The following is a 70,779-nucleotide window of genomic DNA, read 5'->3' on the forward strand; positions in this document are numbered from 1 at the left end:
ATCACCTGCACTGAGCCTGCTAGGTTTATAACCTGATTCAGATCACCGGCACTTAGCCTGCTAGGCTTATAGCCTGATTCAGATCGCATAAGATATAATTTATTTTCGAGCTATATATGTATACAAAATTCCTGCACAAAGATTCTGTTTAAAATTTATAACTCATATTATTTGATACACATGGATATATAATAAACTCGATCATCAATTCCAACTTACTAATTCAATGATTCAACTGAATACATATATATTTATACTATAGATTTCTAATATTACTATCATAATATTCAACTTATTTTATACTTGAATAATATACATTTAACATTCAAACATATTAATATAAACTAGGATAACAATTTCATCCTTTTGATTCAATGCAAATCTTATACATATATACATACATATTCGACTTCATATGTACATATATAACTCTAAAACTAACTTTGATGTAAGAAATTATACTGCATAAATATATATAAACATATTCAATTTATAATATACATAAATAAATTCTTACTTAATTTCAAAACAAGATCTTATATATATACGCATGTATACTTATTCGAATCTAACAAATATATATATATATATTTCTATACTTATTTTCAAACAAGAACTTGTACCTTTATACATTATCTGATACATATTCAAAATTAACACATATATATATAAATATAATTTCATACTTATACTCAAAATAATTATTTATTCATATATATATATATGCTTACTCAATCCAACTTATACAAATATTTGATACATATATATATATCTTTATATATATCTATTCGAACATCATGTAAACATATGAAACAAACAACATTAACTAAATTCAATCTTTATTGACATATATACATACCTATAGTTCCATACCTAAATTATTTACAAGGACATTGATGTATATATATTTGTATATTCATACTCATTCGAACCTAACATATATATATATACATAATTTTCATACTTTTCATTCGATTTATATACTTTTAATTTTAATTCAACATAAATACATTTGATATTCATACATATAAACTGATTTGATAAAATTAAATAGCTAATAAACTTACCTCGGATATCAGCGGACACGATCGACTATTCAACTACTTTCGTTTCCCCCGATCCAATTCCGTTTTCTTTGTTTCTTGATCTAAACATATTCAAATTTAACCTTTTTATTCAGCAAAACATTCAATTAAATCCAAAAATACATAAATGAGCAAATTACCATTTTGCCCCTGACATTTTACACTTTTTGCAATTTAGTCCTTTTTGCACAAAACACAAAATACACAAAATTTGCCCACACTAAGCTAGGGCCGAATGTTCCTTGTCTTCATATAAGTCCACACATGTCTTCATATAAGTCCACACATCTCATTTATTTCACATTTTAGTCCCTCAAAAATTTATTTTCACAATTTAGCTCTAATTACTCAAATTCACTAAAAATTCAAAGTCAAAACATGTTAATCTATCACATATCTTTCATTTTTTCATCATCAACTATCACAAAGTTCAAGCATTCATCAATGGCACATTTCAAAATCATCAACAATTCACAAAATTAAGACATGGGTTTTGAAGTATTCAAAGCAACGATCTCAAAAACGTAAAAATTATCAAAAATCGAGCTAAAACGAACCTTAAATCAAGCTTGAGCATGGCCGGACCTATGCTTGTGTTTTTCTCTTCTTTCTTTTCTCTATTTTCGGCTAAACAAGGATGATAACAATTGAATTTTACTTTGTTTTTTATTAGCATATATTAGTATTTTATTTATTTACCTTATTAACCTTTAATAAATAATTTATATTTCATATAACATAAGGATATAGTTGTCCATAGCCACCCACTATCATTTAAATGGTCTAATTGTCATTTAAGACCCCCATTTTTAAAAGACAACAACAGTTAGGTATTTTTAGATTTAACCCCTAAATTTTTATTTTACACAATTAAACCCTTTTTATCGAATTGAACATTCAAACGATTAAATTTCCACACGAATTTTTCACACCTATAACTTAACATATAATAGACACTAAAAATAATATTAAAATATTGTTTTGACTCGGATTTGTGGTCCCAAAACCACTATTCTGATTAGGGTCAAAACTGGGTTGTTACATTCTAGGTATTGGACATCTCTCGAATCTTCTTCTTGTAACCATCACCTTTATATGAGAATTCGCACTGAGCTAGTCCTTGTGTTGCGGGTACGAACTGCCTTGACCTATACTATCTTAGTACTAGCAACGGTGCATAGCCAATAGCCCCCCAAATCTCAAGTAGAGGGACCCAGTTGAAATCACCACATCTATAAAAGATCTCATCTGGAAGCATCCAATGAGCTCTCCATTCGATGTCCCCTTCTTGAAGATTCTGAAGAATTGCCGTCCATTTTTCTTCCTAGATATCATCTTGCCTCGGTATAGCTACTATCTCTTTCAAAGACGAATATTTTTCGAGAAGACCCGATAAGAAACCTTATCAACTTTCCAAAAGCGACTGTAGAACCATGCTAGTAGGAGCTGCACACATCCGATAAATCTACCCTCACCCGCTCTCCGGTATGCGTTTAGTGATCTGAAGGTTTCTACCAAAATTACCGAGACCGGTGTAACCCTCTTATCAAGTCGGTCAAAGAGATCAGTGACTGTTTCATCAACGTGCCCCAAGGCTTTGGGGAAGACGACTAAACCGTAGATACTCAAGGCAAAAATATCAACTTTCTTCTTCATATCTGGGTGTGCTAGAATTAGATCCTTCAAGTTCCTCCAAGGAATGCATTTTTTATCCCCTTTCTGCTTGATCCGTCTGCAACCCATTGGTCACTCATCTCAGTGATATTCATAATTTCTTCAAAAATTTTAGGACATTAACAACTCTCGAGTAGGCTTTGTCTACTTGAATCTTTGAGCAACGAAGTAAGGCCATGTATTCCTCAACTGTAGGCACTAGATCAACTCCCCCAAAAGTGAAACAACTGTAAGCATGATTCTAAAACTGGGCGAGGGCGCGAAACAAGTGCTTATCCACCTTTGTGTCGAGCAGATAAGGCAGATCTCCATAGCTAGAGTTAAAAAGCTGCTTGACCTCATATGAGTCTGGGTTACACTAATACGAGTGAAGTCCCACGACTCTAATACATATGCTTCGGCCAAACTATCATATTTTTCCCGCTGTGTCATCTCAGACCAGGTTCAGACAACCACATTATCCTCCACCTTATCAAGAAATCTCTTTTCCATGATAAGCTCTCTATCTAGTAACCGAATATGAACCAATGCCTTTTATGATGAAATGCCATGCAGTCAAAATGTCATGCAATCAAAGCAAAACACAAAAAAAGTTAGTATCATGTATAAAAAATAGAATTCAACACAAACAGGAAATAATAAAGCACCTACTCGGGAATCTACTAGGGTTTGGTATAGTTCTACCTAGGGCGAGTTCCTAAGGTTCACTACATGAGGTTTGGCTTCTAGGGCAAAGGTACCCGAACCAACAAATTCTTCGATCCTCACCCATTATAGGCTCATGCGGACCGAGTTCGGTTTAGGGGAACATATTTCTTTATGGCTGCACAGAGATGAAAATCTTACGAAGACATAGGTACGGATGTATTCCGAAAGCGATCCACTATCCTACACGGAAGTGAAGACCTTACGAAGGACTAGTTTCTCACTCCCACTTAAAGGGGTAAAATTGACCAACTTATGTAATGCAAAATGCAAATACACATTAACAGATTTGGACCAACCAAACAAATACACTATGATTAAAACCATAAAAATAATGGATAGAATGCAAAAGGGGAAATTTAAAACAAATTTTGATTTTTCGACAAAAAGACAAAAATTAATCAATTTGTGGCTTGACTCTCAACCAGTCCCCAGTGGAGTCGCTAAGCTGTTGAAACCATTTTTTTGACAAAAAGGGGTCGACTTTTATTTTGAAAACGAAAATGAAAAAACAGGAGTCGCCACCGATATTTTATTGAGGTGTGGTCGGATCAACTTGCAATTTAATCGTTTTAATAAAATGTTTTGATTTAAAAAACAATATTTTGGTCTACGAAATTTAAGAAAAACAGGTTCGAGAGTCGATTACATGCGAGGAAGGATTAGCACCCTCGTCATGCCAAAATTGGTACCTAACTGATTAATTACTGTCTTACTGTCGAAAATTGAAAACTTTGAGGAGATTTAAAATACGATCCTTTGTTACAAAATCACCTGATTAAATTTTTACAAAGAAAATGTTTCACGTTAGTCGAGAAAAAAGATTAATCCTCGAAACGAGAATAAACAATGAGAAATTATTTATTTTTGGAAATTTTGATTATCCCGGTTTTGGAGAAGAAATCATATCCCGTAAGTTGGGACACGATCCTTTTTTGATTCCCTAGGTAATTTTAAAAATCTATTTTTTTGAAAATAGTTCGTATATTCAAATTTATCAAAAAATCGAGACTCCGTAAGTTAGGGAACGACCTCTTGAATTCCAAAATACGAAATATTACTTTTAAAAAAAATGCATTTGAGTCAAAATTAATGTAATATTTAAAATGTTACACTAAATAAATATAAATTGACCAATGGTCTGCAATACGAATGTATTAATAAATAGTTCATAGCATATACAACAACAATGATTACATAACAAACATCATTTTAATACTAATATTATCAATCAAAAGAATAAAATAAGTAATAACAACATATAGCAACAACAATAATCGTAATAATAAATTTAAAATTTGAAAGTATTTTAAAAAAGGCAAATAAATTAATAATGGAATAAAACAATACTAATAATAGCAAAAAACATAAAAAAAAGAAAAAAATAAACAAGCCAATATATAAAATGATAAAATAAAACTAATATAAGATAGATTAAAATTGAAAGTAAGAAAATAAATAAATGAAATATTAAATGAAATATTAAATAAAACAGTAAAAATGATGAAAATGATGATGATGATAATAATAATAATAATAATATTGTAAAAACAAGATAAATAAAGTATACATATGACCATATTTAAGGATTATAAAAGAAATAGAAAAAGTAAAAGAAAAATTAAGATTTAAATATACATAAAAATAATAGATATAAAATAATATTAACTAAAAAATGAAGAACAATAGACAAGTCAATAGGTAAATAATAAAGTAAAATTAACCAAAGGACTAGATTGAAATTAGAATGAAATTTGAGGAAAAATTCGTAATAAATTTAATGATATAATCACAATAGGATTAAAATGTAACAAGCGCGAAGAAATGAGGGCTAAATGAGCAATAAACCCAATTCCTGGACACACGTCACTTCCCAGAGGATTAGCGCTCTAGGGAGTAAATTGCAAAATAGAAAAAAATTAGAAGTCTAGTTTAAAAATAAAAGAAAAAATTATAAAAGGACCAAATTGAAACATACCGAAAATGTGGAAGGGCTAAATGTGAAAATATCCCATTAATAAAAAACACGCGAATCCTTCCCCGGGTCGGGTCAACGCGCAGGTCATGGCCTTATACAGCGTCGTTTTGGCGCCAAGAGCTTTGGCCCAAAACAGCGCCGTTTTACAAGTCTATATAAATAATTTTTTTTTAAAAAAAATTCATTTTCTCCCTTTCACTTCAAAAGAACAAACAAAAACTCTCTCCACTCCCCTTTACAAATTTCCAGAATCCGGCCAGTTCTGGCTGTAACAGCCCAATTTTTAGTGGTATCAAAAACAATGATTTGGGATCACTAAATCCGACAAGTAAGCTTGAAAATGTAATAAATTAATAATTATGGGTCAAGTGTGAATTTAGAAGAATTTTTTTTAAACAATTTGACTGGATTTATTTATATACTAAGGGAAAACAAAGAAATAAGGGTCTATGTCCATACTGAAGAATAGACTGGAAACGGGAAAAAAATTTGGGCCTAACAAATACTTCTCGATCCAAATAAACTACATTAAAATAAAGCTCATTCTTATCTTATACCAGTCTAATCAATATAGTTGGATGCCACTTAGACATTTCCTTTCAAATTCACCGACCAGCCTTTATGATAGTAGGTTCCAATGCTTCTGTTTGCAGAAGAGAAAACTCTTCATTTCTTCAGTCCGGAGGTTTCTGCCTGTAACAGCCCGATTCTGGGCCTAGTAGGAATAGTGGTTTCGAGACCACAAATCCGACAAGGAAAAATTTATTTTTTCTTATATTTTTATGGTCTACGATTTCACGGAATGATTTTGTGAAAATTTCGTTCGAAAATTTCGACGTTTGGGCACTCAATTTAGTCAAAAGGACTAAATTATAAAAAATGCAAAAGTTGAGTTCTACATGTTAGAGGTGTTCAATTGTTATGAAACTTTAAATTGGAGGTCCTTATATGGTAATTAGACCATTGGTTAAGTTGGTAGACAAAAATGGGTATGAGATAAGTGAAATAGGAAATTTTTAAGTTAGGGGCAATTTGGTAATCTTGTAATTAAAATGAATTAAAAGGGAAAAAGATGGCGAATTGGGCTCATCTTCTTCATTTGGACGAAATCAGCAAGGGGGAAGCCATTTTTAGGGTTTTCAAGCTTCCAAGCTCCATAGTAAGTGATTCTAAGCCCCGTTTTTAATGTTCTTTACGTTTTTGGAGTCCCGATAACTTGATTTTGCTTATTCTAGAAATAATTTAATATAGGGTTTATATTTGGAAAAATACCCATATTTGAAATGTGTTTATTTTGATGTTTTATGGTAGAATATGAAGCTAGAAATTATGTTAAGCAACTTTCGCTAAGCGATTTTGAGTGAAAACGAGTAAAACGACATAATCGATAAAAATACTAAATGTTCATAAGTAAGTGTTAGAGTTGGAATTTGATGTTTCTATAGAAGGGAAAATTGTTCAGCATGTCATAATACATAAGAATAAGGGATGAATTTTAATTTACGAGCTTTGGGGCAAAAGTGTAAATATGTAAAAGTTTAGGGGCAAAATTGTAATTTTTCCAAAGTTTGAGTCAAGGACTGTTTTGATAAATGTGAGTACTAAATAAGTCAAATGTGTTATTATAGATAAAGAAAGAAGTGGAATCGACCTTGACCGGAGAAAAGGAAAGATTAAAGACTAAATTGCTAAATTTTTATATTGTTGCATCAAAATAAGTTATGTGTAAATAATAGTTATATTTTTATAAATTGTGAATTATATTTGATATGTGAATTAATATTGAATGTGGAAGGAAAATTATTCATGAATTATTCAAGTGATAAAGTGTTTAAAATAAAGTGTTAAGTGTAAATTCCCGGTTGAACTTAGGAATAGAAGTGGATACAAGTGACATGTCACTAAAGATCAGTGTTACAGTGTTACAGTGAGTCCCGGGTGCTGGGTGATCTAGCATGTGTTGCAGACACCTGACAGCTTGTGTGAGCAGGCCCGTAGACATTTCTAGTGTTATTGATCAGTGGTAGCTTCGGCTACATAACAGTGGTAGCTTCGGCTACATATCAGTGGTAGCTTCGGCTACGTATCAGTGGTAGATTCAGCTACGTATCAGTGGTAGCTTCGGCTACATTTCAGTGGTAGCTACGGCTACGTATCAGTGGTAGCTTCGGCTACATATCAGTGTGGCACTTATGTGCTAATTCTCTACGTATCCATGTATATTCCGAGTGTTCAACGGGAAATTGACTAAGTGTAGTTGAATAATGAATATAGGTGTGGAATTGAATTGAATATCGACTTAGAAACGGAAAAGTGAATTTTGAATTAAATTGTGATTGAAAGTGAAAAAGTGAAATTATGAAAGAGTACATTTAGCAACAAAACAGTTTAGACAGCAACAGTTGTGTGACTTTGAAAAATCACAAAAAATGTAATAAATTGAATTAGAGGCTGAATAATATATGATATTGAAGCTGAATGAGTCTATTTTCACATAAAAGAAACATACAAAGTAAAAGAATTATATATTTTAGATATTTGAAGTTTAATTAGACAGAGTCAGAATGAGTTCGGAATCCCCTGTTTTGACTTTGGAAAATTATAAAAATTGTACAAAAATAATTATGGGATAAATTTTATATGTTTAGAATTATCAGTGAATCTATTTTAATATAAACAAGCAGAAACAATATCTGAATTCTGTACAGTGAGATAATTAATTTTAGTGAAGAGAGGTCAGAACTGTCAAACAGTGAAATAGGGAAACTTTAAAGAATAAACTGTACTATTAGGCTAAACCAAAAATTCTGAAAATTTTATGGTAATAATATATGTGAATCTAGTTTTGGATAAAATTTATGGATCTTAATTTGGAGTTCTGTAGCTCTAGGTAAAAATAATTTAGTGACTGTGACTCGAATAGACAGCTTTGAATATACATGTTAGTGAATAGTGAAATTATAGTTAATGTTGTTTAAATGTGATATACACATTAAGGATGTGGAATGGAGAGGAGGAGGACACTAAAATGTATGAATGAATTGTGTATAAATGGTCATATGCCCAATTTTAATCGGTAAATGATAAATTGAATGGTAAATACGTATTGGTACTGAAGAACTATTACGGTTTTGAAAAGCAATTGACCAAATGTTTAAGAAATTTAGTCATGATATATATATGTGTATGATAATAATAATATATGGATGATTATATCATTGAGTTGCATTGATTAATTCGGTTTATGTGATGGAAATGTCAAGAACATTTGTCTTTGATATGTGATGATCATGGTTTAAGCTCATATGGAAAAATAAAGTTTCATAGTATGAGAATGTGGTATTGAAATATATATATTGGATTGAGAAATTAATTTGAATTGTGAACACGAAATGTTGTGAATTGAATAAAATGGAAATGGAGCTTTGAATTACATGAGTAAGTATCGGGTCTCGTAGGCCCTATTTGTTATGAATATAATATTTTGAGGATATGTTATAAAGAATTATAAAAGCATGTTAAAAATTTGAAGAGTTTAAATTTGAATGAAATTTTGTAACTCGATTTAATACGTTTACATGTGTAAGTGTTCTAGTAATGCCTCATACCCTATTCCGGAGTTGAATACGGGTAAGGGGTGTTACACGGCCAGAGTCTCTCCAACGCATGACGGACCATTTCTGGGACTCCCCTCTCCAGGTAAAAGCTTTCTCTTCTCTTAAGAGCCTCCGTTGCAATAGTGTGAGCATAGATGTTTTTTGCTTTTGGGATAAAAGAAAACTCAATCTCCTGGTAGCTGTTTTTCCTGTTTTGAATATCTTTGATTATTGCTCCAATAACTGATCTATCTATAATAGAACTTTGACACTTCATGATAACAGTTTTCGAGTCTCCCATAACTTCGATTTTGTTGATTCCCAAGCTAATACCTAGTTTTATTGCTTTTAATCCTGCATATGCCTCTGCTATAAATGGATTTTCAATGTTGGAGTCATGAACTGCCTGTGATGCAAGGATTTCCCCTTCCCCGTTCCATACTATTAGCCTCGATGACGATTTGAACGTCTGAAGGTCAAAAGCTGCGTCAAAATGAATCGTTGCCCTTCCCCTTTTGAACACCTGTTGAAAACTGTCAGAAGAGTGGAGAGTAAGTTTTCCTTCTTTTGTTGCTTCAAGTTCTGAAATATAGTTTCTAATTTTCCTTGCGATTTCAGTTCCTGATATTTGTCTTCTTTCATATACGAGTTGATTTCTACTGAACCAGATAAACCAGAGACCACAACAGAAAAGTCGAAGCTGCTCTTCATTTCCTTGACCAAAGACTCCAGTAAGCCATCTCCATATATTCTCACTACTCTGATTCAGTATCCATGACATATTTAAGTGATTCCAAACCTCAATCACTGTAGGGCACTGTTGAAAGATATGAAGCTGTTTTCTTCTTCACAATCGTATCTGGGACATTGAGTATTCGCCACTACCCGCTTTATTTTGAGGTTGAAAAAGGATGGGATAAAGTTCCATGAAATCCTTCATATTATCATTATGATCTTCGACGGGATATGTAATTTCCATAGCTTTCTATAGAAATTTATAGTTTTGGTATGTAAAGTTAAATCATTAGGATCCAAGGTAGACTCATGTAATAGTTTATAGGCGCTCCTAACTGAAAACTCCCCGGTCGGCTCCCCTCTCCAAACTTGAAAATCTTAATGTTCCATCTCCGCCAGTGGGATCTTCAAAATTTTCTTCGCTACATCCGGTTGGAAGGTATCTCTTACTAACTCTGTTTTCCACCTTCTGTTACTTGGGTCAATTAAATCCGAAACTAATTCAAGATTTCCATTAACTTCTTGACTTGGTACTCTAACCATTTCGTTTCCTGGTATCCACGGATTATCTCGAATGGAAATTTTATCACCTCTTCCCACCCTCCAGCAGAGACATTTTTCAAGCAGACCTTTCGCAGTCCAAACACTTTTCTAGGTAAGCGAAGGTAAATTTCCCAACCGAACTTTGTAGAAATCTGAATTGGGATAATACTTAGCTTTCAAAACACGAGCCAATAATGAATTTGGGTAATTAGCAAGACGCCAACCTTGTTTCACTAATAATGCAATATTAAATTTCGCAAAATTTCGAAAACCAAGGCCTCCATCTTCTTTTAATAAACATAGATTCTCCTAGGTGCACCAATGAATACTCTTTTTATTCCATCTCTTCCGCCACCAGAAATTAGCAACTATTCTTTCCAATTGTGTACAAAGGGCCTTAGGGAGTAGAAAACAAGTCATCGAATAAGTTGGAATAGCTTGTAGGACCGCTTTAATAAATACTTCCTTTCCCCCTTGGGAGAGAAACCTAATACTCCAGTTGTCAATTCTTTATTTGAGTCTGTCCTTCAAACCTTGAAAAGATGATTTCTTCTTTTTCCCCACTATGAAGCCCTAGATTTCGCTCTATATCATTTGCTCTTCTAACTCCAAGGATCATTGAGACGTCTCCCTTTGCACCCTCTTCTATATTAGTACAGAAAAAGACAGCCGATTTTTCATAATTCACACATTGCCCTGAGCTCAACTCATATTCCTGTAGTATCTGTTTTAAAGATTGCGCCTCCCTTTCTGTAGCTTCTGCAAATAAGATACAATCATCTGCAAAGAGTAAATGGGAGATAGCTGGTCCTCTTCGGCTTGCTTTAACTCCTTTAAGAATGTTCTCTTCTTTTGCAAGCCTCATTAGACTCGATAGTCCTTCTGTACAAAGTAGAAATAAGAATGGACTTAAAGGATCTCCTTGTCTTAGGCCTCTGGATGGAATAATCGTTTGCCCTATGTTTCCATTGACAATCACCTAATATAAGACCGAAGAGACACAATTTAAGACTAAGTCAACCCATCCTGGATCAAATCCCATTTTTTCATTACCCCTTCCACAAAACCCCATTCAACCCTATCATATGCCTTACTCATGTCCAGTTTGACAGCCATGAATCCTTTTTTCCCCACCCTCTTGAGTTTTAGAGTATGTAGAATTTCATAAACAAGAAGAACATTATCAAAAATCAGCCTTCCTGGAACGAAAGCACTTCATGTTAAATCAATACATTTATGAATCACTCCTTGGAGTCTTCTAGCAATGACTTTAGCTATCAATTTGTAGATCACATTACATAAGCTAATTGGTCTAAATTGAGTAATCCTTGAGGGATTCGAGATTTTTGGGATAAGCACAATGTTTGTTTTATTAATTGAACGTAACTCCATACTTTCGTTTAACTTCTGAAGACAAAATTTAGATACGTCCTCTCCAATAATTAACCAACACTTTTGATAAAATAAGGCTGGAAAACCATCCTCTCCTGGAGCTTTTATAGGTCCCATTTCTGAAAGAGCTTCCAGTATCTCCTCCTTCGTGTATGTTGCCTTTAGATTATTATTGTCTACCTCTAAAATACATCTTTCAATTCCTGTCAAAATTCTCTCAAAATTTTTTTGTCCTCCTGTTGAAAATAATTTTTGAAAATACGTTTTAGCGATTTCCTCCTTCTCCTTACACTCCTCTGTCTCCCTTCCATATTCAAATTGCAACCTATGGATTTGATTTTGTTTTTTTCTCTGTGACGCTTGCTTCTGAAAGAAAATTGTATTTCTGTTGCCAAGTTTCAACCAATTAATTCGGGCTCTCTGTTCCCAATAGCTTTCATCCTTTTCAATGTCAAAATTCAGATGGATTTTTGTATAAATAATCTCTGCCAAATTCTCATCACTTCTATCAGATTCAAGTAATGTTGCCAGTTTTGAAGTCAAAACCTCTGTTTTCATCTTTCTATTCTGTTGGATCTTAGCTTCCCACCTCTCCAAACCTCTTTTTAGTTTTTCCAGCTTGTTCACAAAATCCCCTGTAGAATTTTCCCAAATTTGTTTAGTTTCGCTAAAGAATGTTTCTTCCAATACCCACCACGCTTTAAACTTGAAATTTCTTTTTTTCGTCCCTCTAGTCCTGTAAACCGTATCCAAAAGAAGTGGACAATGGTCAGAGAATGAATATGGGAGGTGCTGGATCAGAGAATTTGGGAATAAAGCGCTCCATTGCTCTGTTGCAACTCCTCTGTCAAGTCTTTCCTGGATATTTGTTTCAAATAAGTTCCCTCTCTCCCATGTGAACCACCTACCTGAATAGCCCTAATCAACCAAGCTGCAATCTTTTAAAACCTGATGAAAAGCTTTCATTCTTCTTTCCTCCCTAGGCAATCTACCTTTCTTCTTGAATCCATATAAGATTTCGTTAAAATCCCCGCAAACCAGCCATGGATATTCTCTATGATTCCGTAATTGTCTCAACAGATTCCATGCTTCATCCCTGTCATGTGAGTAAGGAGAACCATAGAAACCTGTAAATCTCTATATTTTATCATCTCCTCCCTCCCCGATAATCACATCAATATGTCGATTTGAAAAACTTTGGAGCTTAATGTTAACCTTTTCACTCCATGCTAGACTTAGCCCACCTCTAGATCCAATCGAATCCACATCTATTCCAAACTGAAACCCACAACTTCTTCGTATTTTTTCATCTTATTTTTGTTTAATTTTGTCTCCATTAAGAAGATCACTTGGGGATAGTGTTGCTTCAGCGAATGCCGAAGTCGTCGAACTGTCCGGGGATTCCTCAAAACTCGGACGTTCAAGCTTAAGATTTTCATTGCTACCGGTCGGCTTGCCTCTTGGCAGCCGCCGATAACAAATGGTTGACTTCAACCTTTCTCCTATTTCTCCCTCCCATCTCATTGCTTTCTTCAATATCCCCTCTTGCTCTCTTTTTCCCCTCCTCTCCTATAACCACCTCATTCTCCAAATCATGCTCCAACACCATGTGATTATTATCGATTAACTTTCTTGTTCTCACTAAACCTGGGGAGAACCCATTACCCTCCAGGTTAAAACCTAAAATAGAATCAAGAATGCTCTCAAACTTTCTTACCTTCCTCCAATCTCTATTTCTCCTGAATTCATCTCTATTATTTCTGCCTACAGATCCTCCCTCCTCCCTTAACCAGGCACTGCTCATTGCTTGGGCTCTTCTTGACTCTGCACGCAAAGACAAATCCCAACCCATCTCATCAATTTCAACCCCAGCCTCCATCTTTGCTTCGCAAAAGGAGTCATTATGACCTAGACGACCACAATAGAAGCAAAGGAGTCATTATGACCCTAATTGTATGGCCAGATTTTCAGAATAAAAAGCCAATGGGTACATCATGGACTTGTACTCAGAAGGGTGATGAAATTAATGGAACTCTTAACGGGTCCTCTCCCCATTGCAACTTATGCAAAACCAGCAGATGTTTATTAAATGTCCAAGGGGACCCTTTTATAACTCTTTCCATATCCATAATATGAAAGAATTTAAATATATACCTCTTTTCTCCCAGATCTCTGATTTGAACACCCTTAACCGGATGCCATAAGTTAGGCATTGTACTTTTCATTGCTGGATAATGGATGATACTGGTTGTAAGAAAACATCCAACCAAACTTAGAACTTTTTCTTCACTTACTGATTCTATATCTCTTTGTGCTTATAGGATTTCTTCATCATCATCATCAAGGGATAGACTGGCAAATTCTGATTCCATGGGCGTGATACGTGAAAAACAAATAAAGAAAATTATTTAAAACACTGGAGATGTCAGCCGTTGGACAAAAAAAACTTTGGAAAACCTAGACTTGCCAGAGAAACAGACAGAGATGTGCTAGGGTAGCAGACTAATTGAACTCCACTCGAATTTAGAAGAATTTTTGAATTAGTGAATTCAGTGATTTAGTGAATTTTGTAATTTAAAAAGAATTTAATTGGTAAATTGGGTCTAAAACGAGGTATTGAGACCTCGAATTCATAATTCAAGCCATAAATATTTTTATAAATATTTATGGAGTGTCATTGAGTTATTATAAAAGTTTCGTTAGAAAATTTTAACGTTTGGATAGTAAATTAATTAAAAAGAACTAAATTGAAAATAGTGCAAAATTTGTTAAATTGTGATTAAATTGTTTAAGTGACTAAATAGGAGGGATTTAAAAGGCAATTAGGCCTAAAGTATATGGGCTAGACGGTTTGGGTAAGAAAATCAGCAAGAAAATAAGGAGAAATAAGGGCAAAATTTAAACATATAAAATAAAGGCAAATTTGAAAAATCTTGAGATGTCATCATTGTTCTTCAGCCAAAACGCCATAGGAGAGAGTTTTCAAGGTGGTTTTTCATATTTTTCATTAGCCACATCCATGGTAGGGCGGCTACCACCCGATCAAACTGGTCACCTTAGAAATATGGGAGGTTCGGGTAAAAATATAGGCCCGAAATATGGCCTTGGGCAAAAAAAATGAGGCCCGTTTAAAAAACAGGCCGGGCCTCGGGCACCACTTTTTTGGCCTGGGCCTCGGGCACCACTTTTTGGGGCTACCTACCAATATAATAAGTATATATTTTTATTTTATTTTTAAATTTTAAAATACTTTTAAAATAATTTTTTATTTTTTATTTTTAAAATAATTTTTAATGTTTATTTTAAAATGGGCGGGCTCGGGCTTATGATATTTTCCGGGCAGCACAGGCAAAATTTCAGGCCCATATTTCGGGCCGGGCCGAGCCCAGGCCTAGGAAGCGGGCCGAAAATTTTTTACGGGCCCAGCCCGGCCCATGGATAGGTCTATTTTTCATCATGTAAGTTCAATTCTTGCTTTTTCTTTGTAATTTTTCATGTATTGTGACTTTTACAATTAAGTCCAACTATTGAATTCATTTGTTTTTGATTCTATGAATGATTTTGAAAGTTACCATGAGTGAGTACTAGAATTTTATAATGAATTATCATAGATTTGAAGCTTTAATTTTATTATATTATGATTTTATTAAGTGATTTTAGTAGAAAATGATTTGTAGGACTTAATTGTGAAAAAGTTAGGAATTGGGGTTTTGTACTGAAATTCTAAATATCAAAGGCTGTATATTAGCCTAAAATTATTAGATAAAGTGTTATTTGAGGAAAAAATCAGTTCAATTAAAGTGTTAATTGTGTAGGGACTAGATTGTAAAACTATAAGTTTTTGGGTAAAAGTGTAATTTTGAAAATTGAAGGGCATAAATTGTGAAGTGAATTAGTATTGAGTTAGATGCTAATGAATGGAAAAATTTATATTATAGATCGGGAATCTGAAGATAAATGCAGAAAAGAGAAAGTATCAAAATAGTCTCTGAACTTCTACAAATCCTACAAATTGGCCCAGGTAAGTTCATACGGCTGAATTTTTATGATTAATTTTTAATGCGGGAATGATATATTGTATCAATTTGTATATTTTTGTTGAATTATGATTATGGTAAAAATGAGGAAAAAAAATGAGATTGTTAGTTTAAATTAAGGGATACGCAGGATTGAGTACATACGTTCTGTAATCAGTGATGAATTGATGAATAAGCCCTTGGTGAATCCATGGAAAATTGTGAAAAGTAGGTATGGTGTTTCAGTGAATAAAGCCATACTGAGTTGTGAAAAGTAGGTATGGTGTTTCAGTGAAGAAAACCATACTGAGTTGTGAAAAGTAGGTATGGTATTTCAGTGAAGGAAACTATACTGAGTTATAGCATTGTAAAATATTCAAGCAAATCGTGCCACCGGGCAAATGATGTACTCAAATCTGTAAGACGATCCTTAATTTGGCAAGTATTTATAAGTGCAATTGAAGCTAAATATTGGAATATAAGTTGTTATTTGATATTGAGCTCAATTGAGTAAATTCATTGTTTGAGATTGTGGTTGGCAGGAAATGTTGTATTATACTTTGAAATTTCATGAATGCTATGGTATGTTATTTTATATGAATGTTATTAAACTGAGATAATTGTGAAAATATAAATGTTTGAATAAAAGTTCTAATTTAGTGGAACATTGGATTGAGTACTTTCGTTCAGTGACTCATACGCATTGACGGAAAAGACTATGGTTGGACCATGGCAATATGTGATATGTGATTTCCGTATAAGACCATATCCGGGATATGGCATCGCTGTGATATATGCTTCCATGTAAGACCATGGCTGGGCTATGGCTTCGGTGCGTGATATGTGATTATGTGCAAGACCATAGTTATACTATGGCATTTTAAAAAACAAAGTACTCAATTCCGTAACCGTTTCCTAAATTGATTAAGAAAAGGAAGAATTAGTGAAGTTATATATTGTATAATTGTTATAAGATGTTCGGTAAGAATTATTTTCTATGCCTATGAACTTACTAAGCTTACATAAGCATACTCCTATGTGATTAATGTTCTTTCTAGATTGATGTGAAATTGGTGGATCGGATCAACACATCAGGGCACACTATCCAGATTACTTCGGTAAATTTTATTGTGCATCTTAAGGTTTATATGGCATGTATAGAGTTTAATTGAAAGAAAGTGAAGGTATTATAAACTTAGTTATCAACATTTTCCACTAAAATAGTTTTTGGACAGCAGCATTAACATGAATTTGAAAAATCACCAAAAATGGTGGAAATTGAATTAGAAGCTGAGTGAGATATTAAATTAAATATGAATGAGTATATTTTCACATGAAAGAAATATAGTAAGCAAAAGAGTTGTATATTTTAGATATTTGAATTTTAGTGAGATAGGGTCAGAATAGTTTTTGAAATCCCTGTTCGACTTTAGAAAATAATTAAAATTGTACAGAAATAATGGAAGTTATAATTTATATGTCTAGATTCCTTAGTGAGTATATTTTCAATAAAATCAAACAAGAATGTTATCCGAATTCTGTACAATGAGATAATTAATTTTTAGTGAAGAGGGGTCAGAGCTATCAAACAATGAAACAGGGGAGAATTTAAAGAATAAACTGTACTAATTCGTTAAACCAAAAATTCTGAAAATTTTATGGTAAGAAAATATATGAGTCTAGTTTTAGGAAAAATTTACGGATCCAAATTTTGAGTTTTGTAACTTGAGTTATAATTAAATTATTGACTATTGCGCAGGTGGATAGTTTTATTATGAATAGTGAAATGAATTGTTTTGATTTGTTTTAGTATTCGAAAAATTATTAATGTTCCCGGTTTGGACCCAAACTGTTTCTATTGCATGATTTAGGGTCTCGATATTCCTTTTTAGGGACATATTGAATGAATGTGAATGAATTAATTTTAAAAGAAAATTTTTATCCTCCGAACTAGTAAGTTAAGTTAGGTAATGCCTCGTGCTCGACTTCGGCAATGGTCTCGGGTAAGGGGTGTTACACCGGCGCCGTACTATCGTGGTGGCCGCCGGTCACCGGCGTTGGCGCCACCGTCCGCGGTGGCCGGAAAATCGAAAAGTCACCATTCTTTTTGATTTTTTCAGTTCCTGGACTAATGAAACTCAGATTTTCATCGGAATCGGCACCTCCCTCGCAAACAAGATACGTTTCAATCTTTTTTTTATTTATTTTTTGTTTTTTCTTCTAAAAAAGTACAAAGAAAAAAAATAATAGAAAAAATAAAAAAAAACTACCTTCAAAAATATGTTTATTTTTTTTCTGTTTTCATTCATTCGTCCCTCCTTTTAGAATACAGAAACGGTGTTTTTATAGCCCCAAAAATCATATTTTAAAAACTATTTTTTCTCCTATTTTTTTGCTTTCAGATTCTTCTAGGCTATTTTGCAGGTACAGTTACGTGGCGGCACACGTGGAGGTGCGACGCGTAAAGGGTGGCGATGGCAGCGAACTTGGTTGCTGTTAGGCGCGCGGCGGCTTAGGGTTTTTTTGTTTTCTTTTTCTAAAAGTGTTCTGGACTAGGGTTGTATTGGGCAAGTGGGCTGATGTTGGGTCTATTATTGGACTGTTTTTTGGACTTTTATTTTTATTGTTTTTGGTTATTTGGTTTATATTTGTTTATGCGGCCCGGGAAAAAATTAGGCCCTACAATAGTTATATAAACAAATTAATTGTAATTATAATTTTATTTGTACATTTTACTAATTTATTCTAATTGTAGTTGTAATTGTAAGACGACTTGATTATGTGTTAATGTCACATGCCACAAATCAAAGTCCGTCACAAATGCGCAAAGAGCATTTTATGGAGGTCAATTGATTAAATGGGACTCATTTGACCCACTTGAACTGGCCTAATTTATGGTACATGCGGAGAAGCTCATCTACTTGAAGCTTTGGTGGTCTAGTGAAGCAGTCATGGAAAATTAGGGTCGCCATGGTAAATATAAAAACTTATCTTAAAAGATGTGATATCTTAGAAGATTTTATTTTGTAATATTAAAAAATTGAGTCAATCCCTTAAGAATATCAATTGTAGATAAACGTATACCGTTGGTTTTTGGGAGAGTTCAACTATAAATAGAAGTCTTTTATGTCATTTGTAATCAATAATCCTTCAAAGTAATAGAGATACTTTGAGAGCTTTTACTCAAACAATGTGGCATTTTCTGTTCTTTCATTGCTCTTTCATTTTGACTTGTTTTCACTTTATTTTCGGTGTCTTGGAGAATTTTTATCGAGAATTTTCACTTTACGAGAGTTAGACTGGCTTATATAGATTGGAACTCAAAAAATTGTCTAAAACCACACGAATTATAAGATGAAAGTTCTAGCCCCATGATACTAGTGTGAGAATAATTGTGGGTGTAAATTCAAATTAGTTTTGAAAAAGGTTGTGATTATTATCCACCAATCAAATTTTGAAAATTTTAAATCAAATTGAATGAAATGTCATTCTGTTTCTATATATTATATGTAAGTTGTTTTTATTAATTTAAATTAATTTATATTTGCATAAAATTTGAATAAATATGTAAAAATGTCTCTCGGTTTCTCTCAATTTAATAGTGAGCAAATTGATCCTTTTAAAAAAATTGAAGTAATTTAATTTGTGTCAATTTTAAAAGAAAATAATTAAGGACAACTAATTATGGTATTAATGTTTTCCGTCAATTATACATAATTTTATTGATATAATAACAAATTTAACCCTCGATATTTATATGTTCCGTGGAAATGATATAGGGTAACTTTATCAAATCTAGACGAAATTGAAGTAGAAGCAAGTTGTAGGCTGTAGGGAAACCAAACCAAATGTTATGATTTAATTTGATTTTTATTAGCCCAACCATAGATAAAAAGACAATAGATGAAACAGTTTCCGACAAGGTAAATGAGACAAGAAGTAAAGAACAAGTTCCTAAACGGATACCTTTTCAGACAAAGTAACTTTTCTGGATTTGAATTCTCCTGAGAGAGTGGGTAAAGAGTAGCTATCATAATGAAATTTCCTTCATTGCTTCTAAATTACAATTTCTACAAAATTATGGGAATCATAATCCGAAGGAATTCAAATGAAAAAGATGGATTTTTCCATAAAAATCAGATGTTAGATTATGTATTAATTATCCAACAAGATATCATTTCAGGCAAAACCACGTCACTTTTGTTTTTTCTCCAACAAACAACGTTTACAAATGCAAATACGTTAGTCAAGAGAGGTAATTATTGTTTTTTGTAGTTGTGGAAATTAAACTCTATAAACCCAAACAAAGTGCCTTAATCAACTCCAAGATATGCTTGAATGTAGCATAAAAATCTTGTAATTTAGGTCAAAAGTAATAAAAGGGGACAACCATAGCCCCTTACAATCCTCCAAAGCATTTCATTGTGAAAGGTCAAACAATGCAAGCGTGAAGCAAGATTATCAAACTTTCTGGCTAACATCAAACAACAAAATTTATAGACTGCTGAACTACCAAAATTTCCATGATATTAAGATTGGAAAAAGAAGTACCGGGAAGAGGAAAACCAGGAAAAAGGTAAAACATTTTACAACAAAAACTTATCTTGGGTGGTGAGGTTAATAATGAGTGAAAACAATTTTCTTCCTACTCTACGAGAATAATAGTTTTTAATCATGATGTATGATGCGGTAGTTCTTTACTTTATTTTTTTTAATTATGTAAATGGGGGAATTAATCACTATTGTCGTAAAACACCTGCGACGAGGAGACTAGTCACTATTATCGATAGTGGATAGATTGATTTGAAAATAATAATAATAATTTTGAAAGGTGACAAATTAATATTAATTTATTAGAAGAAATTACTTAAGTTAAACATGAAATAATAATCTTACTATAATTTTTATAAGCACACGATAAAAGTGAAAATGTTTATTTTTGACAAATGAAGTAGCATGCTGTACATCCATTCGAATCATGTTTAATTGTTTAGAAAAAGATGAACAAGTTTGCTCAAGCTTTAGTACACCCTGTTCGGCTTTGGACGGGTCATGGGAAGGGGTCGGATTATTAATCAATATTGCCTCTCACACTTGTGAAATAATATTATTGTGGGTAAATTTAAAGGTTAAATTCAGTTTCTTTCTTTATTGATGTTATAAGTCGGATGAAAATTTATAGAGATTTAATAGTTGTGTTGGGATCTTAGGTTGTTAATTGCTTAAACTATTGATTAAAAATGGAAGTGTTTGCTTGTAGTTGTCATTATGGTTTGGCATTGTGAAAACTGTGTAAATAAAATAATAAACAATATCAAGGTTTGTTTACGCAAGCGAAGCCTAGCTCAATGAGTAATCCCACTATCTTTAATCCTCAAAGTAAAAGTGACTCACACTCTATCACTCCCCAAGTATAGAGATCTCTCTCAACTTTAAATCCCCTCTCTAAGAATTTAGACCGTAAACATTTAAGGTTTACTATTCAATTGCACTTACACAATAAGTGTTGGAAAATTTAATTTAAAAAATAGTGTTTTTAGACACAACGAAAGTTTAAATGATTTCTTAAAATTGAGTCATTGTGTTATTTATAGTAATAAACTTTAATCGAATTATACATATGCTTTGTGCGAAAGTAGTCTAGGTTACTTCTTGGCTTTCAATCGATCAATCTTTTCCATTATTTTTGAACCTCGAATTAGTCTGAGTGTGGCCTCAAACAAATCAAATCAATGCATAGAATGAAAATTTTATGGGAAATTATTTTTATAATTGGAAATTATGTGTTTTTCCTAGAAAATAAAATTTGAAATAAATTTCCACTATTTTTTTTATAGAATAACGACACTCAAATATGTGTATAATATGTTCAACGCATAGTTCCTATTTATAGAGAATTGGTGCAAGAGTTATGTTCAAATAAGGTCTAATTAAATAATAATATTTTAATAGAAAACACAACTTCTACTCTAAGTAGAAGTACTAGGAGCGGCGACACCTTTAGGGAAAGACTAGGATTTGCCACCCTATGTAACAGTGCTTAGTTGGACCTTTCATGTATTGGGTCTAATTATATGTGTTATCTAGACTTTTATCCAACATTTATAATTTATCCAACCCAATAATTATTTTCTATTTCTCAAAAGATTATTTATTTAACAAATTAATTTAATTAATTTATATTAACTAAATTAGTTTTTCAATTAAATTGTTTTCTAAACCCAATTCAAATTCCATTAAAGTCATGGTAATTTTACTGTGTTAGAATCTATGAGGAAATTAATTTAATTGCTTTAGTCAACAAATATATGATGATTAATTAATTTAAGTATTTCTTCAAACTTCAATTATTTAATTACAATTAATCAAATAATAATTTGAAGAAATTAAATTAATTTTTAAGTCATCTTTTTTACTTAGCGAGAAAACACATTCACTGCAAATAGTGATACATGCAATCTATTTCTCTTACTTATTGTTTCCATTCATTCCACAATCTATTGATTCTACATGCAATTTGTTCCAGGTTATCTTGAGCTAACGGATGGACCACTTTGACATATATAATTAGAGCTCAAATAATTTGTAATTAAGTTTTGGCTCTTTGCCTATTAATTACAACTTATTTAATCACAGAGTTATTCTACTATAGTACCATGATTGAACTTTCCCTTATTATATATCATTTTAAAAGCTATTTTATTAAGTGCACGCCCAATGACCTTGTCAAAAGTGTGTTGCCCTCATAAGATATCCTTAATATCTTTTGAATAAAATTTGTTCTCCCAATAAGATTCTATTTTATCTCATTATTTCCATTACATCTTCCGATAAAATCAATTGCTACCACATAGTAATTAAGTCATTTTTCTTAATAAAAAATTACCAATGGCCACGTTCCTTTTTCATCAATCATGTAATGCCAACGAGAGGATATCATTTATTCTCTATCGAGCTTTGAATTCCACTGTTGTAGAATGATGTTACATCATACAGAAGTCGTATACCTAATACACCAGCTTTCGGATCTAATGATTGTTGTTTGTATCAAAAAAGAAATTTCGAAATTCAAAGAGTATAAGAACTAAGAATGATTCAATTGTAGAACATAAACTAAATCTAGAACTTTATGCATAATACAAAACCAATAGCAAAATTTAACCAAACAAATTTAATCGCTACAGTTTAGTTTGAATTGAAATTTCAAAATTCAAAAGTATAATGACTAAAATTGGCTCATTAGAAAATACATAGACTAAAATTAACCAAATTAAAATACTTGAATTAAATCTACACCAGGTATAGGGACTAATAGAGAAGTTTAACTAAAATAGAATAGATTATTTTTTGGTAAAACGATAAATTCAACCCAGATTATTTCTAAAAAAATTCAAGCGAAGAATAAATCACAACAATATATCAATATTTTGTCGACTGATTAATTGATTTGATTTGTTTGTATGATAAATGATGTTGACGTCGACATTGATTTAGAAGCTTATTTGGATTGGAAGGATAACGCTATAATTTTTGGAACATTTGTCTTTTAGGTCCTTCCTCTTTTCATGTTTTACATTTAGGCCCTTTTTCCATTATTATGTTGGATGATGTCGACTATATATATATATATATAATAATTAAATGTTATTATTTACTATTATAAAATGTTAGTTTATATTAAAAATTAAGTTTTAACGAGGTTTGGTTGTTAAATAAAGTATTGGTAAAAATACGTATATATTCGAGTAATTAATTTTAATTGATAATTAATCAGTTAGAAGTTAAAGATTAACGTGAAAAATTGTATATTAAGATTATATCTCAGATTATATATATATATAACTTTTCGACATCTTATATTAAAAAGTGAGAGAATCACATTCTTTAAAAGAAAGTATGTGCTAATTTTGAAATATTTAAACCACAAGACTTGAAGTTTGAATATATCAATGAATTTAGATATGTTTCCTCTTCTGATCCTTGTTATTGATGATCTAACATAACAAATCCTAATTTAAATAGGTTTTAGGTTACAATACATATTTACGAAAAAGAAATAGAAAAATAAAATAGCATTAAAGCAAAAGAGGCGTTTGCTAGTGCAAATCTTTTTTATTTACAGTCCCACAAAAGGGAAGCATAGTGTCTCAAAATATATAGTCATGTGTGTACGATGTAATGATTCATTAGAGCCTAGCTAGTGAAAACTAAAGTATAGAAAAAGCAAAGAAAATTGAAGGAATACAGAAGGAGGTTTTTTTTTGTATTAATTAAATAAGTAAGCTTCGGATGATGGCGGCTTCGGCACTGTCGGCATCGATAGTGGCTAAGAGCTGGGACAGCCGGTCACTCAGATCATCAACTTCACGATGCAAGGTTTTTATGTAATTGCATGTCTGTTTTAAAACCTTGGCCGCTGATGATGCCTGCAGAGTATATACAGTCAAAATCCAATGGCAGCATGTTGTTATTGAAAGAGAGAGATGGAGAAGTAATATACCTTGTGAGAATGGGAATGAGGAATCTCGGGAAGAAGTTGGCGTAAGGTGGAGAGAAGTTGAGTGATCTGCTCCTCTGAAATATTGGTCCTGGACGACTCCCTCCACCTTCTGCTTGACATCTTATCACTGCCTATAACCCTAGGGGTTCAGTATGTTGTATGGAAATCAATGGCCTATTTATAATGTTAGTGTCTTAATTTGTGGGCACAGAAAGAAGGGGACAATCAACCATAGTGTGTAGATTTTGTTACCAATTTAGGGTTTGATATAAAGTGGGCTTTGAATATGTGTTCGTATTCAAGCTTACATTGTGGGCCTTCACGTGCATGTCTTAATACGCCATCCCCAATTTTAAATATGTTGGTTTTCAACAAAATCACATTTTTGTGAAATTTAAAAACACAAACACATAATTATTTTCTTTACTGAAGTTCAAAATTTTGTATTAAATACCAACCCATTTTCTTTTTTTCATTATAATTTTGGTTAAAATATGTAATAAAATTTTGTATTCTTCATAAATTTAAAACACCGTATTCTCATTTCTAGAAATTTAGTTCATTTATTTTTCAAATTTCAAAATTTAAGTTCAACTATTAACACCCTTAAATTTATTTTGTTAAATCCAATTTCATTACAACGTTATTTCTTTAGTTACATGGATACCAATTGAGTTTTTTTTAATTTCAAAATGTCTTACCCACAATTTTTTAAAAATAACCGGGTTAACAACTAGACCCTAAATTTTAAAATCTAAAAAATAGAAGAATTAATTTTAAATTTTTGAAAAGTATAATAATTAAATTCTAAATTTATGAAGAGTACATTTTAACCACTTTCACGATAGTTCTCGTGAAGGATAAGACCCATTAAGCACTAGCAAGTGAAAGTATGTACACAAATAATAATCCACTCATCTAAAAGCAATGGCGGTGCCATGCTTTCTCTGAAAGTTGTGGTGGTGCTATTATTTATGATTTTAGTATCTTTTTTAGTTGTCGTTAAATTTAGTTTTCGTTTTAGAGAAGATATGAAAGAGGTTGTTCCGCACATCACCAACGTAAAAGAGTATTTTAAACACCTTTGACATCGACCAAAGCATTGTTATACCAAATGTCTTGGTAGATTACCACCTTGTTGCCATTGGAATATACTTATTTTCATGAATGGAAACATATGACACCTTCCATTTCTGGATATCGAGTACTTGCTTACAGATATCACAGCTTTGAAGGATGCTCATCGTTATCATTATCATCAATAATATTTAAAAGACTAACTGAGTTGGTACCGCTTATGAATCAGGTTTCAACTTAATTAAAAAAATTAAAATTCGCTACTAGTCCTTGTACTTTGTAAAAGTTGTGGATTTAGTCTATGTACTTTAATTTGATCACTTTTAGTCCCATGTACTTTTTGAATTGGTCAATTTAATCCTTATACTTTTTGAATCAGTTATATTTGTTTAGTTAAATTAAATTACTAATCATGTACTACGCATACAATTATAAATAGTCCATATTCTCCAACTGAATCATTCTAAACCCCTATACTTTTCGAATTCTGAAATTTCAATCTTGACGCAGATAACCTACATTAATCCCTTCACTAAATTTTTAGCGAATAATATGTGAAAATAATAAGCCAACATGGCATTACACATATGATAATATATTTGTTGCATCGATTTTGAAAATAACATATCCCAACTTAATGGATTTAACAACTACCATTTGGTGAGGACTGAAATTTTAAATTTTAAAAAGCATAGCGACTAAAATGATTAAATTAAAGTATAAGGATTAAATCCACAACTTTCTCTATAGGGACTAATAGTAGTATTTAACAATTAAGAAATTACGAAAGTACTCAAATCTTTTATAAAATAACAAACATTGCTATAAGAATATTTTTGTCATTTCATATTTTATGTTGTCATTTTATATTCTATACAAAATTTATAAAAAAATTGCACATAGGATTTCAACCTAAAATGCCATAATCCTCAATATTTTAACTTCATTTACGCCAGCCTCATTTATTTTTATATCAATTTTAATAATATATTTGTTATATAATTTTTTCACCTACGTTGTGAATGTACCATAGTCTACTTATTATTATGTGCAGATTAAATTGGTGTCATAAGTTAATCAAATGCCTCATGACTAGTTGACAAATCACTAAAAACCTCATTCTTTTACCAAAAAATATATTTTGAGAATATTTGTGCTTTTATATTTTATATAAAATTTATTAAAAAACTATTTAAATCAATAGATGGTGAAATTTGGACACAAGCCATCATGATTTCCAAAACTTTAATTTTACCAATCCAAGCAAATCTCATTTATTTTTGTTGTTGTTGTTGCTGTTACAACCAAAAAATGGCTTAATAGAAACGGAATTACTAAAAGATATTTTAAATTGACACACTCTTAAAAAACCAAGACATAAACAAGGTTTTCATAATCAGATCGATGGTCAAATTGATTAGGCCATCGATTCTTCGGTCCAATTGGTCTAATCAATTCGTCCGATTTGATTCAATAAATCATAAAAAGTCATGAAAGAAAATTCAGTATAATCTGTCGAAACCAACTTTATTTTGGAAAAAAAACAAAAATTAGTTGTCGACTTTAAAAAAACAAAAATTGGGAGTCGCCACCAATCTTTTATTGAGGTGTGATTGGATCACCTAAAAAATAGCTTTGGTTTACGAGTTTTAGAAAAATAGATCCGGGAGTCAGTTACGTACGAGGAAGGATTAGCACCCTCGTAACGCCCAAAATTGGTACCTAGTTAATTAATTAGTGTCTTAATGTCGAAAATTTAAAAATATGATCCTTAATAAAAACTTAAAAAACGTTACTTATTAAGACTCTTATCATTTCGGAGAAAGAAAATGTCACGCCCAATGCGTTAGGGCATGACATTCTAATTCCTCAAAAATGAATTAGTCCAAAATACTCGTGTAATAAAATTTAAAAGAATATTCATTTGTTTAAGATTTATAAAGAAATCGCGGCCCAATACGTTAGGGCACAATTTCTCAAAATCCTAAACTTGGAATATTTCCCTTGTTATTATTATTTTTTTAAAAATATTTGTCTTGAGAAATCAATACGTCACATCCAATACGTTAGGATACAATATATTAAATTCCCGACAACAAGCTTTTCATTTTATTTTTTAATTAATGAGCAATTCTCGATTGTTAGATTTAACGAAGAAAATTGGAACCCAATACGTTAGGGCTCAATTTCCTTGAAAATCCTAAATATGAGTATTATCTCAATTTTGAAAATATTAAAATCGAGTAAAAAATGATGTAATGCTACATTAAGTGTAAAATACAATAATAAATACAACAATGGCATAGAAATAAACGAAATTAATGTACATAAAAAACAACGACATGTAAAGTATCAAATGAACAAAATATAAATGAAAACATAAATCAATAAGCAAATGAAGGAAATAAACAAAAATATAAAGAGAAAAAAGGTACAAAATATATACATGAAATTACAAAGAATAAAATATATACATGAAATTACAAAGAATAAAAGACATACACATGGATTTACATATAAAATTTTGGAGGGTTTTTACAAAATAATATAAAAAATTAAAATTACCAAAATGTTATAATTTTTTTATTTACCAAAATATATATAATTTTTTTTATTTACCAAAATATATCAAAAAAAACCTGGACTGATTTGACAACTCCCTGGGACAAGGGAACACATTAAAGACCAAACAAGGAACCTGTTGGCGGCACCAAACAAGGGTTCCCTGCATGACACCAAACAAGGGTTCCCTGTTGGCGGCACCACTCGTGTTATAAACACGAACTCTGTCCAGCTGAAACAAGAAAAATCAGAAGAAAAAGAAAAGAAAGAAGAGGTGGTTCGGAAAAAAAGAGAAAAAGAGAGAAAGAGAATAGAAAAATCAGGTATTTTTTTAAAAAATAATTGATTATTTTGTTGTTATTGTTTTGTATAATTTGTATTTTTTTTGTTTTAGTTTAGTTATTAAGATTAAAATCAATAAAACTCAAATTAATAGTTTTAGTTAGGGTTTTATTATCAAAATATTACAAAAAATAAAAAAATTTATAGTATTATTATTATTATTATTATTATTATTATTATTAAGATGTTACTTAGTATTATTGTTAGTAAAAATTACTATTATTTTTATAGTTAGTTATTAATAATTTTAGTTAGTATTATTTTGTATATAAAATTATTAATATTATTATTGTGTTAGTTATTAGGATTAGTGGTTAAATGGCTTTCATGTACAAAATTGAATATTGAAACATTAATTTTTTATTTAAGTTACTTATTATCCGTATGAGATGTTTTACGAGATTTTGTTTATTTTTGATGATTAAATATTGAAGATGGATGCTAAGTTTTTGTATGCGTTTATTTGACGTGAGTCATCTTGACAACAAGTGTTGGATGTGTATTTGAATGTCGACAACAAATAGCAATAAGATTTAATAGAAATGTCTCGTTTGATGAAATGAAGGCAAGGATTAATGCAAAATTTTAAGACGTTGTGGGAGAAGGATAGTAAAATTTTCTACAAGTTTCCGGTTCGACAAATCCGGTCAAATTAGTGAAATGGAACTTGCGACGATGAAGACGTTGAGACAATGGTCGATCTCTCGTGGGAAGCGGAGTGATAAGAATGCACCGATTCACTTATTTGCTGAGTTAGTCGGTATGGAGCAAAATGCATCTGATGAAGAAGACGGGGCTGAAGAACCGCGGATGGTGGCTCCAATATCATACGTTGATAGTGAATCAACTATGGGTGGGATCAGTATCGACCTGAATATTACACCCGATGTTGATATGGTTGGTGGTGAAGAAGAATGTGGTTGCGAAGAAGAATGTGGTGGCGATCATTGTGATGAAGAGGTCGATAGTGACGGTGATCCCGATGTGGACGATGTACCTGATGATATCGACGATGAAGACATTAACGCTTCTTCGATCGGGGAGCAGATGCGGCATATTTTGATACACAATAATCCTGGGCCACACATGTCGCTCATAGACCCCGACGCAGCGTATGTAGCTGAGTTCCCAGAGTACCCTGAAATAGTTCATCGTCACGGGCTGGCCGTAACATCTGATGATGATGAGTTATTCATAGGCCAGAGATTCAGCTGTAAAGAAGAGTGCGTATATGCCATCAAACGGTACAGCATGAATATATCAGTTGATTATAAAGCCACAGTGTCTACTCCGACAATATATGTTGAGGAGTGTTAGAAGGTAGCGGAAGGCTGTAATTGGTGGGTGCGAGCTGCATTCATTAAAAGTTCTCAGATGTGGGAGATACGAAAATTTGTTGGTCCTCATACATGCACATCAACACGTATGACAGAAGATCATGGAAAACTTGATTCAAAAACAATCTGTACGTGTATCATGCCAATGGTCAAGGACATGCCGACCATTAAAGTTTCGGTATTGATTGCCGAAATGCAAGCACGATTCCAGTATCGAGTCTCATATCGGAAGGCATGGATTGCTAAACAGATGGCGATGGAGCAACTGTATGGAGATTACGATTCATCGTATAACAAGCTTCAAGGTTGGATAGCTGCTATGCGGGAGTATGTACCGGGGACTGTGATTGAGTTGCAGACAAGGCCATATTACGGCCCGGATGACCAGTTACAGCCGGCAAAAAGGATTTTCCATCGGATGTTCTGGACGTTCGATCCATGTGTGCGGGCATTTCCCCACTGCAAGCCACTTGTGCAGGTGGATGGGACCTGGCTGTATGGAAAATATACACAGATCCTACTTCTTGCAGTTGCTCAAGACGGCAACAGAAATGTACTCCCGATAGCATTTGCTATCGTAGATAAAGAGAACATGGAGTCTTGGGAATTCTTCCTCACAAACCTGCGGAGGTATGTTATTAGCAACGATAACATTTACACCATCTCCGATAGAGAGAAGGGTTTAATTACAGCAATCAGGCGTTCCGGTGTGCCGTGGAGATCTGTTTACTGCATCCGTCACATTGCGGCTAACTTCCACAAAGATTACAAGAATGCAGACTGGAAGAGACAAGTCGTGGCAATGGGTAAATGATAACCTTATATTTTCAATATAAGTTGTAATGTTTCATGTTATGGAGTTACTAGAACTTATTTTTCTTAATACGTATGCAGCGTACGAGTTAGAGCCACATATGTTCCGGCAAAAAATGATCCGACTTGAGTGTGACATGGAGGGGCAGACAAACACATCTTTCCGACAATGGTTGGGCACAATGGAGCCGTGGCAATGGGCTCAAAGTTTTGACGAGGGGATCAACGCTGTTTTGTTAAAAACACGTCATCTTCCGATTGCATCTGTATTTTCTGCTACTTTCTACAGGCTAGCTACTTTGATACCAAGAATGGGTCAGCAGCAAGTTGACCAGATTGAGGCGGGACACGTGTTTGTCAAACATGTCAGGGATACAATGGTCGCAAACCGTCGATTGGCAAGGTCAATGAATGTAGAAATATATTCACGACGACTGGAAACATTTCGAGTTACTGAGAGCATCAGTCGTCGACCTGGTATACCAACTAGGTCCTACGGAGTTTATCTCCGGAACCGACGGTGCGAGTGCAGAAGGTTTGAAACACTTCATTATCCATGTGCACATGTCGTGGCAGCGTGTACTAAAGTTAACGTCAATGTTGAACAATATGTCGATGATGTGTACACGCTGGAGCGCACATTGCGTGTCTGGGAAAATGAGTTCCCCGTCTTGCCTGACCTATCAACGTGGGAGGTGCCTTTGACGACTTTCGAGCTTCTCCCAGACAGAGGGCTGCGGAGGAATCCGAGAGGTCGTCCGCAGTCAAGCAGAATCCGTAATGAAATGGACATCAGGGAGAAGTCTGACAGAAAGCGTTGTGGAATATGCGAGTTAAGTGGTCATAGTGGAATAAATGCCCTAACCAAAACTTTCATGTTGGACGATCGTCCGGATCGGTCGTAATTAACCTAATATTGTAAAATTTTATGTGTAATGATAAAAACTATACAAATGATTATGATTACATTGTATCCAAATTAAGTTATAAAATAGTATATGGCGTTTGGAATTATTAATATTATATCGAAAATGGAGGCATATAACCTTAAATTAAGCTTTAATATAATGCAACTTTAAAATAATTATATTGATAAAAAGAAATTGAACAATAACCATGGCCCAGCATGATGCAGATCCCATGGCACATGTTTGTACATTAACACGTTTGTACTTTTTTGTATCAATTTAATTATTCTAATTTAATTATTCTAGTTTCAGTTATTGTGGTTATTGTTCAATTTCTTTTTACCAATTTAATTATTTTAAAGTTGCATTATATTAAAGCTTAATTTAAGGTTATATGCCTCCATTTCATCAAACGAGACATTTTTATTAAATGTCATTGCTATTTGTTGCTGACATTCAAATACACATCCAACACTTGTTGTCAAGATGGCACCGTCGAAATAAACGCATACAAAGAACTTAGCATCCATCTTCAATATTTAATCTGTCAAAAAATAAACAAAATCTCGTAAAACATCTCGCACGGATAATAAATAACTTAAATAAAAAAATTAATGTTTCAATATTCAATTTTGCACATGAAAGCCATTTAACCACTAATCCTAATAACTAACACAATAATAATATTAATAATTTTATATACAAAATAATACTAACTAAAATTATTAATAACTAACTATAAAAATAATAGTAATTTTTACTAACAATAATACTAAGTAACATCTTAATAATAATAATAATAATAATAATAATAATAATAATAATACTATAAAATTTTTTATTTTTTTGTAATATTTTGATAATAAAACCCTAACTAAAACTATTAATTTGAGTTTTATTGATTTTAATCTTAATAACTAAACTAAAACAAAAAAAATACAAATTATACAAAAAATAACAACAAAATAATCAATTATTTTTAAAAATAACTTTTTTCTCTCTTTTTCTTTTTTCATGAGACCTCTTATTTCTTTTCTTTTCTTCTGATTTTTCTTGTTTCAGCTGGACAGAGTTCGTGTTTATAACACGAGTGGTGCCGCCAACAGGGAACCCTTGTTTGGTGCCGCCAACAGGGTTCCCTTGTTTGGTGCCGCCAACAGTGTTCCCTTGTCCCAGGGAGTTGTCAAATCAATCCAGGTTTTTTTTCTTTTTTTTTTGGTTTTTTTGTTTTTTTATATATTTTGGTAAATAAAAAAATTATATATATTTTGGTAAATAAAAAAAATTTATAACATTTTGGTAATTTTTAATTTTTTTATATTATTTTTGTAAAAACCCAATTTTGGACTATAGAATTTATAACAAAATATATATATATATAATGCATTTATGAAAATAAAGAACATTATATAAATATATATATATATTATAACACATGTGTTGAAAATATAAGTTTGTATTTAAGCAAATAAAAAACATAGACATGTATATATATATATATATATAGATATTCATTAGAAAAATATATAAATACATACATGTACATATATACAAAAGTAAAAAAATTGAAACTAAATATAAAAGTATATATATGTATATAAAAGTTAGGAAGTAAAATAAAATAAAAACATATGTATAAAATATATATAAGCATACATATACTATATATAAAACAATATATATTACATAAAAACAATGCATGCGCATGAATATACAAATAATAATAATAATAATAATAATGATACAAGATTAATGATGCCACATAATAGTATTAATAATATTAAAATAATTAATTTAATAAAAAACTAAAATAACAAATAGAGAATTAAATAGCATCAATAATCAAAGACCAATGAATTTAAAACAAAGAGTATAAAATAAAAAATATAAGGCCAAATAAAATGTAAACAAATTTGAAAATAATGAATTTGAAAATGAATAATAAGGAAAAGAGATTAGAAATCAACAATATACAAATCAATAAATAAATTATACACAAATCACCAAAATAAGAACGCAAGAGAGAGAGAAATTTGAGTAAATACTCTTAAGAATTATTATTACTCCCCACTTTCGTCCTTTACAATGAAGGGAGAGGCATCTATTTATAGTTGAGCCTCCCAAAATCCAATGGTACAGATTAATTACATCAACGGCTAAGATTAAAAGGTATCTACAAATTAAATCTCTAAGATTACAAAATCATATCTTCTAAGATTGCATATCATATCTAAGATTACATACCATATCTAAGATTGCATATCCTTGAAGATTATGTTTCCATGACCTTCAACCTTTTCAAGTAATGGGTCATCCCGATCGAGCCAAATGATATAATTTTGGACTTTATTTTATTATTTTGGGTTTATTATTTTTTTATGAGCCCAAGCTAAATTGGCCTATTACAGAATCAATCTATACTGATTCTTAAGTCAACTGATTTGATGTCTCTCCCATAATTCTCAATCTAACCAGCCCAATTCGGACAACCATGGGCATAAGGATTATAAGTTTAAATAACTTATAATTTAATCCCATCATATTCATATATATGAATCTTTGAATATATTACATGATACAATACTTAAATTATTTATAATTCTCCAATAAAATATTACACTTTTAAGCATATGTAAATTCAAAATTTTCAAATGGTTACAACAACAATAATATCGATCTAGATAAGATTCCGTCCATATTGTATTTACTTTATTTATATGGATAATTGATTTGAATATTTGAATTGATACTCATTTACATATTTAATTCTTGTTTAAATTTATAAATATATTTTTCAAAAGAAATTAATAAATTTGAATATCTAACTTATAATATTCTAAAATTTTAGTATCAACTTTCACGTCGAATCAAAATAAATTAAATAATTTTAATACAATAAATTATTTCAAAAATTTTATATAAAATGATTAAATTTAGGTTTTCAATATCTTTATGGGTTATGGACTTATTTGATTTTTTTATTTTAATTTCAAGACTAAATTAAAATTTGATTTTTAATGATTAAATTGATTTCCAATTTATGGGAAATTAATCTTGAAGCTAACTTTTTTAAAGGGATTAAAGTGGCTTGTTTAGATTATGTTGAGCTTCGGGTTTAATTTTATTTGACTAAGAGGTATTTTGAGAATTAGTCTAATTTAGAATATGATTAAATTAAACTTAATTCACTATAAAATAATTTGAGTTAGGTTTTAGATTAAATTATAAATTAATTTGACTTAGAATGATTAAAACTTGTTTAAGATTAAAATTAGACTAATTGTTATGAAGATGAAAATTTAGATTTAGTTTTAATAAGTTTGTATGTTTTCTAAAATGAAACAAAAGAGGTAGACGAATCGTCGAAAGCGAAGGGTTTTCAGATGATTCTTGAATATCTGGTAAAACGTGTCTGGAAGCTTTCAAATATAATCCATATGTTGTACAGTATAGGAATCTCCATATTGTTTATTGCCTTGTGCATCTAGGAGTATTGCTATTGTTGCGCTTTGCGTATTGGTGTTCAGTTAATTATTAATTAAGTCACATATAACGCACACTAAAGTGTTGTTGTTGTTATAAGATAGTCGTGTGTTTGAACATATTTCCTATATGTGTTAGATCAGAAAATTTTAAATTATGAATTTTATTTATATTGATACGTTATGAAAATGGACAGCCAATAAAAATATTTTATGTAATTATATGAGTTGAGAAATCATTCAACCGTCATTTTCGAGGACTTGATGTATTTAAAATGTGTTTTTAAATTAACTTTAATATTTTTAAAGCTTAAATTTGGACAACACCATTAAATTGGGTAATAATTAATGAGTTCGTGATTGAGTAATACCGTCAAAAATCTCTGCAAAACTTTGACATATACTTAGTTTCATAAGATTATTTGGTCATTTTAAATCCATTAACTGATAGGTTATTTGTTAAATTATTTTTATTTTTATAAACATGATTTTATTAAATGGTTTATTAATTATTTTTATGTTTATATTTTATATTTTTATGTGTGTAATTGAAAAATGGATTAAGTGAATTGCTTCCACCATGAGTGTGACGTGCCGCATCTAGTCCGAGCATTGGGCTGGGTTTGGGTTTACATTAGTTAGATAATAAATCATTTCAAATTTCAAATAAATTGATGCATATAAATATAATTAAAAAATAATATTTAATTAATTATTAAATGAACAAGATAATTGCATAACCTATCCTAAAATAATTATTTAAAATATTCATACTAATATGGGGATGAATAATTTTGAATAAAAGTTTATCCCCATTTTTTCAAAATTGCAACTTATTTTTGGATAATTAAGGAGAATTTTTATTTACAAGAAAACAAAAGAAAGAAAATTTTACCGGCTACGTTGAGCTGTAGAATGATTCCATTGTACATTTGATACTGCTTTGTACATCATGATCTACAGATGAAAAACAGGATTTCTCCATCTAATTAAAACCCTAACTAATTAAGATTTCATAATTAAACGCTACTCCATTCAATTCATCTTCAAGCTTTCCCACACTAATTAAGCTAAACACTGCAAGTCTCCCTCAATGCAAGGTTCGCTAATCCTTCTCTAAAAACTCCCTGCCGTAATTTCAAATTAATGCAATTATTAAAAAAATCATTCTCGCGAGGGTCTGATTATTAGAATTCAAAAAGAACGAACGTTTCTTCGCATCCAAACAGGTTGAGGAGAAAACAAAGAAAGTTTTTAAGAAAAAGAAAAATAGAAAACAAACCTTGATTGATTTCGGTAGGTTCAGTGTAAGGCCTTTTAACGTTGCCCTTGCCGCTGAGAGGCGAACAAGGCAAGATCGGTCTCGAAACAAGAACCACGTTGACACGTCGTCGTCGTCGTCGTCTTTCATCAAAGCCTCCACCTCCAACACCTCCTCCATATACGACGTCATTCTTATTATTCTCGTCATCGCCGCCGAAGAAATCTTCGCCGAGATGCGACTCTTCCTCTCTTATCCTTAAAACCTGATTATGAACTTTCTCCACTTTCTTCTTCATCTGCACCACCACAGATCTCGGCGACTCCGATTCCGCCTCCTCCGTCGACGAATCACCACTATCCACCTCCATAATCGGAACCTCCTTCTTCGCCTCCATCTAGTGGGTATCTCTTATTAGTTTTTTTCTTTTTTTGGTTCTTCTTTCCTTTAACGTGGGATTTTTTAGGGTGGCGGGGGAATTTATAGGAGGGAAAGAAGAGATTAAAACGGTGAGTTTTCTGTGGGGTTCTGCAATTTCTTGTGGAAAGACACGTGGCAGTAGAGTGAGACAAGAGGCAACTATCAGTTGGTGTACGAAAAGACATGTGATGAAAAGGACTAGTCAAAAGGGTTCTGAAACGGTGCCGTTTTATTAGGCTTGGAGTTTCATAGGGTATTTAACGATTCGCCACGTGGCTTACTATTGCCACGTTATAAGAGTTTGAGCTCGAGATCTTTTTGCCCTTTAAGGTAAGCTTTAAAATATGGAGGTGGAGGGAAATAAGTGGAGGATTAGTCAATTTCAAAAAATCCTAATTTGCATGCATGATTGAGCATTAAAGTCTGAAATTATTTGATTGGAGTACACGTGGCATGGTCGGTATGCGTGTGGGAGAGGTTCATCCACTGTACGCGTGGCACCAAATTACCATATACTTTTTTTTTAATTATTTTTATTTTTCATGTAGATATTGAGCTAATTTTGTGGTTTTTGTGGAATGTTCACCATTGCTTCGCTTTCCAAGTTGTTCAAAGACACGACACTTTCAAATTTATAATATATATCTATATCCACAATCACACATTTACGTAAAATTTCATATCTCAACATTTTAATTTTACTTATCCAATGTTCTAAACGGAAGAGGAAATTTTATTGATATTAAACCATCACAAATGAATGAAATGAGTCACAAAGATCTCAGTACAGATTGAAAATCAAGTCATACCAAGGAACACGAACATCACATATACAAATTATATCACAGGGCATCACAATCTCACAAACCAAGTATTTGACAATCTTGTCATTCAAAAATCAACAAAACCTCAAATCCTTTATATTAGGCATAGGCAAAAACAAGTTGGGTTGAACCAAAGAAACCAAATCACCATGGATTCAAAAACCCTACACCCAATTTAAAATTTAATAGACTAGAGGTTGAAGAGATGTCCGAAATGGAGAAATGAAAAGATGAAACAATGAAGCAAATGAGACGGGAGTGATCAACAATAAGAAGAGCCGTTGGACTGCTGCCTGCCTATTGTCCCAACAATGAGAGGGGAAAAGGGAGATGGTAAAGACTAAGGACGCAATAAAGAGAAGAAAGGAGAGAGATGCCTTTAAGCAGCAGCTGGAAAAGCACAGTTTTCTCTTTAATTTAGTTTGGAACAGAAACAGGTAGAGAGGAAAGGCATTTGATGTTAGCTATAACATCTTATATTTATTATGTTAAATTTTCTTTTGTATTTATTAACTATATCTTCTGCATGTTGATTATACAAAATACATATCTATTATCAATCAAAATGGTGGAGCTTGATAGTATAGAGAACACAATAATAAAGATTTTTTTTTTTTTTAATCTTAAAACAGCACACTTAATTAACTTCAAATCCGACCAAAACAGCAATAGTAAATGCAAAACATATATCAAGATCCACTACAACAAAGTTCTGGAAACAAAACTCAAAACCATGTCTACCAATGGAGGATATTGTAAGTTCCAAACAAAGGCTTTTAAAGGGTTCCTAGTGGTGGTTGATAGTAGCCTAAGGTTTACTCTTCATCATCTTCATCACCATCTCCACCAGCAGCCTTCTTGGCAGCTGCTCTCTGGTTCTTTCTCTTCACTCTTCCAGGGCGGCCACCTCCAAACGGACTAGTAAGAGAGAAATCAATATGCTTTTGGGAGTCGACCCTCACCATGAAGGACGGGATGTTCACAACCTGCCTCCCGACCCTATCAAGTAAATACCGACCATCAGGATAAAACATTCAGAGCATCTATAACACCAGGATACAACTTGATCAAACTCAAGTAAGCTTTGAACCTCAAATTTCAAGTTGACTCAAGCTTCTTAAAGCTAGAGCTCAACCTGGTTACACAACTAGGCTTAACAAATATGAAAAGGCTCAACAAGAAATCATATATAGGAATATGCAAAGCACAAGGCAATAAATTGCAACAACTAGCAAATCAGCATATCAGAAATCGGTTAGGAATTTGGCAGATAACTAGTTGCAGCCTAACAAATAAATGCTTCAAGGGAAAGAATGTTTTCCAAGTGTATATCATGAAAACATACATCTTCTCTAAACCAAAGCCTCATTCAAGCTGTTGAAGCAAACTCATACCATTCAAACTAACACTAATCACTTAAGGGCACATTACAAAAGACGGCTGACAGATATATAAAATGAACATGAGGGAATAAAACAAATGAATTGTTGCAGGCAAAATACCAACTTTCACATTTAAATACATTGACAGCTGTATTTACTATGTCATTTGAGAAGCAAATATGGGAACGCACTGTATAATAAGAAATATAGAAAGCTTCTACCTTATGTGTCGTTGCCTGATCAACACACGTGCATGGTGAATTGACTTGGCCATACCAGTCTTGAACACAAGCGTTTGCAAACGACGCTCAAGGAAGTTTTCAACAGTCAAAGCCAAGACATAATCAAGCTTGTTCTGGCTCTCATCCAAAAGTCCATACCTGTTCATCCTACGAAGAAGGGCTTCACCTTCAAAAATACGACGAGGGTTCTTCTCATCAAGAGTGAGAAGGTCCCTAGCAGCATTACGGATGCGGCTCAAAGCATACTGAACCCTCCACAGCTCCCTCTTGCATCGGAGCCCATACTCTCCTACAAGCCTCAACTCAGCATCCAATCGTTCCTTCTCATACGGACGTCGTGGCTTCTTAAAGGTCTTCCCATCTACAACCACACAACAATTTAATAATAGAAAAAAATAATCTCCTTTACTTAGGAAGTCAGGGACCAATAATCTAAAAAGTACTTCACAATTAGGATCCAAGAATACCATCAATTAGCCAGCATTTCTCAAGATTCAAACCCGAGATTTGAAAGTTGGTATCTTTCTAACAGCTAAATCAATTATACTATAATCTTCTATTTATTTACCAAAATGTGTTCAAATTAAGTATATCAACATCTAACAGATAGATCAAAGCGGCTAATAATTACTAAATTTATAGCATAATCCAAGCTTTAAATCATTTCTAACATTCTAAACTAGATTAAACAAAATAAACCCAGCTACATTATTAACCAAAATGAGAATAAAAGTATCATAATATCTAAATACAGATACCCATTTATAAGAACCAAATATAATTAAAATGGAAAATAAAAATAAAACTTCAATACTACAATCTTAGTTGAAACTATAGATTGAGCTAAAAATTCTGAAAAAGAAAAAAGGTAAAGCGAGGAAAAAAAGAGGAGAATGGAGTTATCTTACAGTTGCGGTAGAAACTGACGTGAACCATGGTAGCGTCGGCTCCTCGTCAAAGGCGAGAAAATAAAGATACAAGGAAGGGAAGAAGCCGAGGTAAGGAAGGGAAAGGAGGCGAAGCGAGATCATTATATACTAGGGAAACCCTAAACCCTAATGTTTCCATCCTCTTCCATTTTGGGGATTTAGTGGGCTGCTCCATTTGAATAAAGGTGGGCCTTTGGGTCTTTCAATTTTGGGCATATTGAAATTTAATAACCATAACTAAAATATGTGATATTATGTATATAGAATAACTTTAAAACTCGTGGTTAATGTCTACTTGAAACACGCTTAATGTTAATATATTAATAATTTTTATTTTATTTTTAAAAATATTAAAACATTATCAAATATTATAATGTTGAATATTACTAAACATGCATGTTTAATTATATATATAAATTATTATAAATTATTTAATATTACAAATTTATTTTAATAATAAATTTTAAAATAATAATTTTAAATTTTAAATAATATTTTAATATATTAATGAAAAATATTTATGTTTATATTTAATAAAAATATGTTGCAATTTATAAATATTTAATAATAAATATTTTACAGTTCAAAATATGAATATTTCAATTATATAAATATTAGTGTTTATTTAAATCATGCTTAGCTTCATTTATCCTCCCAACTCTAATGTGTTACTATCTACTGTCATATATTAATATATGTAATTTAAATTAAATTTTAATTAAGTATGGCTTATTATTAAATTTTAATTGTCAAAAGGAAATGCTATTATAATATTTTTAACAAATATATTTATGTTGTGTTTGTTTCAGAAAGAACAACTTTTAAAAATAATTTTAGAAAAATTTATCAAACAACGAAAATATTTTACAGAATCATCCAAATACTAGAATATATAAGCTTTTTCAAAAGTCAATTTCCAGATGATGTTTTCAGTGAAACAAACGTGACCTTATATTAAGTCTACACCAACTCAATTGTGACATTACTAAACTATCCTCTCATATACAAATTAAGTTATATTTTATAAGAATATTTTTGTCTTTTTATATATAATAAATCAATAAAAATTGATCCTACATAATAAACATGTAATTTTACCACTATAACCAAAAGCAAAGGTAAAAAAGTCAAGAGACATAAAACGTTCCAGCAACAAAAAGTAAAGTTTTGGAGAAAACCAAAAGAAAATTAAAACCAAACAACAGTTCCAAAAACCAGAAAACTAAAGAAAACCTTAAACACAGACCTCTCCTCTCTTGCAGAACGAAACGTTCGAAGCTAGTTGAAATCCTCTCTGAGATTGGTTAATGGGTTTACATGCAGCATTAATTCATTTTTATATCAACTTTTGATAAATATATTTGTTATATAATTTTTCACGTACCATAAATCTAGTATTTATTATATCGGATAAAATTAAAATTTGAAATGGGTAAACTACATCCAATGTTAGTAAGTTTATATTTCGGTCATTAAACTTTAAAAAGTTACAAAATTATCATTAAACTAGTTTAAAAGCTTTTATTTAAGTCACTGGACTATTAAGATCGTTACTATTAAAATAATTCATTGACCATTTTTGTAACTTTTTAAAGTTGAATAACCAAAACGTAAATATTCTAATAATTTAGTGACCTTTGGTGCAGTTTATCCTCTTAAAATTTGGGTAATCCCTCCCAACCCTGTGCCTTCGCCTTGTTCAAATGGTTTTAGTGGCTTTGGAATAATCTATTCTGTTTTTTTTTTTTTTTTTGTATATAAGTGCCTAGTTTCGTCTGACCCAACAAAACCAAACAAATAAATAAAAATAAAAATAAATTCTATTTACAAAAAAATAATGGCTCAAATATAAAAAACCTAAAAAAAATAAAGCCCAAGCCCACAACCTAAACTTTTTCGTTTTTTAAAATAAAATTGATTTCAAAAAGATTTCGACTATTTGAATTATTATTTAATTAATAAAATATTTTATTTAAATTTATTTATTAAAAATAAATATTAAATACTTTAAATAATAAAACATACTTTTAAATGTAATCGCACCCAAAATAGAATTAAAAATAAGTATATATATATATATATATTCTATTCCTGGTTATGCCAGCCATGGACAGTACACTTTGCATATAAATGCCCTGAAGATAGCTACAAATTAGGAGTAATATATTAAAAAATCGCAAATAGATATATTTTTGGATATTGTTGATCCCTACTTGATTTGACAACATTAACTTTTTTTATATAACTGCCTATCTGTGTTCATTCCTTTGATCAGATCACCATCATCATCTTGTAATAAAAATCGATCATGGCTGTGACCATCAAACGAGCGGCCCTTATCGTTGCCGGTCTTGGCGTCTTATCATTCATATTGGGAGTCATAGCCGAAAACAAAAAGCCAGAAGCTGGAACCCCAATTCCTGGTAAAGGTGTGGTTATATGCAAGTATCCAAGGGATCCCTCCCTGGCCCTGGGCTACCTATCGGTTGCATTTCTGACGCTATCGACTATCGCTGGCTATTGGTCTCTGTTTTACCCTTACAAAGGGAAATCTGTTCCACACTCTGTCCTCTTTCAAAGCGCCAGTTTCTTCGTCTTCTTCAATATTGCCTTGTAACCCACTGCTCTCTCTCTCCATCATCATTATTATTATGTGATTCAATGATTTCCGTAATTGTGTATGGCAGGATTACAAGTGGGGTAGCAGCCACACTGCTGTTGTGGCCAACGATCACGGAGCACCTTCACTTGATTCGCAATGTTCATCACAATCCCACCACCACATGCCCTACTGCTAAGACTGGACTCCTTGGTGGTGGTGCCTTTGTATCCCTGGATTCGGCCCTCTTCTGGTTAGTTGCCCTTATGTTGGCTGATAATGCCCGACATGATCACTTTTATGATGTTGAAAAACACAGCAAAGCTCAGGTTCTCCCAGATGGCTGCTGATTACCATGTCAATAGGGGTGCTGTGTAATGTAGTTCATGCCTCATCAACACCCAACTATCTGTATCTTTATCTTTCTGTATATGGTTTACACTTTGTTCCTATTTCACAGTATTTCTTCAGAAAAAGAAAATTTAAATTTCACCTTCTTTTACTTCTGAATCTTAAATTCTACACTTTGATCATGATAATTATTTATTATATTTGGATCATTCAGCATTATTGCCACTTAAATTAGTAAATACTATGAAAGACAAAACATAGCAAGTGTTAAATATTTTCGGTCAAAATAATAAGTTAATAATTAAAATTTATTTAATTTTTAGAATTAACGTATTTTCTATATTATTTTTAATTCATAAAATTTAATTTTTGATGATTACTCAACACTGGTTCTCTCCTTTTAAATCTCATAAAAGAAAAATGGAAAACAAGATTCAATTACTTTATTTAATTTATTTGATTAACTTTTTAAAAAGTGACGTGTGATGTGAAATTTAACCCTTAAAATCTTTTCCTTTATTTTGATATTATATCTCTTCTGTAAATAAATTGAAATTACCATACAAAACAGGGTAAATTAGAAAAAAGAAAATATCGGTTTTAAAAGATATTTAGTAAAGTACGTCATTTTATTTTTCAAATTTAGAGAAATAGACAGATTTTAGAGAGAGAAGTACAAAATACGTAGCAAACGTATCGGAAAACACTTTCTACAAAACACGTTTTCTCTTATTACATTAGATTTTTTAGTAGGAGAGGAATCAAAAACAAAGTCACTAATATTTAACCATCTAACCAAAGAAACTCGTTTTGTAGAAAATGTTTTCTGACATGTCAACTTAAAACGCTTACTGTAGAAAACGTTTTCTATTTCTCTATTTAAAATCAATTTATTTCCCTAAATATGCTCGGAATTTGATATTGTATTACAAGTGAGTTTACATTTAGAGTCCAAAAGTCCTTCAAATATCCAAGAGATCCATTCACATTAATTTTATAAATGATAATAATATCATTTATTTCCAATGTCACATCACTTTTAAAGAAATATGACTTTGCTCAATTAATAATTTGATAGGTCTATTCACATATTTCAATAAGCACATTAAGGCATTGTATAATTTATTAAATGGATACTTCAAAAGAATATTAATATTTTAAATAATCAAACCAACTTTTTATTTCGAGCTTATCAACACTCTTAACAATAGAAAAACAAATTAGTGGATAAGATTTGGATTTAAACTTAAAAAGCGATCAAAGTTATTAATAAAAGACAAAGAATATAATTTTCTCTCATTAGCCTCCCTCTCTTCCTAGTTCAATTAAGGGTTTGCTTTTCTATTAAATAGACATTAATTGCATTTTACTAATTCAATTAAGGTTTTACTTTCTCTTCCTATAAATAGATGACACCATTAATATTGTTATTCTCTTTGAAAATAGTGAGAATTTATTTCTAAGTATAAATTTTATTTTTCGAGAATAGTAATTTTATCGGTTTCTATAAGAGAGAGATTAACTTTCTTACAAATTTGAAATTGTTCGAGCCCACAATTGAAGTAGTTCGTGATACGAGAATAGCGGAGAAGACCATTCGGTTGAAAGCCGGGAACGTCAAGGATTCGTCTTGCACAAAGCACATGTACTTTTCGAGAAAAAAATTATTGCTATAAATATCACAAACCAGCTCGATTTTCAAATTTTATTTTTCGCTTTGCAAGAAAATTGATTTCAAACCGACAAAATACAATCACTTTCATTGCACATTTGCAATTCTGTCTGTTGGATCTAGTGCCTTGAGTGTAGTATATTCGTTTGTAAACTTATTATTTTTTTGAACAGATTGAATAACAAAACAAATTCATTGATTATATTAATATACTTTGTATGATTGTCCTCATATGGTTTTTGCATGCAAAGCAAAATGGAAGCAAATGTTGCTCATTGATTTTCTAATGTTTAAACTAATACTAAGCGATATTATGTTGTCAGATCATAATATGGAAAGACAACTTATATTAGTAGACAAACCTAAACATGTCCTTAGTTTAATTGGAAATGAGCAAACCAATTGAAAGACTAATATGTCGTATATCAAGTCCAATTAGGGAGATACTTTGTCTTGGGCACCGAAGCAGATGACTCCTAGAAGATAGAGACATAGATGTAACTGACTGGACTGACAATACATTGGATTGGACCCAAGAAAATAGATCTTGAATCCGTTTATGAATTTATTTATTTGTGACGTTCATAGTATGGCATACCTAAATCCTAAGTGGAAGATGAGTTATGTATGCATGACTCGTATACTTTGATGTAAGTAAAAACCTGAGTTCGAATAGATAATGAACTGAAGGCTGGTGCGATGGGTGCACAACTTCTATAGTTTGTAGTGTCATTCACATTTATAGTGGAATTCATAATCCGAAACATGGGTAAATGATATCATCTCATTGGCATTACATGGTTGATGAAAGTAAACGTGGTCACAGGTCGTTTATCTTTGTGATGGATAACTTGATCATTGTTTGATGTGATTGGCATTTTAATGAAGAAAGATGTAATGATTACCATGAGATAAAATAGGATCATATTGGGAGAACGGATATTATCCCAAAGATATTAAGAATATCCTATAAGGGTAACACACTTATGACAATGTCATTGGATGAGCATCAATCGAGTTGCTTTCGTAATGGTATGCTGTTGAGGAGAGCTTAGCCACGATACTATAGTTGAATGACTTTGTGACTAAATAAATTTATAATAAATAGGCGAAAAGCTGGAACTTAATTATAAATTATTCGAGCATCAATTGCATATGTCCAATTGGTCCATCCTCTAGCTTGTTGAAACAAAAAATGAATTGCATGTTGAATCAAATGAGCAGAAATAAATAAAAATGGTGAAATGGAGAAATAGAAAACATTTGGAAATTATTAAGGTTTTCTCAAAAATGAAAATGAAAATAAGAAATGAATTTATTTAGAAATGAGTAAGGATTTCTCAAAAATGATCGAAAGATTGAGTTTATATTTTTGAGCTATTTTAAAGCCCAAAAATGAAAATGAACCACACGATCATGGTGAACAAGTTGAATGATGAAATATTAAATATATTTTCTCAAAAAATTTATCAGGGGTAAAATCATCATAATTTTACCGAGAGTAAAATTGGGATGAGAAATTTATTTAATATAAATATTGAAGCTTATTTTGGGAAATAGAAAAATAGAATCGGGTGGGATCAAATTACAAAGTACTGAGTCAAAAAGTTTAGAAAAGTAGTTATAATTGGACCCGATGTGAGAGAGGCCCAAAATCCCCTCATAGAACATGAAGGGGCAACCCTAGTAGGAATACTAGGGGTGTGCTGCTCACCCTAATCCTACTCTAAGTAGAAAGTGTTTTCCTATTCGAAATAAACTTCTGTAATTCCATAAGGGTTCTACCTTCTCTCCTTATAAATGGATGGCATCGATAGAGCTATTTACACAACTTTCAGATATCGTTATTCTGCCTGAAAATAGAGAGACTTTTATTCTCTAAAAATTAAATATATTTTCTGAAATAACGATTCTGTCAATTTCTATTTGAGAAGAGAAATTTCGTTTTCACCCCAAAAGAAAAGAAAACTATTTTTATTTTTTGTGTTTGATTTGAATCGTTCAAGCCCATACTCGAAGCAATTTGTGGTACGAGAATAGCGGAGAATATCATTTGGTTGAAAGTCGGGAACAATAAGGATCCATCTATCCAAAAACACATGTACGATTTCTGTCTAGGGTTTCTTGCTATAAATATTACAAACTGAGTTGGTTTTCAAAATTTTTATTTTTCACTGTGCAAGAAAATCGTTTTCAAAATCGAAAATTTTCCAACATTGTCATCCCGGATTGCCCGACAACGATGACTACTAGAACATGTACATTTTACCACCTCGGGTTTCCAGACAACGATGGCTTCTAATTATTATACATGACCCTATAACATGTCAATTATATCCGCCTCTACCCGAACAGCTAATAGGATAACCAATGTTTCAATTTCATATTATAAACAATTCAATATCATAATACCATACCATTTCTATCAACAATTCATATCACAAATCACATGTCATTTAGGAATACAAATCATACTCATTGCATGTAATTTCCACACTCTGATTTTGGTAAGTTTTGATCTCATTAATGTTTAAGGAGTACCGGTTGGAAATGAACATGTTTAGATCACATTGTATGTAATTTCCCTGATCACATATTGTATGTAATTTCCATGCCACACATCCATACTTGATCTATGTCATTTGGTTGTGTTAATATATGTGATCAGGGATGGATTTAGTTACGATATATGTAACGAAAATCGTCTTGGTTTTATGTTAATATAATTAATAGACGAGACTATTTGGAATACCTTTTAGATATGGTAGTAAGGTTTTGAGCTCATAAGGTTATATAATGACATGTAATTATAAAGTAATCTATATATATATATATATATATATGTGGTCCAAGTGGGAGATTGTTGGAAAAATATGGACATCACATGTATAATAGGCATAATTACGTGTTATTATTTACTATCATAAAATATTAGCTCAAATTAAAAGTGATCTAATTTGGTTAAAGTTTATTGAGCTTTAATTATTAAAGAAAGTATGAGTTAAATATATGTAGATACTTTAGTAATTAATTTCTAATTGATGATGGGCTGATTAGAGATTAGGATTAATGTGTGAAAGTTATATATTAGGGTTATGGTCCCCAAATTACACATATAGGTAACTTTTCTAATATCCCATATTTGGAAAATAGAGAGTCGACTTATCAAAATTGCTTGTGTGTTAATTTGGAAGATTAAAACTATAAGATTCGAAGATTTCAAAAAATTGATTAACTGAGTTATGTTTCAACATTTAATTTTATTCTTGATGATTTTACATGATAAATCTAAGATAATAAATTTTATATTAGATCTTATTTTTACGGTTCTAATAAATGATGCTCTAACACTCTCCCTACTAGGCTTGGCGTATGGAAAAGAAGATGCCTAACCAACCCTCACTGTGAGATATGCGGAAAAGCAGAGGAAACAATTGAACATTTACTTTTGAATTTGGTTAGAGCTGTTTGGTTCAAAGCCTGTCTAGGGTTGAGAATCTAAAGAGAGTGTATTAGTACTTTTGATGTTTGGTTCACTCAAATGATAGGTGCTTTGGGTAAACATATAAGGGAGAAGGATTAACTATCAGAAGTGTATACACTGCCTGCCTGGTATATATGGAAGAAGAGATGTGAAAAAGTGATGCAAGATAAAAATGTGGATGTCTGGTCTACGATTAGGAAATTAAAGATAGCAGTTACTGAGCCGGGAAACATTAATGAGCAAGAAGGGGAACAAAGGGAACCTGGAAGTTCTGATATTATTACCAAGAGATGGATTAAACCAGAGGAGGGGTGGCTCAAAATGAACTGTGATGGTGCTTTTGACACAGGGCCTGGTTCTGCAGGACTGGGAGTAGTGGTTAGAAATGGCCAAGGTTCGTTGGTTGATGGAGATGGAGCTAAAGTAATTGCGGATTATCCTGAAGTTATAAAAGCTTTAGCTGGGAAATTAGGTGTTGAATTAGCTGTAAAGAGGAAGTATGGTAAAATCATTCTTGAATCTGACTCAAAGATTGTTTGCCAAGAGCACTCAGCATAACTCCAGACGTAGATGGAAGCTCAAGCCTATACTTGTTTAGGTGGACGGGCTCATTTCCCAAATTCAACAAGTGAGAATCCAACATATTAAGCGAGAGGCAAATAGAGTAGCAGATTGGGTGGCTTCTCACTATAAGAGGGAGACGTGCATTGATGGTTGGCTTGACAGCCATCTCCCTTGGTGCATCTCCTGGACAAAGATAGGCTTCCAACTCCTCCTAGTGATTGTTAATTTTCCTAGTTGTGGTCTAGGAGAGAGGTCATGGTTTGTTCTTTTGACTTTTTGACTCTTGTTTACAAGTATTTCTTAATGAAACTTCGTTTGGCCAAAAAAATAAAAAGAAAAAGAAAGACAAAGAATTATCCTAAAGCTTCTATCAAAGTTCATCCTCTTGCATGAGGCTTAGCTACAAATTAGGGGTAATATATTGAACACTTGGCATTAGTTATTTTATTTACATATTTTAGCTATTATTGACCCCTACTTCTTTCTTTTTATAATAACTTATTTTAAATAAATTTTCATGTATTCACGATAATTACTTAAATTTTTTGATTAATTTGGATACATGAATTAATTTAAATCTATTTAATTTGAATAGAAGAAAAGTCTTAGTTTCTGAATTGTCATTATACACGAAATTTACTTAAAAGTACTTTCTTTTTTTTAATGCAGGAAGTAAGACTGATTTTAAGGTTAAAAATTAGTATATGATACTAGAAGGTTTCTTTGTCATCTTGTATCTGATTTTTCCAGGAGAAAAAAAACAAAAAGGTTTCCATGAATTAAAATTGAGTGCATGAAAACAATTTGATCTTCAAAAAAAGGAATTGTTGATATTGCGGTCAGATTCAAATCATTAAATTGGATTGAAACAAGTTTCGTATTATCTTATTGTGTTGAAAATGAAAGGAAAATTGAATTAATTTCTCAATACATTTGACTTGAGTTTCCATTAAAACCCAGTGTTTAAGCTCCAGTTTTCAGCAAAGTCATCTTCCTCAGTAGTTGCATTCAATTTAGAAGAAACATGGATGATGTTGAAAAGGTTGAAGATGTGATGTTGCCTGGTTTTCGGTTTCATCCCACAGATGAAGAGCTTGTGGAGTTTTACCTCAAGAATAAGATTCAGCAGAAATCTTTACCCATTCAACTCATCACCCAACTTGACATTTACAAATATGAACCCTGGGATCTTCCAAGTGAGTACTTTTCTTCTTTTTTATACTCTTTTACACTAATCTTGAGAATATTAATGTTTGACACCCATACTAATACATACCAGGGTGTTTTGATTTTGTTAGAGCTAGCAGCATCAGGCGAGAAAGAGTGGTATTTCTACTGCCCAAGAGACCGTAAATACAGGAACAGTGCAAGGCCTAACAGGGTAACGAGAGGCGGATTTTGGAAGGCCACTGGCACCGATAGGCCTATTTACTCTTCCGATGCCACCAAATGTATTGGTTTAAAGAAATCCCTTGTGTTTTATCGAGGAAGAGCAGCGAAAGGGATTAAAACTGATTGGATGATGCATGAATTTCGACTACCTTCCCTCTCGGACAAAACCCTTTCTGCTAATGTAATGATATTAATCCGTTCACTTATCTCCAATGTTTGTGTTCTTTGATTATGAACTGTCTGAAATTTTTGCGTTGTTTTTCGTTACAGGATTCGTGGGCTATTTGTAAGATATTTAGAAAGACCAATTGCATGGCTCAAAGAGCTCTTTCCCATACTTCCATACCATCTGATATACCCCACCATTACGGCCCTTTCAATCACTTCAATGAAGTGCAACATGCACAACAATGGACAACTTCTCCATTGCCTGTTCCCAACGGAGACCTTCACAATAACTCCATGTTTTTACAGTGCACGGTCGATACTTCTTCCGTGGTATTGAGCCCAGATGCAACAATGATCGCTGATGATGTTAGGAACAACTCCGAGAGTATAGATTTCAAGGGGAAACAACAGAGTTTCAATGGCTTCTCAATCAGGTTGCCCCAAGATATGGAAGGCACGAGGAATGATGATGGGGATTGGAGGAGTATTCCATTAATGGGATTTCCATTTAGCTTGTCGCCAAATGTGCTGGATTCGTGGAAGCCTAATCTACCATGGGATACATCTCTATATCCAACTGAGATGTCCACTACATATTCAACCGACAGATACCATACATAAATATACTTGCTTGTTATTTTACTCTTCACTTCTCTTTTCTTTTGTAAAATATCTGCATACTCTTCTCAACATATTGAAATTTTTGAAAGGAAAAATAAATATACATACTTATATATCACTATAAAACTATAAAAGTAGCGGATTCATTTATGATTATAGAATCAATTACTTAATGTGTTGTTTAAGTTCTGTTTTGATCATAAATTTTAAAATTTATGACATGGTCATTAATATTATCAATTTATTACATTTTAATCACTTCATCGTTAATATTAAGTTGAATTGCACAACTAGTTCCTATACTTGTTTTTTGAGTACTTAAAAAAAATATTTTCTTCACAAAATATTTGGGAACGCAAAGCAAATAAACTTAATTTGGTCTTATAATTCATATTAAAATTATACAAAGAGTTTGGTCATCCATTTTCTCTTTCATCTTCTTCCAGCAAGATTATTACAATTACCCATCACTTCTTCACTAGATCCACCATGACTTTGCTTCCCCTTCCCGATTCATCCTTGCCACCATCATCCAAACTCACTCCCTCCCATGCTCCCTACAGTCTTTGCCACCTGTTCCAAGATAACCCAAATTTAAGAAACTCACTCTTCCTCACAGAGACCGACATATACAAGACTGATTAGATTGGAAGGGTTGCATGAGGATTATGAGAGACAATTGACTAAGGTGTAAGAGAATGTAGGTCGTCTATACCGTTCAGCTGCCAAGCAAATAAGAAGTGAAGATGAAGTGAATGATTGAAAGAAGCTGTAAATGGATTTATGGATGAAATAGAAGAAAATTTAAGTAATTTTAATTTTCCTTTTTAACCAATAACTAATCATCTAATTCGCTTGATGTTGGTAAAAAAAAAATATTAAAAATATTAAAAATTTTCTTCTTATTCATCTCCTTTGCGTCTCAATTTTTTAAAAGAAAGAAATTCGTAAAAAGGAAATGTAGGGCTAATGCAATTTAACCTTAATTTTTTGTCTAAAATGATTATATAACATGTCTATGTGTAAATGACAATTAATGACTCAATGATCAAAATACAATAAAGCAATAACATTAGCAATCATACCATAATTTTTTTTTAAATCCGATGATCAAAACGTAATCCAAAATTATCAAAACATTGTAAACATTGAAGTCCATTTGCCAATAGAAAAAGAGAACCTCTAATCTTCTGAAGTCATTGGTGGCACTTTCCAAAGCCTTGCTGATCACATATCAGAATTGAAATGATGATTCGACATCTAATTTCTTAGCTCTTTGAAGCTTGCTTTTCCTTGGACTTCTGGATCTTCAGAACCTTCTTCACAATTTTCTGCTCTTCCACCAAGAAGGCTCGAATTATCCTTCGAAAACAATCGGATTTGAATCAATGACAACCGTCAAACACCAGAACTAGCATCCATGATCATATAACAGCAAATAAATAATGCACTACTTTCTATTTATACCTCTCTCTAACAGCACTGGAGGACAAAACACCACCATAAGCACGATTCACAGTCCGGCGGTTCCTTGGCAATCTAGACCTTTTGTATTCAGCAGGTCTCAAGTGAGGAATCTGCAATGAACCCATGTAAGTAACCCATAAGACCACCCTCAAAAACCTCACAACCTAAATCTTCAGTAAGACCCTAGTTGATTGAATCTAAAGAAACAACCCCATGATGCTATTTTGGTCAAAAAGGTTTTACATTTCAACTTAATATACAGATGAAGTACCGTAATAAAAGGATACAAAGTGAAATGCTCTAGTGGGTTCCCTCATATACAGAAAACATCCTTATGATGAAGTATCTTATATAAGTATGCTAAAGTGGGTTCCATCCATCATATATGATTATGCAATCTGGGGATTTCAATATCAATCAAGATATGATGTTAAAGCCAATATTTACACCGATATACTGCTATAGCTTTCATTACATCCACAAGCACGAAAAACACACTCGACCAACAACACATTAAATTTCCAACAATCCAAAGTTCTTGCCGGTTCCGAAATGATTTGATTAATACATTTCCTTATTTTAGGATTTGAAACGTTTAAACTCTATACATAACATTTGACAAACTATACATACCATTAGATCTTAAGCAATTATATAAAACCATCCCAAGTTTTTTTTTTGCTTAATTCGGAACCTAAAACCCATTAAGCAAACAACAGCAGCAACATGAATATAAACAGAGAGAAAGTATTATTTTTGTGTAAGCAAAAGTATACCTAAATATCATACTCATGGATCAAAATAACAATAAACTCAAGATTTCAACCCAAAATCCAAATTTTTCACCCCAAAAAAAAATCTGAATTTAAATTCAAAAGGAAAAGAAAGTACTTACACCCTGAATTCTCTTGCCAGTGACAGGACACTTAGGCCCACTTGCTCTTTTCTTAGTTGTCTGATAGACCAATTTCCCACCTTTCAAAGGAAAAAACAACATAAATTTCAATTAAAAATTAGACCATAAAAATGCGGCACCAATTTCTAAACTTGCAGACTTACCAGGGGTCTTAACGACACGGTGATGGTTGGATTTGGTAGCGTAGCTATGGCGAGTACGGTAAGTGAGCCTTTGAACCATTTTTGATGGTTTTCAAACTTTGGGTTTTACCTTCTCTGCTCTGTTTTATGGGAAGACTTAAGAGAGACAAAGTGGAGACCAAAGGGTTTTGTACTAGAGAAGACATTGTATAAGTATGGATTCTTCAGGAAGGAAGCCCTAGATCGTACGATTATGTTTTGAGGTTTTTCTATCAACGGTTAAGATTATGCGGATTTGTTAGTAAATTATATAGTTGGTGATCTAATTTTAAAAACTTTTCATTTTGGACACAAAAATTATTTGCAATAAGGCATCACCATTTTCATTTTGGTCACCCTCCATGAATTTAGGATTACGCAATATTATTTTACACTCATTTTAGTCAAGTAATTTTAAGAAATTCTATTTTAGCCACTCATTTTATCTTTTTTTTATTTTCTTTAATTTTTAGAAACTTAGATAATTTCATGTATTGAGAAAAACTAAGACTCTAGTTATTTTAGAAAATATAAGTCATTTTCATTTTCTTAGAAAATAAAAAGCATCAAAGAAAATGTGCTTTAATTAAAAATGTTAAAATAATTTTTAAAAATGAAACTATCAGTGAATAAAACTTAAAAGTTTATATATTAAACCATATGAAACTATGACATGCAATATTTATATCATATTATGGTTAAATATTTTAAAATATTTAATAATTTATACTTCCTTGGTCATCCTTTGAAACAATTAATTATAATGTTTTATGGGTTTGTTTAGATTATACTTGATAGTGCGAGAGGAATAGATATACATGCTGTATTAATTTCAAAAATATCAACATGGGAAAAGCAAAAAGGATGGTTCAACATTAATCTTCCTATTAACAAAGTTAATCTTGCTTAATTTGGAATGGCACCATAAAAGTTGGTCTCTTGTCACATTTGACATGTTCAAAACTCTTGCCACTAATTTCAAATCCACTTGAGAGAAGAAGTAAAGCACTTGATCTGAATTCTCCTCTTCATTCTTCTTCAATTTCCTTAATATGCAGTTCCCACTCCTTACTATTTCTCTAAGCTTCTTATCCTTCTGCAATTTCATCATCCAACATGTTACTTCTTCAGTAACTCGAATCCATGTATCTTAATACTTGAATCAAGTAAAGACTAACCTTTTGTAAGCTAGTTTGAAGGGTTGCTAGAAGTTGAAGCTCATCAGGCTCTGTAGGTTCCACTTGAGCACCTTTCCTCATCTTACGGATCACAATGTTAGCATCTTTATCAGCTCGAAGGAATCGCCAAAATATTCTTATTGCTTCCTCCATGATCTCCACTAGCATATCAGCTGTAATTGCATTGTCATCTTCATCTCTTCCTTTTCTTCTACCTTTCCTTTTATCCTTCAAGCTATCCTCTACACCACAATCCCAGCTTCCATTAGTAACTCATTGAATTTATGGTTGATTAACATGCAAGAAGAACAAAATATTTACCTCGGATGACGGGAACTTGAAGGAGATTCCGTAGAACACATCGGTTCTTGATGTAGTTTCGTACCCTTGGACCTTCAAAGGGTTCATTCTCTATGAACCTTTGAATCAGAACTTGGAACTGTTGAAATTCACCGGCAACTTCATTGTATCGACGCATGCAGTAAGGATCAGATTCCCATATTCCAATGGCTTTCTCGTATTGCCAATGAAGTATTTCCCAAGAAAGGCACAGTTGCCCTACGTACACCATTTCCAGATCACCGTGGAGTTCGTTGATGAACTTCGACATGGGGTCAGAATCCGATGTTTTCCGCCTTCTTGGCCAAAGGTTTTGAGGGAGGAGAGATGTAATTGGTGGAGCTGAAGATGATTTGTGGGTTGAAATTGATTGAAATGGATCCTTTGAATGAAGAACCCCTATGAAATTGTCAAGAAACATGAGTTAACTTTGCATGAAACCTAAACTATAATTTAACCAAAATAAAGGTATAAAACAGGCAGAATTGGCCACTTGCACATTAATCATAATCTGAAAAGCCACTTGATGAAAAAAAAAAGTTCAAAGTGATTTTTCATGAAAAACAGCTTTCCAAGTTGTCTTTTGTTCACATTACTTTTAAAGTGCTTTGAAAAAGATTTTGTGGAGCATAGTGTTAGGTAAAGCTTTCTCATAGATGGTTGGTGTCTTGAATGAGATGTTGGAACTAGGCTAATATCCTAAGACATGAGCTGTTGGCACGACATTAATATGCAAACATGCAAGACATATGATTAACAAATCAAAATTTATGTTTAAATATAAAAACACTTTACATGAAAAAGGATAAGCAGGAAGATAATTCATGATTAAGCATTGAATTTTGTAATGATAGGCAGGAAATGAAATGAAAAGATAAAGACTGACCTATTGCATACATCTTCTGGTAATTCAAGATGTCGAATTTCCTCATCCTTTCTCTATAACTCTTGTAGAATTTGTGAAGTTCACTCATTCTATCTGCATATTGGAACTTCTCATCAATTTTCCATGGCTTCAAATCATCCATTATCTTTGGGGATTCTGATTCTTCTAAGATGGTTGGCAGGCCTGTTGCTTTAACCTTTTTCAGCTCCATTTTCAGCTGTTCTATCAGTTCTTGATGTTCCCATAAAGTTTCCAAATCAGTTGAATCCTCAGGATCTGAAGCTAATGGATTCTCTAAATTGGACTTTTCTGAATTATCTAAAGCATTTATATCCTTATTCTTGCTCTGAAGCTCTTCCATTGTGTCTTCATCTTCAATGTTCCTTGAAGAATCAGCCTCAAAATCTTCACAATCACTCAGGTTTTCAGGGCTTGAAGTAATGGAACCCATATCAGTCTCTGGAACAGTGGTGTCCTCCTCTGAAAGAAACTCAAGATTCCCTGGAATATTTTCGCAAACAATTGGTTTACTTTGTTGGGTATCAACTTCATTCTCTGATGAATCGTCTTCCATGAAATCTTGTTCTGACAAGAACCCATTGCTGGAATCAGCATACATTTCTTTCACACAAAAGCTTAAATCCTCAGGCTTCTCCATTATACAACTAAGATCATCCCCTGACTTGAACTCATACTTGTTCGTGCTTGTATAAGGAATTGAAGGAATTGAGTCTAGGCCAAGGTTATATTTCTCTTTTGCTTCAAATTTCTTGCTGAATTCTTCGAAAGTCTGAGTTTGAAACTGAAACTTGAAAAAGAATTTTGGAGATCCATCTTCTTCAATGATTCCAGTGTCTTCAACCTTCGGTTCAGTAGCCACAGGTTTGGTTTCCTTCGTTTTCTCTTCTGTGACATCCTCTGGCTCTGTTTCAATTGGAATCGAATTATTGAGCTTAGAAATCTCATCACTCTGAATCCTGACACCATGAAAAATATATATAAAAAAAATAGAAGGAATTATTTAAGAAAGAAACTATTATTTCCATTAAAAAACAAAAGTGAAATAAAAATTGATTTACCATGACAAAGCTTTGCTGAAGATAGCAAACAGAGAGGAAAACAGGGCAGAGATGGAGATCAATAAAAACCCACCAAAAGGAACCAAATTTTGAAACAAAAACAAGTTAAAAGAACTCATATTCTTGAAATTAAAACGGGTTTTGATCATAAAATCATTCAGGGTACGCATCAATATAAACCATCAATCTCTTTCTTTTTTTTAAGTTGAAGCAAAAAAAAAACAAACAGAGCATCAGAAGTCCCTTGGAACTCTAATTATAACTTTGAAAACTTGGATTCAAAAATAGACACTTCACCTATTAAAAAAACATAAACCCCATGAACATGATGAAATTCAAGAAGGATCAAAAGTGATTGAAGTCTGACCTAATTACGTGAGAATTAGAAAAAAATAAAAAATAAAGGGAAGAAAAGAACATGTCAGCTACTATAAGGTGTTATTTTGATCTAATCTTTGGATTGCTTAAAGCCCTGGGAATTCTGAAGACCGTTATATGAGAGATTTTTGAGAGAAGATTATGATTTTAGTTGAAAGGTCGGTTTTGTTGCCTTTGTATTTTAGTGTGCAAAATGTGTTTTGTATGAAGAGCAAAAAATAATTGGGTTAAATTGAATGTTTAGGCCTTTCATTATTTATTTTTAGGGTTGAATGTGAAAATTTTGGTTGGAAAGATGAAATTAGTTAGGAGAAAATTTTTGACCAAGCAATAGGAATACTTGAAGGCCAAATATTTGCTAGAATGAGAAAGGAATATATGAAATTGTGATTCTATGTTATTAATTAATAAGAAAAATCTGATTGAAAAGAGATAGGAATGACATAAAATCACAATTTTATACAATTCTTTCTCGAATTAAGTGTTAAGACATTGTGAACTATGATAATAATTTTTCGAGAATATATGTAATTATAAATTTAAATTTAAATTTGCACATCTTTTCTTACCATTACAATATGAAGGGAAGATGACAATATTAGTTTTGGGTGCCAAATGGAGTGGTTTAAGTATTGCTCTAAAGGGTATTGGCAAAATATAGTTGACTTTATTCATTTAACCATTATTATAAAATGATATTTCATTGGGTTTAGAATTCCAATCTAACATTTTTTTTCCTTATTCTCACTTTGTAATTTCTATAATAAAAAATTTATATTAAATACTTGTAATGATAAATAATTTGTTTTGTTGACATAAAATTTCAAAGTCCATTTAATTTATCTTTTGAAATATTTAATACGGGTGTAAAAGTAAAATTAAGGTGGGTTTATATCTTTTATAATTCTTTATACAATTAATATTTTAATAATTTTACTGTTATATTCTATAGTCCATTCATATAGATTATGCATGTCAAATTTGACATAAATTTAAAATTTCTAACTATATAATTTATGTAAAATACTTTCAATCATTCGGTTATAATATTTTGAATCGACATGATAGAGATATCGATTGGTTCAAAATTTTACATGCATGATAAGTACAATTATATAGATAAATTCAACTGCTAAATCATTAAAATATTAATCATACAAAAATATACGAAATGATGTAAAATTTATATATATATTTATAAATAAATAATTATTTGGTACATTAGTTATGAAAAAAATTAATTCTACAAATAGATTAGATTTTGTCCTGTACTTTAAATTGTATTTAAAAATTTAAAATATATAGTATATAAAGTTTGGAATTCAAATATAGCATTAACAACACTCTTTTTATTGTGAAGATGAAATTTGGATTGAATGGAAAATGGTAAGAAAAGCAGCTAAAGTGAGAACATGGAAAGTAGACATTTGATTAGATATGTGGGCATGCTCCTTATGAAATCACATGAACCAAAACAAAGGAAAATATGAAAGAGGGGAAAGCTTTGTTGAAATTAGAGGCATTTTTAGATGGAACTAAAGTGCCACTTAATTTCCAAGTATTTAACAATTTCTTCCTAACCAAGTTTCACTTACCATCAACACTAAACCTAAAACAGAATTCAGCCCAATTTGTGTAATTAACAAATTTATTTGTTCATTAAAAATCTTAATATGAAATATAAACAGAAACAAAAGTAAATTGAAAGCTCGAGTTTTGCTCCGATTTTGAACTAACCTTGATAACAAGTCTTCTCCTCCAACTAATAAGTCAATTATAGTGGTCGAGGATGCCTCAAGCCACCAAACCTTCCATGTGTAAATTAATTGCTGGAACGCCCAACAACTAATCTTTACCGAACAAGCAACCACAAAACACACATCCATGATTTAGCTCTATGGTAGTCTTGCAAACTAGAAGGACCCAACTTAAACTAATGACCTCAACCGCACCGATCATTTTAATCCAATTGTTATTTCCCTTGATGGATCCAACCAACCACTTAATTAGACATACCAATATGTTCTTCGGTAGACCGAATACGACAGAAGATCGTATTATTCCTTCTGTTGAAACCGTTTTTTGAAAACAAAAATTTTGTTGTCGACTTAAAAAAAATAAAAAACTGGAGTCGCCACCGATCCTTTATTAAGGTGTGACCGGCCCACCTTAAAAATTATTTTGGTCTGCGAATTTTGAGAAAATAGGTTCGGGAGTCAGTTACGCACGAGGAAGGGTTAGCACCCTCGTAACGCCCTAAAATCGGTACCAAATTGATTATTTAATGTCTTAGTGTCGAAAGTTAAAAAGATTTTAAAATAAGCTTGAATGATGAAATTTGCAAAAGGATAATCAACTGTTCAAGTCATGTAAAGAAATCGAGTCCCAATACGTTAGGGTACAATTCCTCATAATCCTCAAACTTGAATATCACTTTTATTTTATACGAAAATCTTCATTTCGAGAAAGTAACATGCCACACCCAATACGTTAGGGCACAACAAGTTAAGTTCCCAAAAATGATTTTTATGCATTTTGAATAAAAATATTCTCGGTCATTTGGGATTGCCAAAGAAAATCAGAACCCAATACGTTAGGGCTCAATTTCCCTCGAAAATCCCAAACTTGCAAAAATACTTTTCTTCAAAAAAACCTTTAAATCAAAAAAATAACTTTGATGAAGGATTAAAACTAAAATATATTTTCAAGAGGGTATGTTAAAGAGCTAACATACAATATGATACAGATCCTTTAATTTTCAGCATACATGAATAAATATTTGCAAATACATATATACAAATATAACAATAAAGTCGCAAACATATGTACACATATATCTAACACATACACAAGTATGCATACCAATAAAAGGAATAAAATATACCCAATAAAACAACACAAAAACATGTATTCCAAATAAAAAGAGAAAATGCATATGTATATATAAAGTGTAAAGCGTGGAAAAAAAGAAAGTAAAAAAAAACAAAAACGTAGGTATAAAGTATATACATACTTGAAACCTTAAAAATATATACTAAAATATGCATACACGTTATATCGTATAAAAAAGGTAAATGCTATATGAAAATGCATATATATGTGTTATATAAGTAAAATGCATGTGAATAAATACAAATAGTGATAGTAATAATGATAATATATAATATAATAAGAATATTATTTTTTATAAAAACATAATAATGAAATAAAAGTTTTGCTCAAAATGGATCAAATTGAATTAAAACGAAAAAACGGGGCGAATTTTGAATAGAATTTAGAGACAGGACCATATTGAATGCGTGCACAACAATGGAGGACCAAAAGGGAAATTATTCCCACCTTCGAAAATGCTGCACAGCAAAGGACCAGATTGAAACAAAATTAAAATTTGCGACCCAAGTTTTTTAAAAAACAAGATTTAATTGAAACGTGTTGCAAGAGGGGGGCCAATTGCGCAAATGTACCACCTGACGTCAGAGCGCGCGGATCCTCCCCTCCGGGTCGGGTCACCGCGCGGGTCTAGCAATTTAAAACGGCGCCGTTTTGACTTTCAACTTAAAACACATCTTTCTCAAAAAACCTACATCAGATTGAAAAGAAGGGAAAGCCAAAAGTTAAATGGGGGTTTTTTGCCCTGCTAGGGTGTCCCCTAGCTTCCTCGCACCGTCCCTCGGCCCACGCCAGCGCTCCGACCACAACGGAGATGGCCATCGGTCCGGTGTCCTCGGTGAATGAGGTAAATTTTTTTGTTATTTCTTTTTAAAAGAACAAAAACGCAAAAGAAAATAAAATAGAAAAATAAAAAATAAAAAAAACCGATTTCACCTTGAATAAAAAAACAATCTATATTCTCAATGCTTTTCTTTCAGTTTCTTTTTGTCTATCTCTCTGTCTATTCTCCCTCCCTTTTACAGATTAAAAGATGGCTTTTTATAGCCTGAAAAAGAAAAATAAAATGCTATTTTCTGCTTGTTTTTCTCCTTTGGGCTCTTTGAATCAGTTTTTGCAGGTATCGTGGAGGTTACGGCGCGTGCATGGAGGAGCTAGTCCCGAAACGTGCGCCGATCGGGGTCTATTGGAGGTGGGGAGGCTGCTGGGTGCATTCGGGGCTTGCTGCGGCGCTCCTTAGGGCTAGGTTCTCTTTTTTTTTTGTTTTTGTTTTTGCTTTGGGCCAGGGTTGTTTTGTTTGGGCTTATTCTTTAATGGGTCATGTATTTTGTGTTTAAGCCCAGGCCGATTGGGCCTTATTACAGCTGCCCCTCTTTGCTCATTGTCGTGTAACGGGAATAGAGCAAAGACTACATGGCCCAATTATGCCTGGTCCTACTGAGCCTTAAACTTCTTCGATGCTTTTCTTCTTTAAGTAGCTTCATTCCTTCCTACTGCATCTTTAGAGGTATAGGAACTAGCACTTTGATCCACTCCATTGCAACTTTAAGGAGATAGGGTTCATACATTGTAGCTTTTCAAAAGAACAAAATCTGCTATCTTTAATCTGCTTCACTGCAACTTCAGGGAGATAAGACTTATAGCTTCAGCTTGTTCTGTTACAACTTAAGGGTAAATCTGATGTGATATGCTCTGCTGCAACTTCAGAGAGATGAGATTTGCGGTTTTAATCCACTCCCTTGCAACTTCAAGGAGATAGGATTGGTTACTTTTGTCTGCTCCACTGCAACTTCAGGGAGATAAGACTTGTATATTCGATCTACTTCACGCTAATACATGAAGACAAGATCTGCTTTTTCAATCGATTCCACTGCCGACCGGGGAGGTAGAATTACTGGCTTCAATGTACTCCACTGCAACTTCAGGGAGGTAAAATCCGCCATCTTCGATCTGCTCCACTACTGCTTAGGGAGGCAAAATCTGTAATCTTCAATCTATTTCACCGCCGGCATAGGAAGATAAAATATGTATATTCGATCCACTTCGCTACCAATATAGGAAGACAGGACCTACTATCTTTGATCTACTTCACGCCAGTACATGAAGACACGATCTGTTTTCTTCGACCTACTCCACCACCAGTATGGGGAGACAAGATCTGTTTCTTTGATCTACTTCACGCCAGTACATGAAGACAAGATCTGCTTTCTTTGATCTGCTTCGCCACCAGTATGGGAAGATAAGATCTGTTTCTTTGATCTACTTCACGCCAGTACATGAAAACAAGATCTGCTTTCTTTGATCTCGCCGCCACCAAGATGGGAAGGCAAGATCGACTTTTTCGATCTCGATCTACTTCACGCCAAGACATGAAGACAAGATCATTATCTTTCACCCCGCTCCACCGCAACTTCGAGAGATAAGGTTTTATGATTCCACCGACACTCTCTCGTGGAACATGACTGTATGATGAACCTAATTATGCCTAGTGATTAGGATGTCATGATCAAATGAATCAAATGCTCCTAACTAGACGTGTGTGAATGACATTTGAATGTTATGTCATGAAAAATGAATATTGAATGTTTAAAGTCATTATTGCTCATTAAGGCTTCCTTTGTGACAACAACGCTTCGTCAAAACTTGGAAATCTTAATTTTGACTCTTGACCCCTAGATATCTTCGACCTTTTAACCCGGTCTAAACAATAGTCCTGCTTCAGGGTCCTGCATTATTTAGAAATTTCTAGAGTAATATAAAAAACTTCCCTTGTGAAAGTTTTACTAGCCCATTAACCGTCATTCTAATGCAACATGCTTGCGGAAAGATCATAACGATAACATAAACAAAATTAATTTGGGAGCATAGCTCGCAATGGGTTGTCAATGATAGAGGAATTGTCTGGGGACATTTATATTGAAAAAAAAAGAATGAAATATTCTAAAATAATGAATTCAATAAAAATACTGTGATCAGGTGCCCCAGATATCTCTGCTTGGGTTTCTCTATACAACTTTTGAAGACCCTTCTGAATTCAACACGTGTTTAGGAGATTCACAGTATTTTGTTGATGCCCCAAGATGTCGTCTATTCCTTTCTGCCGATTTAGATACCACAAGACTACTACGTGACAATCAAAATTTGAGCCGCCCTTTTCGGGTTTTCAACTCAAATCCCCTTTGGTCTCAAGGTGCCCTTTGCGGGTTTTCACCCTAACCTCTCCATTTTTTTTTTTGGAATCAAAGCGCCCTTTGTGGGTTTTCACCTTGGTTCCCTCCCTTCTTCAAGTAAAGTACCTCTTCACCGAATCTGAATTTACCGGATTAGGCAAGTTTTTCCCATCCATTTCAGCCAGGATCAGGGCTCCTCCAGAAAAGGCCTTTTTACAACATAAGGACCCTCCCAATTCGCATCCATTTCCCTAAAATCCTTTTGTAGAGGAAGAATTTTCTCAACACCAGTCCCCTCGTGAAATTCTCTGGTCGGACTTTCTTGTTGTAGGTGGCATCATTCTTTTCGGGACATCCGACCGTCTTTGAATAGCCTTTAGCCTCTTTCCCTCTATCAAGTTCAACTGATCGTATCGAGATTGAACCCATTCTGCTTCATCCAATTGTAGCTCAGACAAAACCCGGAGAGAAGGGATTTCAACTTCGATGGGCAAGACTGCCTCCATGCCATAAACTAAGGAGAAGGGCGTTGCCCCGGTGGAGGTCCTGGTTGTCGTTCGATAAGCAAGGAGGGCAAACGATAATTTCTCGTGCCAGTCTCTGTAAGTCTCAGTCATCTTCCCCACAATATTCTTTATATTTTTATTAGCCGCTTCCACTGCACCATTCATTTTGGGCGATACGGCGATGGATTGTGATGTCTGATCCTGAATTGACTGCAGACTTCTGCTATTGAGCTGTTGTTCAGGCTCAGCGCATTGTCGGATATGATTCTTTCAGGCATCCCATATCGACATATGATTTTCCTTTTCAAGAACTTACTGACTGATGACTTTGTAACATTAGCATACGAAGCAGCTTCTACCCATTTGGTGAAGTAGTCAATAACCACGAATATGAAACGATGCCCATTTGAAGCCTTCAGCGATATTGGCCCGATAACATCCATATCCCACATGGGGAAAAGCCATGGAGAAGTCATGACATGAAGAGGTGAATGAGGTGCATGCATTTTATCACCATAGATTTGACATTTATGGCACTTCTTGGAATAATTGATGCAATCCCCTTCCATGGTAGACCAGTAGTACCCGAATCTCATAATCTGTCTGGCCATTGTGAAACCACTAGCATGCGTTCCACAGATGCCCTCATGGACTTCCTCCAAGATTTTCTTTGCTTCCACAACGTCCACACATCTTAGCAGAACTTGATCCTTTCCCCTCTTGTATAAGATCTCCCCATCTAAGACGTAATCAATGGCTAGTCTTCTCAGAGTTCTCTTTTCATTCTCCGTTGCCTGGCCAGGATACTCACGATTTTTTACATATCATAGTATATCTTGATACCAAGGACTATCATCGATTTCTCCTTCTTCAATATTGTAGCAATGAGCCGGGTCTTCATAGATACTCATTTGGATAGGCTTCATATCCTCGTGTCTGTTCACCTTGATCATGGAGGCTAAAGTAGCTAGTGCATCAGCCATCTGGTTCTCATCTCGTGGGAGATAGCAAAAAGTGATGTCCTCAAACTCCCTAATCAATTCGATGACCAACTTTCGATAACTGATTAATTTGGGATCTCTCGTTTCCCATTCGCCCCTAAGCTGATATATCACCAATGCTGAATCTCTATAGACCTCTAGCACTTTGATTCCTCGCTCTATAGCTGCACGAATACCCATGACGCATGCTTTATATTCTACCATGTTATTTGTACAATCAAAATCCAATTTGCAAGTGAAAGGATAATGATCACCATTCGGGGACACTAGGACTGCCCCAATTCCATTGCCCACGGCATTCGAGGCTCCATCAAAGTTTAACCTCCAACCGTGACTTTCTTGTGGATTTTCTTCAGTAGCCGCTATACACATCAGGTCTTCATTTGGGAAATCAAAACTCAACGGCTCGTAGTCCTCCAGAGCTCTACTAGCTAGAAAGTCAGCAATTGCACTCCCTTTCACAGCCTTTTGGCTCACATAGACAATATCAAATTTAGACAGTAAGATCTGCCATCGGGTCATTCTCCCATTCAAAGCAGTTGACTCCATCATATACTTTAACGGGTTTAACTTTGAGATTAGCCAAGTCGTATGGTATAACATGTACTGCCTTAATCTTCGGGTTGTCCAAACCAATGCACAACATAACTTCTCAATAGGCGAATATCTCATTTCACAGTCAGTGAATTTCTTGCTGAGGTAATATATCGCCCTTTCTTTTCTCCCCGTTTCATCATGTTGGCCTAGCACACACCCCATGGAATTATCAAATACTGCCAGATACAATATCAGCGGCCTATCCGGGCTAGGTGGTGACAGCACTGGAGTGTCAGATAAATACTGTTTCACCTTGTTAAAAGCTTCTTCGCATTCTTCATCCCAAGTACCAGGATTATGTTTCTTCAGAAGACGAAATATAGGGTCACACTTCTCAGTCAGTTGTGAAATGAACCTAGCGATGTAATTCAGTCTTCCGAGGAAACCCCGAACTTCTTTCTAAGTGCGAGGTAGAGGTAAATCTCGTATTGCCTTAACTTTGTCTGGGTCAATCTCGATTCCCTTTTCACTGACTATGAAGCCTAGCAACTTTCCTGACCTAGCCCCAAAAGTGCACTTCGCTGGATTAAGCTTGAGCTGGAACTTTCTCAATCTTAAGAATAACTTTCTCAAGACCCGCACATGTTCGCCTTCCGTTCTAGATTTCGCGATCATATCATCAACGTAAACCTCGATTTCCCTGTGCATCATGTCATGGAACAAGGCTACCATGGCTCTTTGGTATGTCGCTCCTGCATTCTTTAATCCAAACGGCATCACTTTATAACAAAACGTCCCCCATAACGTAATGAACGTAGTCTTTCTCATGTCTTCAGGATGCATCTTTATCTGATTATACCCAGAAAAATCATTCATGAAGGAAAACAGTGAAAAGCCCGCAGTATTGTCTACCAATGTGTCGATGTGGGGTAATGGGAAGTTATCCTTTGGACTAGCCCTGTTTAAATCCCGGTAATCCACACACATTCGTACTTTTCCATCTTTCTTTGGAACTGGTATGATGTTAGCCACCCACTCAGAATACTTGACTTCTTTCAGAAATCCTGCATCAAACTGCTTTTGGACCTCCTCATTTATCTTCAACACGATATCAGGCCTCATCCTTCTGAGTTTTTACTGCACTGGCTTACAATCTTCTCTTATAGGGAGACGATGGACTACCATGTCGGTACTCAACCCCGGCATATCCTGGTATGACCATGCAAACACGTCCTTGAACTCTCGAAGTAATTCAGTGAGGTCCTGTCTTCTCTTTGCAGAGATATCCGATCTGATCTTCACCTCTTTACCCTCCTCCAAGCTCACGACTTCTATTGATTCCCTGTGAGGTAGGATTTGTTTCTCGACCCTTTCTACCATCTTTAACAAGTCAGGAGACAAACCACAGTCTTCGTTGCCTTCAAAATCATGCGATTCCTCTAAACACACGTTTCGTTCAAAAGGAGACTCTAAATTTGTATGAGTGACATTCGCATCATTGATATCGTGTGACCTGTTGTAAGTATGAAAAACAAAATGGATTCAGGAATTTGTTTGGTGGAATATGGTCATGAATGAAATGCAAGTGTAGTTTAAGAGAAACTTAAAATAACTGCTCTTATGGAAAGAAAGATTTGCTCCAAAAATGATTGCAAACATGAACTTTATTAAAATAACGATTTTCTGGACATGAGCCTATTTCACAAAGGAATCCTTATCACTTCTAGGCTAAAAAGCAATAAGGGTGTTCTGGACATTACTCTGAGGAAATCCTAAAAACTACAGGTATTTCTTCTGCAGTCCAATTGTTTAGCTCCCTTTCCGACTCGTAAGGACGAATATCTGGCAAAGCTCTTCCTCGCGTCGCTTCTTCATATACGACATGAATACTCTCAAGCTTCGTGTTAATACTTCTGACCCCTAGCATTTCTGGATAGACAAATCCTCCCGATACAAAAGTCTTGGATAGGTGAGGAAAGGTCATGTGTTCCCATTCAACTTCATCCCCTGTCAAACGAGCCCTTCTTCTCATTAGTTTCTTTTCCTGCTCTATCTTCTTCTGCCTAGCATCTGGCTTGTATCCTAAGCCAAAACGGTCCTACTTGTCTTTCAACACTGGAGCCTCAACTCGGCCCTGAAGATATCTCCCCAATCCTCTTCTCGGCAAAGCTCCCTTTCCAACAGTCAACTGCAGACCCATCTCTGTGGTCTTGGATATTCTTGGCATCGAGATCTTGTTTCCCTCACGGATGAATGTTGTATTTACAAACTCCAAGGAACGGAAAGAGCATTCGATTGCATCATCGCTCGTTTCTAGATAAGGCGCATCGTTGGTCACAGATGCAATGATATCTTCTTGGCGTCTATCGTCACAACCACCTTTCGACACCACTTCAGCTTTTTGATGTAACAATGACGGTATCACTTTTCTTGAATGAATCCATGGCCTTCCTAATAGGCAACTGTAAGAAGGCTTGATGTCCATAACTAAGAAGTCCACCTCATAAATAGTTGGGCCAATTGACAGGTAATGTCAATTCTTCCCATGACCCCCCTCTCAGTACCATCGAATGCTCGAACCACGTTCTAACACGACTTCATATGCGAACTATCCACAGGTAGCCTGTTGAGCGTGGCTAGGGGCAATACATTTAATGCCGATCCATTGTCTACCAGAACCCCCGGTAATATGCACCCTTTACACCTTGTAGTGATGTGTAAAGCTTTAGTAGATCCCATACCCTCGGGTGGTATTTCGTCATGGCTGAAAGAGATGAAGTTATCAGCGCTTATATTACCAACCAGTCGATCCAACTTGTTAATAGAGATATCGTCGGCCACATAAGTTTCATTTAGCACCTTCAGTAGTGCATTCCGATGTCCCTCCGAGTTCAGGAGTAAAGCTAGCATAGATATGCGAGCTGGTTGTTTGTGCAGCTGCTCCATAACGCTGTACTCGCTATGTTTTATGAACTTCAAGAACTCTCTAGCTTCCTCCTCCTTGATTGGTTCATTGACCACCAATTCAGGTTCGACCGCCTTCTTCTTCTTTCCAATCGAAGTTTCTTCTCTTATTGGCTCTACTCGAGCCTTCACCTGTTTGTCATACCCTCCTTCATCATGGTCCTCCTTCCCTGGGATTGTCACATTACAATTGTAATTCCAAGAAACCCTCCTGTTATCCTTGTAAGTAAACACGGTCGGTTTTTGAATGATAACCTTTGGTGCTACTCGCGCTCCAGCCTCACTATTCTTAGGTCGTGAGATGATGACCACAGGATGGTTAGCCTTTGGAACTCCCAATGCCAACTCTGACGTACATACATGACTCTCCTTCTGAATTCCTTCACAAAATTCCATCTCCTTATTATCTATCATACCCTGTACCATGGCTCTGAACTCCGTACACTCCTGGATTTCATGCCCCATTTCACAATGGAACTCACAGTAGTTCCCCCTATTCTCACAGCTTTCTTCTGAAGTAATTAACCCCCTTTTCACCATCTCTTTCCAGACCCATCTCAAAGGAGTCTTCACGTCCGTAATGTCTGCCTTAATTTTTCTGTCCTCGCCCATCATATTTATTCCACTATCAGTATGGTTTGGTAATGGATTTTCTGCTTTGGTGGCTTCATCAAATTTAACGACACCCATACCAATGAGCCTTTCAACCAACTTCTTGAAGGCAGTACAGTTTTCTATAGAATGCTCCGTGATTCCCGCATGATAGTCGCACTGTGCATTTGCGTCGTACCATTTAGGGTACGGGGGCTGTAAGGGCTTCAGATAGAAAAGGAAAACTACATGTGCGTCGAATAAGTTTCGGTATAATTCCCTGTATGACATGGGAATTGGCGTGAATTGGGGCCTTTCCGTATTTCGCCTTGTACCGACCTCCTGTCTCGACGAGCTTTGCTGATTGGCAGCCGCCTTTCCTGGCTGACTCACTGTTACTGACTTCGAGTAACCCTTGTTGTACATGCTCGCGTTGTTCACCTCGTTTTCCTTCCTTTTCGAAGCTGATTTTCTATTACTCTCTCCAGCATCGATCTTCCCACTCCTGATGGCGTTCTCAATCATCTCGCCATTCATGACTATGTCAGGAAAGCTTTTTGTGGCACTTCCTAACATATGTGTAATGAACGGTGCCTTCAGAGTGTTAATGAACAACATGGTCATTTCCTTTTCCAAGAGCGGTGGCTAAACTTGGATTGCGACCTCCCTCCATCTCTGCGCATACTGCCTAAAGTTTTCGCTCGGCTTCTTCTCCATATTCTGAAGGGTGATTCTATCAGGAGCCATGTCTGTCATATGACTATATTGTTTCATGAATGCTTGCGCCAAGTCTCTCCATGAACCAATCGTGGCACGGCTCAACTGATTGTACCACTTGGATGCTGCCCCTGCAAGGCTGTCTTGGAAGCAATGTATTAATAGCTGGTCATTATTAACGTATCCAGCCATTCGCCTGCAGAACATGGTGATATGAGATTCTGGGCAAGTCGTCCCATTGTACTTCTCGAATTCAGGCATCTTAAACTTATGAGGGAGAACAAGATCTAGCACTAAACTCAGCTCTTTTGCGTCAATGCCTCGATAACTTTCAGTGACTTCCATAGCTTTAAACTTCTCCTCGAGCCACTTGCATCGATCCTCTAACTGTTTCGGTAATTCCACCTTTATTCTTTTTTTCTCAGCCACTTCGTCAAAGTCTGGAATGACAGGGTTCATGGGGTTGTTTTCGGGATTAAAACCTGGCCCAGTTTGGAGGTTCGAAATACCAGCTCGAAATTGCTGAGGCATGATGGTGACAGTAGATTTGCGCGGTATTCACTTGAGCTCGCTCATGTGGAGGGTGAAACACGGAGGATAGAAAAGTTCATCATCATTTCCTCATCGACATCTCGCCATGAGGCCCTTTCCTTTGTCACCTCCCTTAGTTATCATCGGGTTAACTTTGCCACTATATCCTCTTGAGATTCCGCATCTTCTCGGACATTTCTTGCTTCATCTTGTCTAACCGCTCCTGCATTTGTACCAAGCCGCCTTGCATCTCCTTCGTGCTGCTCGAGCTCTCTAATCTCGATCCATATCTTTTGTCTTTGCTCGAGTGCCGTATCGGTGTCAGGTTAGTTGGTTGGTTTCCAGGTTAACTGAGCAATAATTTTAACTTATTAGGTTTTAATAAAGGTCTTTAATGCATATGATGTGATGCTAATGCATATGATGCGATGCATGAGGTGAATGCAAAAAGAAGCGTTAATTATAATTCAATTCCACTCAGAAAACTTTACTAGAGAAAAAATTTCTTTACATAAAACAGCTATAAATACGGCTTTGCCCTAACACTTAGAACTTTAATCTCCCTAAGTAATGATGCCAACTTCTACCCCTGATCTGATTCCGATTCATACTTCACACTTAGTACATCAGCTTGTACTGCCAAAGTCTGCAAGTGCTCAGCTACCCCTTGGATCTGAACCACAGCTTCTCCCATGATGTGATCCCTGCTTGCAACTTGATCCTGAAGATAGTGAAGCTGTTCATTTTGATGATCTTCATTTGCTTCCAGATGTTCAATCCTGGCTTCATAGTCTTGTAACATTGCCTCCAGTTCG

At 33.5% G+C, this 70,779-nt stretch overlaps 8 protein-coding genes and 1 long non-coding RNA gene across 13 annotated transcripts; 3 read left to right on the forward strand and 6 right to left on the reverse strand.

The window, feature by feature from the left end:
- Positions 1-9,501: 9,501 nt before the first annotated feature.
- LOC128040518 (uncharacterized) lies at positions 9,502-9,870 on the forward strand. Of its 2 annotated transcripts, none has more exons than XR_008195048.1 (3): positions 9,502-9,589; positions 9,707-9,769; positions 9,852-9,870. It is a non-coding gene; the product is annotated as an uncharacterized LOC128040518 (long non-coding RNA). The 2 variants fall into 2 exon arrangements; XR_008195049.1 differs by having other exon boundaries at positions 9,533-9,589; positions 9,688-9,769.
- A 13,959-nt stretch (positions 9,871-23,829) lies between these two features.
- Positions 23,830-24,346, reverse strand: LOC105779298 (transcription factor PRE6). Its single transcript, XM_012603053.2, has 2 exons — positions 24,225-24,346; positions 23,830-24,150 (listed from the first exon to the last, which is right to left on the reverse strand). Exons 1-2 carry the CDS (start codon positions 24,342-24,344, stop codon positions 23,995-23,997), a joined length of 276 nt encoding a protein of 91 aa, XP_012458507.1. The 5' UTR covers positions 24,345-24,346; the 3' UTR covers positions 23,830-23,994.
- Positions 24,347-35,602: 11,256 nt separating this feature from the next.
- Positions 35,603-36,457, reverse strand: LOC105779216 (hypothetical protein). 2 transcript variants are annotated; one of them, XM_052629895.1, is made up of 2 exons: positions 36,028-36,457; positions 35,603-35,702 (listed from the first exon to the last, which is right to left on the reverse strand). In XM_052629895.1, exons 1-2 carry the CDS (start codon positions 36,401-36,403, stop codon positions 35,644-35,646), a joined length of 435 nt encoding a protein of 144 aa, XP_052485855.1. In that variant the 5' UTR covers positions 36,404-36,457; the 3' UTR covers positions 35,603-35,643. The 2 variants fall into 2 exon arrangements, with proteins under 2 accessions (XP_052485855.1, XP_012458448.1); XM_012602994.2 differs by having other exon boundaries at positions 35,603-35,872.
- Positions 36,458-37,832: 1,375 nt separating this feature from the next.
- On the reverse strand, positions 37,833-39,943 carry LOC105780294 (40S ribosomal protein S9-2). Its single transcript, XM_012604535.2, has 3 exons — positions 39,783-39,943; positions 38,854-39,235; positions 37,833-38,249 (listed from the first exon to the last, which is right to left on the reverse strand). The coding sequence occupies exons 1-3, from the start codon at positions 39,808-39,810 to the stop codon at positions 38,066-38,068; spliced, it is 594 nt and encodes a 197-aa protein (XP_012459989.1). The 5' UTR covers positions 39,811-39,943; the 3' UTR covers positions 37,833-38,065.
- Positions 39,944-42,058: 2,115 nt separating this feature from the next.
- Positions 42,059-42,904, forward strand: LOC105780976 (uncharacterized). Its single transcript, XM_012605530.2, has 2 exons — positions 42,059-42,416; positions 42,491-42,904. The coding sequence occupies exons 1-2, from the start codon at positions 42,112-42,114 to the stop codon at positions 42,750-42,752; spliced, it is 567 nt and encodes a 188-aa protein (XP_012460984.1). The 5' UTR covers positions 42,059-42,111; the 3' UTR covers positions 42,753-42,904.
- Positions 42,905-49,320: 6,416 nt separating this feature from the next.
- On the forward strand, positions 49,321-50,753 carry LOC105779285 (putative NAC domain-containing protein 94). The gene is made up of 3 exons (XM_012603045.2): positions 49,321-49,669; positions 49,772-50,046; positions 50,136-50,753. Exons 1-3 carry the CDS (start codon positions 49,498-49,500, stop codon positions 50,652-50,654), a joined length of 966 nt encoding a protein of 321 aa, XP_012458499.1. The 5' UTR covers positions 49,321-49,497; the 3' UTR covers positions 50,655-50,753.
- A 266-nt stretch (positions 50,754-51,019) lies between these two features.
- LOC105780665 (60S ribosomal protein L34) lies at positions 51,020-53,355 on the reverse strand. Of its 3 annotated transcripts, none has more exons than XR_001129321.2 (5): positions 53,181-53,355; positions 53,017-53,096; positions 52,122-52,231; positions 51,835-52,016; positions 51,020-51,227 (listed from the first exon to the last, which is right to left on the reverse strand). XR_001129321.2 is itself a non-coding variant. In XM_012605135.2 (4 exons), the coding sequence occupies exons 1-4, from the start codon at positions 53,257-53,259 to the stop codon at positions 51,923-51,925; spliced, it is 363 nt and encodes a 120-aa protein (XP_012460589.2). In that variant the 5' UTR covers positions 53,260-53,355; the 3' UTR covers positions 51,700-51,922. The 3 variants fall into 3 exon arrangements, 1 of the variants encoding a protein (XP_012460589.2); XR_008195352.1 differs by lacking the exon at positions 51,020-51,227 and adding an exon at positions 51,246-51,376; XM_012605135.2 differs by lacking the exon at positions 51,020-51,227 and having other exon boundaries at positions 51,700-52,016.
- Positions 53,356-53,996: 641 nt separating this feature from the next.
- On the reverse strand, positions 53,997-57,201 carry LOC105780823 (uncharacterized). Its single transcript, XM_012605341.2, has 5 exons — positions 56,681-57,201; positions 55,602-56,578; positions 54,698-55,114; positions 54,377-54,618; positions 53,997-54,294 (listed from the first exon to the last, which is right to left on the reverse strand). The coding sequence occupies exons 1-5, from the start codon at positions 56,848-56,850 to the stop codon at positions 54,040-54,042; spliced, it is 2,061 nt and encodes a 686-aa protein (XP_012460795.1). The 5' UTR covers positions 56,851-57,201; the 3' UTR covers positions 53,997-54,039.
- Positions 57,202-67,747: 10,546 nt separating this feature from the next.
- LOC105778924 (uncharacterized) lies at positions 67,748-69,253 on the reverse strand. Its single transcript, XM_052629274.1, has one exon. It carries the CDS (start codon positions 69,251-69,253, stop codon positions 67,748-67,750), a length of 1,506 nt encoding a protein of 501 aa, XP_052485234.1.
- Positions 69,254-70,779: the final 1,526 nt, after the last annotated feature.

This window comes from Gossypium raimondii, chromosome 4 (assembly GCF_025698545.1).
Source record: "Gossypium raimondii isolate GPD5lz chromosome 4, ASM2569854v1, whole genome shotgun sequence".
NCBI classification, from domain to species: Eukaryota; Viridiplantae; Streptophyta; class Magnoliopsida; order Malvales; family Malvaceae; genus Gossypium; species Gossypium raimondii.

Excerpts from the sequence above, each read along its gene's own strand:
- LOC105779298 (XM_012603053.2), bottom strand. The coding sequence starts at position 24,344 with ATGTCAAGCAGAAGGTGGAGGGAGTCGTCCAGGACCAATATTTCAGAG. Across the intron at positions 24,151-24,224 it reads CTCATTCCCATTCTCACAAG|GCATCATCAGCGGCCAAGGT; the intron begins GTATATTACTTC and ends TATACTCTGCAG.
- LOC105779216 (XM_052629895.1), bottom strand. The coding sequence starts at position 36,403 with ATGGAGGCGAAGAAGGAGGTTCCGATTATGGAGGTGGATAGTGGTGAT. Across the intron at positions 35,703-36,027 it reads ACCTACCGAAATCAATCAAG|ATCATGATGTACAAAGCAGT; the intron begins GTTTGTTTTCTA and ends TTTCATCTGTAG.
- LOC105780294 (XM_012604535.2), bottom strand. The coding sequence starts at position 39,810 with ATGGTTCACGTCAGTTTCTACCGCAACT. Across the intron at positions 39,236-39,782 it reads CGTCAGTTTCTACCGCAACT|ATGGGAAGACCTTTAAGAAG; the intron begins GTAAGATAACTC and ends GTGTGGTTGTAG. Across the intron at positions 38,250-38,853 it reads ATCAGGCAACGACACATAAG|GGTCGGGAGGCAGGTTGTGA; the intron begins GTAGAAGCTTTC and ends TTTACTTGATAG.
- LOC105780976 (XM_012605530.2), top strand. The coding sequence starts at position 42,112 with ATGGCTGTGACCATCAAACGAGCGGCCCTTATCGTTGCCGGTCTTGGC. Across the intron at positions 42,417-42,490 it reads GTCTTCTTCAATATTGCCTT|GATTACAAGTGGGGTAGCAG; the intron begins GTAACCCACTGC and ends TGTGTATGGCAG.
- LOC105779285 (XM_012603045.2), top strand. The coding sequence starts at position 49,498 with ATGGATGATGTTGAAAAGGTTGAAGATGTGATGTTGCCTGGTTTTCGG. Across the intron at positions 49,670-49,771 it reads TGAACCCTGGGATCTTCCAA|AGCTAGCAGCATCAGGCGAG; the intron begins GTGAGTACTTTT and ends TGATTTTGTTAG. Across the intron at positions 50,047-50,135 it reads ACAAAACCCTTTCTGCTAAT|GATTCGTGGGCTATTTGTAA; the intron begins GTAATGATATTA and ends TTTTCGTTACAG.
- LOC105780665 (XM_012605135.2), bottom strand. The coding sequence starts at position 53,259 with ATGGTTCAAAGGCTCACTTACCGTACTCGCCATAGCTACGCTACCAAA. Across the intron at positions 53,097-53,180 it reads CCGTGTCGTTAAGACCCCTG|GTGGGAAATTGGTCTATCAG; the intron begins GTAAGTCTGCAA and ends TTCCTTTGAAAG. Across the intron at positions 52,017-52,121 it reads TCCAGTGCTGTTAGAGAGAG|GATAATTCGAGCCTTCTTGG; the intron begins GTATAAATAGAA and ends TTGTTTTCGAAG.
- LOC105780823 (XM_012605341.2), bottom strand. The coding sequence starts at position 56,850 with ATGCGTACCCTGAATGATTTTATGATCAAAACCCGTTTTAATTTCAAG. Across the intron at positions 56,579-56,680 it reads TTCAGCAAAGCTTTGTCATG|GATTCAGAGTGATGAGATTT; the intron begins GTAAATCAATTT and ends TCATGGTGTCAG. Across the intron at positions 54,619-54,697 it reads TCAAGTTCCCGTCATCCGAG|AGGATAGCTTGAAGGATAAA; the intron begins GTAAATATTTTG and ends ATTGTGGTGTAG.
- LOC105778924 (XM_052629274.1), bottom strand. The coding sequence starts at position 69,253 with ATGAATGGCGAGATGATTGAGAACGCCATCAGGAGTGGGAAGATCGAT.